We start from the raw sequence: 60,948 nt of genomic DNA, 5'->3' as shown, positions 1-60,948 counted from the left end.
GTTGTAGAATGTAATGTCACCATGCCCGTAATACAGACAGACAGACAGGTTGTAGAATGTAATGTCACCATGCCCGTAATACAGACAGACAGGTTGTAGAATGTAATGCCACCATGCCCGTAATACAGACAGACAGACAGACAGGTTGTAGAATGTAATGCCACCATGCCCGTAATACAGACAGACAGACAGGTTGTAGAATGTAATGCCACCATGCCCGTAATACAGACAGACAGACAGACAGGTTGTAGAATGTAATGCCACCATGCCCGTAATACAGACAGACAGACAGACAGGTTGTAGAATGTAATGCCACCATGCCCGTAATACAGACAGACAGACAGACAGGTTGTAGAATGTAATGCCACCATGCCCGTAATACAGACAGACAGGTTGTAGAATGTAATGCCACCATGCCCGTAATACAGACAGACACGTTGTAGAATGTAATGCCACCATGCCCGTAATACAGACAGACAGGTTGTAGAATGTAATGCCACCATGCCCGTAATACAGACACAGGTTGTAGAATGTAATGCCACCATGCCCGTAATACAGACAGACACGTTGTAGAATGTAATGCCACCATGCCCGTAATACAGACAGACAGGTTGTAGAATGTAATGCCACCATGCCCGTAATACAGACAGACAGGTTGTAGAATGTAATGCCACCATGCCCGTAATACAGACAGACAGGTTGTAGAATGTAATGCCACCATGCCCATACTCTGTAAGCGTGTGTTCTTAACATCAGGAGGAAGCAGGTGGATGTATGGATTGAACCCACGACTATATCAGGGCTCTAATATGTTTACTGTCAGGAGGTTTCCCACTTGACATAGGCTCACAAAGCCACAGTACACCGTCGACTCTCCTTGGGTTCATCTTAAAGTGACATGAGGCTGAGCCTTCAAAACTTTAATTGACCATGTTTTGTCAGCGGTTGCAGGGTCCATTTCACACACGGTCCCAGGCTGTTGTGTACCGTACAGGGCTTGTCTTGTCCACACCACAGATCACACCCCAGTCTAGCACTGACAAGTCAGTGAGGAAAACACTGAACACATCACTTCACGTCACACCTGTCCACATATTACCAGTAGTACCGTGACTGTCCCATAGTGAGGGACGGCCATTCTCTGCTCTCCAGCTGGTTTGAATGATGCTCCCTCTCACACAATAGTCACACCGTATGGTGGATTAGCCTCAAAACACCTGCTGGGACAATATAGTGGTCTGTGATGTGTAGACAGACACTTACCACACACAGAGAACACACATGAGCCCAGTGAGCACACATGCACGAGCACACACACACGTGCACACATGCACACACACACGCAAACAGAAGGCCGGCAGGTACCCTAGTGGTTAGAGTGTTGGACTAGTAACCGAAAGGTTGCAAGATCAAATCCCCGAGCTGACAAGTTAACATCTGTCGTTCTGCTCCTGAACAAGGCAGTAAACCCACTGTTCCTAGGCCGTCATTGTAAATAAGGATTTGTTCTTAACTGACTTACCTAGTTTAAATAAAGGTTAAAGGAAAAAAAAACAGTAATTCATAAACTATTGTTAATGCAATACGAGGCTCTGGTACACTGCTACTCTGTCATGTGGTACAGTGATGTGAGCATCTCTGTAGTGAAAGAGTCCTCAATGACACATGAGAGGAGAGGTGGGAATCTCCAGGGGATACTGGATAAACAGGACTTTCTGATGCCTGTCCAATCAGACTATACACACACACACACAGTGCTGCAGTGGTATTACTGTGGGTCAGATGAGGCAATTCTTAGTGTGGGTACAGATTTATGATCTTAATTTGAGACAGTTTGCTACAGCAGGAAATAATGCTACCGCAGCAGGAAATGTGGATTATAATTCATGGACATTTTTATAGGGGTTGATGCATTTTTCGTAAGGGAAAATCTAATCTGAAATGTTTAAGTGGAAATTATAAACTTCAGAAGCCTTTTTAAACTTCAAATACACTACAGGTTATAAAGATGTCCTGCAACAGGGTGATCAAATGAAGATCCTACATCTGTAGCAGAAAATGAAGTGAGCAGTACCACCATGGTTCTAAACATAGATGATAGAAGCTACTGGGGTGCAGCTCCTCTCTCTCTCTCTCTCTGTGTGTGTGTGTCGGCTCCTCTGGTACTGCCGCTGCCTCACATTCTACAATCTGTAGGGAAGGGTCCGCAGGGAGGTGGGACAGGGTCTCTGTCACTCATCTGCCATCCAACACTGACCTGTCACTCATACCAGGGGATGGGGCCAGGCACTTAGCTATCACAGGCACTTGGCTTGTCAAACCTCAGGCTTTCACTTCTCCATTCTCCATCTTCCACACTACCTACCCAGGGGGCTGTCACAAATGGAAACTGGTTGGCTTCTAAAAAAAAGTCAAGTGCCATCAGTGACTGTGCTGCTTTTAGACTCTCAGTCTCTCTCAGGTAGCTATGATGGTTTAGGATGCAGAGATTTGTGTTCTGAGGATGGGATAGGAATGGAAGTCATAGGAAATCTATTCTAGAGCCTGTTTGGAACTGGGTATGAATGTATTTTCTGCTTATATTTCTATGGAATGTTAGATGTAGTTTGACATGAGATGTGTGGTGATCTGTTAGATGTAGTTTGAGTTGTCTGTGTATGAATCAGTGATGAGAGTTGGCTGTGTGTACATCATTGATTAGAGTTGACTGTGTGTACATCATTGATTAGAGTTGACTGTGTGTACATCATTGATGAGAGTTGGCCCTGTGTACATCATTGATTAGAGTTGGCTGTGTGTACATCAGTGATGAGAGTTGGCCCTGTGTACATCATTGATTAAAGTTGGCTGTGTGTACATCAGTGATTAAAGTTGGCTGTGTGTACATCAGTGATGAGAGTTGGCTGTGTGTACATCAGGGATGAGAGTGGGCTGTGTGTACATCGGGGATGAGAGTGGGCTGTGTGTACATCGGGGATAAGAGTGGGCTGTGTGTACATCGGGGATGAGAGTGGGCTGTGTGTACATCGGGGATGAGAGTGGGCTGTGTGTACATCGGGGATGAGAGTGGGCTGTGTGTACATCGGGGATGAGAGTTGGCTGTGTGTACATCAGGGATGAGAGTGGGCTGTGTGTACATCGGGGATGAGAGTTGGCTGTGTGTACATCGGTGATGAGAGTGGGCTGTGTGTACATCGGGGATGAGAGTTGGCTGTGTGTACATCAGTGATGAAAGTTGGCTGTGTGTACATCGGGGATGAGAGTGGGCTGTGTGTACATCAGTGATGAGAGTTGATTGTGTTTACATCAGTGTGTGTGTGTGTGTATATGTTTCCCTGAAAATGTAATCAATCTCTAAGGATATTACTCGCTTATGGCTAATTCAGTTCAGTGTGGCTTATTTTACATGATCAAATACATCTAGAAGTATATCTCTCTCTCTCGCTCCTCCTCTCTCGGAATACAGAAATGGTTTCTGCTGGTTTGTTTATTTAACTCTCAGTTATTGATCGACTTGTATCTCTCTCTTCTTGCTCCAGGCCACGACTGTCTGGGTGATGTTGTCTCTAGACTCACTGGTGTGCTCCACTGAATACAGACTGTGAAGAAGCTGAAAAGGCTGTGTGTTTGGAACAGAGCCAATGACCAGGAGGCTAAACTGAAGGAGAATAAGGCCACAGAGAATTTATTAAAATGGGGTAAGTTTATACTGCTGTTGGGCATACCTGGCTCTAAAATGGGGTAGGTTTATACTGCTGTAGGGCATACCTGGCTGTAAAATGGGGTAGGTTTATACTGCTGTAAGGCATACCTGGCTGTAAAATGGGGTAGGTTTATACTGCTGTAGGGCATACCTGGCTGTAAAATGGGGGAAGTTTATACTGCTGTAAGGCATACCTGGCTGTAAAATGGGGTAGGTTTATACTGCTTTAGGGCATACCTGGCTGTAAAATGGGGGAAGTTTATACTACCGTAGGGCATACCTGGCTGTAAAATGGGGGAAGTTTATACTGCTGTAAGGCATACCTGGCTGTAAAATGGGGGAAGTTTATACTGCTGTAAGGCATACCTGGCTGTAAAATGGGGGAAGTTTACACTGCTACAGGGTGTAATGGGTGGTGATTGGAGGATTGAGTTAAAACCAACCTGATAGATCACTGGAATATGATGTTCAAGGTTGTTGTGCAACCTCCTGAGAGTCACAGCGGTAGACACACACACTGACTCATCTAGGTGATCACACACACATTGAGGAGTACTGAGAAGAGATCGATGACCAACGTGACCTGATATTATGAGTGGTGTGACACAGTAGTATTTGGAGAATAACTTGGCAACTGCTTGGCATCCGACCACAAGGCCCTACAGAGGGTGGTGAGTACGGCCCAGTACATCACTGGGGCCAAGTTCCATGCCATCCAGGACCTCTACACCAGGTGGTGTCAGAGAAAGGCCCTAAAAATGGTCAAAGTCATAGACTGTTCCCTGCACGGCAAGCAGTACCGATGGACCAACAGGACCCTGAACAGCTCCTAACCCCAAGCCATAAGGCTGTTAAATAGTTAGTCCCGGTAGCTATTGGTCAACTATTTAACAATCTGCATCAACCCTTTTTGCACTAACTCTTTTGATTCATCACATACGCTGCTGTTTCTGTTTATTATCTATCCCGTTGCCTAGTTACTTTATCCCTACCTATATGTACATATTTCCCTCAATTACCTCGTACCCCTGCACATGGATTCGGTACTGGATTAATTCCTTGTGTTATCATGTGCCTATTATTTCCCTTCCTTTCTCTCTGTGTTGTTGGGAAGGGCCCGTAAGTTAGCATTTCACTGTTAGTCTACACCTGTTGTTGGGAAGGGCCTGTAAGTAACCATTTAACTGTTAGTCTACACCTGTTGTTGTGAAGGGCCTGTAAGTAACCATTTAACTGTTTGTCTACACCTGTTGTTTACCAAGCATGTGAATAATAAAGATTTGAGGACGGCTGATGTATTTCCAGGAGTAGAGTTTTTAATTAAACCTGAATATCGTCCTTTTACCTCCAACATGTTAGGAATATTGATAAATGTATTATCCACTATCAAACTAACTATTGTTTTTTCTCTGGAGCCATAGAGCCAGCTGGTAAAAGAGGAAGGGCCATTAGTAAATCAACCTATTTTTATTGCATTCATCAATGCATCAGGGAGGGATGAGGGATGAGGGATGATGAGTCTGCCTAATGAAGGACTGTTTCATAACTAAGTGCGGTATGTCTTTCGACCCTGATCTGTGCGGAAGATTACAGAGGTAGCTAGCAAGCTATATGCACAGCCCTGGCCCTCAGCCATGCAATCTACTAATTACAGAGAGAGGGGAGTTAGTCCACTACACAGCACTATTGCTCTCTCTCGTTCTCTTCTTCTCTCTCTCTCTCTCTCTCCCTCTCCCTCTGTCTCTCTCACTTCTCATTTCTCTTTCTCTCTCTCTGTCTCTCTCTCCCTCTGTCTCTCTCTCTCCTCTCCTCCTAATCCACCGCTCCTCTCTGATTAGTAAAATGAAAGGTGAAAGCTAACTTAATTACTGTCCATTCAGCTTAATCTTTTATTTTCCTCCTCTGGTTTTTCATCATGGCCCGAGCAGAAAGAGAGAGGGCAAATAAATCCCTTATTTTATTCCTTGATGTGGAGCAAAATGAGCAAAGTGATTATTCAAGTTAACGGAAGGAATCACGCATCAGGGACAATGACATTGTGTGGAGTGGGGACTTGCTATCCCCGCGTCCTAGTGTCATATTGTCCTAGTATAATTGTCCTAGTGTCATATTGTCCTAGTGTCATATTGTCCTAGTGTAATTGTCCTAGTGTCATATTGTCCTAGTGTCATATTGTCCTAGTATAATTGTCCTAGTGTCATATTGTCCTAGTATAATTGTCCTAGTGTCATATTGTCCTAGTGTCATATTGTCCTAGTGTCATATTGTCCTAGTGTAATTGTCCTAGTATAATTGTCCTAGTGTCATATTGTCCTAGTGTCATATTGTCCTAGTATAATTGTCCTAGTGTCATATTGTCCTAGTGTCATATTGTCCTAGTATAATTGTCCTAGTGTCATATTGTCCTAGTGTCATATTGTCCTAGTGTAATTGTCCTAGTATAATTGTCCTAGTGTCATATTGTCCTAGTATAATTGTCCTAGTGTCATATTGTCCTAGTATAATTGTCCTAGTGTCATATTGTCCTAGTATAATTGTCCTAGTGTCATATTGTCCTAGTATAATTGTCCTAGTGTCATATTGTCCTAGTATAATTGTCCTAGTGTCATATTGTCCTAGTATAATTGTCCTAGTGTCATATTGTCCTAGTATAATTGTCCTAGTGTCATATTGTCCTAGTATAATTGTCCTAGTGTCATATTGTCCTAGTATAATTGTCCTAGTGTCATATTGTCCTAGTGTCATATTGTCCTAGTGTCATATTGTCCTAGTGTCATATTGTCCTAGTATAATTGTCCTAGTGTCATATTGTCCTAGTATAATTGTCCTAGTGTCATATTGTCCTAGTATAATTGTCCTAGTGTCATATTGTCCTAGTATAATTGTCCTAGTGTCATATTGTCCTAGTATAATTGTCCTAGTGTCATATTGTCCTAGTGTCATATTGTCCTAGTATAATTGTCCTAGTGTCATATTGTCCTAGTATAATTGTCCTAGTGTCATATTGTCCTAGTATAATTGTCCTAGTGTCATATTGTCCTAGTATAATTGTCCTAGTGTCATATTGTCCTAGTATAATTGTCCTAGTGTCATATTGTCCTAGTATAATTGTCCTAGTGTCATATTGTCCTAGTATAATTGTCCTAGTGTCATATTGTCCTAGTATAATTGTCCTAGTGTCATATTGTCCTAGTATAATTGTCCTAGTGTCATATTGTCCTAGTATAATTGTCCTAGTGTCATATTGTCCTAGTATAATTGTCCTAGTGTCATATTGTCCTAGTATAATTGTCCTAGTGTCATATTGTCCTAGTATAATTGTCCTAGTGTCATATTGTCCTAGTATAATTGTCCTAGTGTCATATTGTCCTAGTATAATTGTCCTAGTGTCATATTGTCCTAGTATAATTGTCATATTGTCCTAGTATAATTGTCATATTGTCCTAGTATAATTGTCCTAGTGTCATATTGTCCTAGTATAATTGTCCTAGTGTCATATTGTCCTAGTATAATTGTCCTAGTGTCATATTGTCCTAGTATAATTGTCCTAGTGTCATATTGTCCTAGTATAATTGTCCTAGTGTCATATTGTCCTAGTATAATTGTCCTAGTGTCATATTGTCCTAGTATAATTGTCCTAGTGTCATATTTTCTTTGATGGTTGATTGTCACATGGCTAAAACCACAGTATCAACATCTCACAGAAGCTCAACCGTGGAGCTAAAATCAAAATGTAATCTAAATGAATGCTAATCTCATTCATGACATGTACTGTATGTACTGTGTGTACTGTATGTACTGTGTGTACTGTATGTACTCTGTGTACTGAATGTACTGTATGTACTGTATGTGCTGTATGTACAGTTTGCTGTATATACTGAAGGTACAGTATGTACTGTATGTACTGTATGTACTGTGTACTGTATGTACTGTGTGTACTGAATGTACTGTATGTACTGTGTACTGTATGTACTGTGTGTACTGAATGTACTGTATGTACTGTATGTACTGTATGTACAGTTTGTACTGTATGTGCTGTATATACTGAAGGTACAGTATGTACTGTATGTACTTTATGTACTGTATGGAATGGATTTGTCATTTGCAGGATTATCTCAACTACCCTCAGTGTTTGTCCTTCAAATTCAATTCCTGAAATCTTTTAGTACTGCTAACGTATAGATGCACTGTGACAGTGTGTGTGTCTGTGTGTGTCTGTGTCTGTGTGTGTCTGTGTCTGTGTGTCTGTGTGCGTAAGCGTGTGTGCGTGTGTTTGCAGACAGTGCTCTATCTCCCAGCTCATTCCCCTGTGTGTCTCATCTCTGTCCTTTAGGGCCAGTTTCCCGGAGCCTCTCTCTGAATTATGGTGGCTCATACTGCAGCCATGCCGGACGTGAAGGCCCCTCCACCATGTGACTACCCCTCAGCGGGCTGCTCCCCCGGCCAAGGCCACGGCCTCGCGGGCTACACCTGCACCGCTGGCCTCACCATGGATCTGGAGCCCTGCCTCAGCCTCACTGACTTCCCCCTGCCCCAACCCCTCTCTGGCTTCAGAGGCCACAGCGTACCCCCCTACCCGCCCTTCCCTGGCCAGTGCCCCTTCATACCACAGTCTAACAGCAGTGCATTACTCACTAACCTGGGGGTCCGGTACTGCTCCACCAACAGTGTGCAGCACCCACCCAGGGGTCCTGACTCTGGGCTGGAGTTAGGGTCAGGGTCAGGCCTGGGGCTGGACCCAGGGCCCTGTTGGAACATGAACCAAGGCTGTGGAACTAGACTCTACCGCAGCATGGAGAACTTGAACTGGAGTAATTCTGTGTCTGAACCAGGCCTCTACTGTTCCCCTTATTGTGCTCCCTACAGGGGCAGTGCGGACAGTGGGTTCATCTTCCGCTGCACTGCCACCAGCCACTGGTACGATGGGCCCTCCCAGGGCTATGGTCCTGAGAGCCTGGCGTTCTACCCCCACCCCCGCCTGGGGAGGGGTCTGGGAGGGTTGGGGAGGAAGGAGCTGCCCCTCTTCCCCCAGTGGCTGTTCCCCGGCACAGATGACTGGGGGGTGAACACTACCACCAATGGCAGGAAAGGGCTAAGGGAGAAGCTCCGCCTCCAAAGCGCCAGATCGGCAGCAGAACCCCTGAAGCCTCTTCGACCTCAGGTAACCCCAGGCAGTACCACTCCCATCCTGGGGAGGTGCTCAGAGAGGGACTCATCCCCCCACCAGAGGTACGTTGGGAGACCCTTGTATGTCCGGCACCTCACCAGCCCTGAGGAAATCAAGCAGGAGGTTCTGAGACGCCTTCAGCTCCGCCGGCAGAACAGCACCCCAAACCTGGCCCTCCATGCCTCTCTGGAGACCCCTCAAACCCCAGACATGGCCATGTCCTTCACCACCGAGTCCATCTCTGTCACTGGAAGTAGTGCTGAGCTCATAGCCGAGCGTAAGAGGCCCCCTATGGGCCGCCTGCACATCCCTACCTTCAAGGAGTTTAAGAGGATGAGACAGAGAGAGGGAGAGAGTGGACAGACAGAGAGCAGGAGTAATGCTACTACAGTAACAACTATAGACCAACCGCCAGAGACTGGTACAGGCAGCCAGAGCCCAGGGACAGGCACCCAGAGCCCAGGGACAGGCATAGACTCTAAGACTCAGACAGCCCCATTGGGACGGCGAGACTCTCAGTCCTCTCAGGAGGAGGAGAGGGAGAGCGAGGAGAGGAGAGGCAGTGAAGAGAGGGAGGAGAGGGGGAGCGGGGAGAGGAGAGGCAGTGGAGAGAGAAAGGAGAGGGGGATCGGGGAGAGGAGAGGCAGTGGAGAGAGGGAGGAGAGGGGGAGCGAGGAGAGGAGGGGCAGTGAAGAAAGGGAGGAGAGGGGGAGCTGGGAGAGGAGGGGCAGTGAAGAAAGGGAGGAGAGGGGGAGCGGAGAGAGGAGAGGCAGTGGAGCGAGGGAGGAGCGGGGGAGCAGGGAGAGGAGAGGCAGTGGAGAGACTCCCACAGCCAGCACTTTGCACTCATCCTCTCCCATCTTCACTGGCCCTACTCCCCAGCTAAAAGCCAACATTCAGACCACAGTCTCTAACAAAGCTATATGCACAGGCCCTACTCCCCGCTCTCCCCTCCAGCCCTCCAGTAAGACCCAGGGGAAGGGAACCATGTATCATACCCAGGCCCAGGATAGAAGGCCTAATGTGGGGCTCAGTGTGCCTCGGGCCTCCCAGGTCCCCTTCCCTCCTCCACATAGGGAGAATGCAGAGGGCCCCTCCAGCTGCTGCCCAGCCCTGCTCTTGGACAGGACTGACCTCTCCAGCTATGGAGCCAAGATCTACAAGATGAAGGATGGGTTCATCGGCTCCGCCCTGGACCTCATCAAGAAGAGGTTAGTGAGCAGGTGAAGGACAAGGTGAAGCTGAAGATGAAGGGCCTGGGGGGAGACCCATCATTCATTGGATCATCAATGGGATTCAGTCATTACAGTAATTAAGCGTTTATCTAACTGAATTTGCCTTATTGCTTTGTGGAAGCTACTGTATGTGCTTACTAAGATGAAAGCCAAAGCTAATTGAATTTCAATTGGACCTTAGCCATGTAAAGAGATCATTAACAAGAAAAGAAAACTAGAATGTTAAACACTAAATCTACCAGTTAATTTACTGCTAGTTTTCATTTAAGATGGATGCACATGCTTTTGCCAAAAAGCTTGCCTTGTAGCCCGCTTCTGCTCTTTGATGGTAAAATTGGATCCAATGGCGTGCGCTGTTGTGGTTTTCTTCAACGGTGACATTAGTGTTAGTGTTGTTATTGATTTATCACAGCTTATTATGAACAGCTTTTACAGTTAACAGGATTGGCTACCAGAGGAGACCGTTGTGGCTGTGCCAGGGTCTCCCGTCTCCAGTCTGACACATCATCTCCATAGCAGACCCAACTGGGTTCAAATAGGAATTGTAATCTTTCACATACTTTGAGTGTTTGTCTTGAGCCTGCCTGGAATGCCAGATGGATAGGTTGTGCACTTTTGGGACTATTCATTGGTTCCATTGCGCCAGGGAAGTTCCAACAAGGACGGATAAAGTACTTGAAAGATTTCAAATACATTTTGAACCCAAGCCTGCTCCATAGGCTCACAGTCACAGGACAGCTGGTTGGCACTTCAGGTTGGCACTGCCACCCTCCTCCTCACCCTCTCACTGTGGCAGCTGGTTTAGGCATACTGTTTGCTAAACAGATGAAGCCTCCAGTCTGGTGTGGTTCGGCAAATCAAGGAGAGATGTAGAGCCTGATTTGGCATCGTTCATAGTCTGACAATGTAGCATTCACACGTGCCGCCTCAAGGCCTTCCCACACTGTACATCAGATTCACTCTTTTACTATTATTACATGTCACACTGTGCAATGTTATCAAATTAAAATATTGATATCAACCTGGCCAGATTGTACGATTTGCTTCAGTTCTGTTGTCACATTCTGCGATTGGCTTGTGAGGCTCTGTCAGCCGACGTATGCTTCGTTGATTTACATGCTGACTAGACCAGGCGCGTGCGTCCGCGTGCTCCATTGCACACATGTTGATTTTGTCCATCCACACCAGACGTGATCAGGACACGCAGGTTGAAGTATCAAAATTAACTCTGAACCAACTATATTAATATGGGGACAGGTCGAAACACATGAAACATTCATGGCAGTTTAGCTAGCTAGCTTGCTGTTGCTAGCTCATTTGTCCTGGGATATAAACATTGGGTTGTTGTTTTACCTGAAATGCACAAGGTCCTCTACTCCAACTTTAAGGTGCCTTACCACCACCAACTGGACAGGAATGTGGACCTCAGTTCATCTTTCAATCACCCACTTGGGTATATGGTCCTAAAAACCAATGAGGAGATAGGAGAGGCGGGACTTGCAGCGCGTCAAGTGTCAAAAATAGAACCAAGTTCTATTTTAGTGCCTAGCTACGCTCGTTGACGCACGTCAGCAGTTTGGATGAAATGATTGAATAACATGTATGTGTACATTTATTTTGCAGCGCGAGCAGTGTGGTCAGCATGTTAGGTTACGTCAACTACAGCGCTGTATTTGATCTGCGCATGTGCTAGCACTAGCAGCGCAAGCCTTCCTCTGTGCTTATGTACGAGTGAAGTGAGTTCGGAAAAACTGAAAGTTTGCATCTTATAAATCATTTTCACGTACAAACTGTATATGTCCGAAATCAGAATCAAATAGGCTTCCAAAACTGGTTGTTGTGGTAGAACGTTTATTTGGATTTGCGATTTTGGCCATTTATCAAAATCCCCAAAAGTTGCCTGATTTCAGATGTGTAAACAATATTATTTGGGAAATCGTTCTTCTTGCCAAGCATGTAAACTCTTAAATCAAACTCTTATATTAATCTGACTATTCACATTATTCATATTATTGTATGCATACTCAGAGCTAGCTGTGTTCCTATTGGTCAGTCACCAGGATCAGCTTGTGACACCAGACACAATACATGATTAAAGCTCATTTCTGACACTGCCAGAACTTTCTCAGACCCTACGACCGCACATAGTGGTACATAATCAGCAGACCTAGAGCCTGTCACATAGAACGAGCCAAGATATCAGAAAATCGTTTACGACCTAAGAATTTGCCCATGACGTGGACATTTTGTCTGGGATGGCTAAAATGGTACAGTCTATGTGGGCCTTTAGACACGGTGAAGATTTTCTCTGAGACATGTCTGTAGTAGTCTCTTATGGTGTATAACAGGCTCAGGACAAGGTGTAGTATACTAGAGAAGAGTCATAGGATTGTAAGTTTCAGTGGTGACCATGAGAGGAATGGATAGCCTTGTATTCTTCTTTTTCTGTGTCATAAATGGCTCCCTCCCTGACAGTCAGTCAGGCTGCTCCACTGTGCCTCCTTCTGTCACCCATAGATGTATCTGTCACCTCTCACCCATATATATCACTGTGTCTGTCACCTCTCACCCACAGATATCACTGTGTCTGTCACCTCTCACCCACAGATATCACTGTGTCTGTCACCTCTCACCCACAGATATCACTGTGTCTGTCACCTCTCACCCATATATATCACTGTGTCTGTCACCTCTCACCCACAGATATCACTGTGTCTGTCACCTCTCACCCACAGATATCACTGTGTCTGTCACCTCTCACCCATATATATCACTGTGTCTGTCACCTCTCACCCACCGATATCACTGTGTCTGTCACCTCTCACCCACATATATCACTGTGTCTGTCACCTCTCACCCACAGATATCACTGTGTCTGTCACCTCTCACCCACAGATATCACTGTGTCTGTCACCTCTCACCCACAGATATCACTGTGTCTGTCACCTCTCACCCATATATATCACTGTGTCTGTCACCTCTCACCCACCGATATCACTGTGTCTGTCACCTCTCACCCACAGATATCACTGTGTCTGTCACCTCTCACCCACCGATATCACTGTGTCTGTCACCTCTTACCCATAGATATCACAGTGTCTGTCACCTCTCACCCACAGATATCACTGTGTCTGTCACCGCTCACTCATAAATATCACTGTTTCTGTCACCTCTGTCTGCAGAGTCAGACAGTGCTAGGGGTGATGATGGATCAAACAAGACTGTAGACTGAGCTGCATGATAGCACAGAATATGTACTGCAGGTGGTAATTTCGCCAGACAGGAAAACTGTGTGACACACTTTCAAAAATGACACTCCTCACATGTCGGACATGGGACCTGAGGACAGAGGACAGGTGCCAGGGGACAGAGGACATGAGAGGGGACAGAAGACAGGGAACAGAGGACAGGGAACAAGGGACAGGGAACGGGGGACAGAGTACAGGGGACAGAGGACAGGAGAGGGGACAGAGGACAGGGAACAGAGGACAGGGAATGAAGGACAGGGAACGAAGGACAGGGAACGGGGGACAAAGTACAGGGAACAGAAGACAGGGAACAGAGGACAGGGAACAGAGGACAGGGAACGGGGGACAGAGTACAGGGGACAGAGGACAGGGAACGGCGGACAGAGTACAGGGGACAGAGGACAGGGAACGGGGGACCGAGTACAGGGGACAGAGGACAGGGAACGGGGGACAGAGGACAGGGAACGGGGGACTGAGTACAGGGAACAGAAGACAGGGAACAGAGGACAGGGAACAGAGGACAAGAAACAGAGTACAGAGGACAGGGGACAGAGGACAGGAGAGGGAACAGAGGACAGGGAACAGGGACAGAGTAGGGAACGTGGGACAGAGTACAGGTGACAGAGGACAGGGAACGGGGGACAGAGGACAGGTGACAGAGGGATGTTTAATAGTTTCTCATCCCCATGCTGCTTATGAATGGCTAGAATCTATGAGGTAGCTATTCCCAAGGGGTTTAATACATGCATGTAGGCTATTTTGTTCTAATATACAGTATGTTCATACAATATATTCTTAGTAGATTTTAATTTGACCTTTAATAGCATCAAGTTGGTCATTAAAAATGTGTAATTTTCTAATGCTATGCATGCACTCCAAGGGTCTAGTTTTAACCAATCTCAGTCTCTCTTGACTCCACTAAACAAGTCTTTGTGTTAGCGCTCCTCAGTGTCCCATACAGGCTTGCAATCATGATGGCTATCGAACTGTGGCTAGTCTGATGGCTTTTTCACCAGGCAATTACAATGCAATTCCCATGTGTTATACTGTAGTATAGACCTGATGGGATGGTGGAGCAGGGATCTATTAACGGGAAGCTCTGGAACAGTGCTCTTGGGTGTGCTTAAGCTCTGGGCTCTCTCTTTCCTAATGACAAATACACACGTTATGGTTTTAATGTCCTATTTTCCCCTAACAGGGACATTCATATTTAAACATGAATAGAGAGATTGATTAGGCCTACTAATATATTTAGAATATACAGTATATATGATGGCTATACAGTGCATTCGGAATTATTCAGACCCCTTGACTTTTTCCACATTTTGTTACGTTACAGCCTTATTCTAAAATAGATCACATTTTTCCTCTCACAGTACCACATAATGACAAAGCAAAAACAGTTTTTTAGAAATGTTTGCAAATGTATTAAAAATAAAATGCTTAAATATCAAATTTACATAAGTATTCAGACCCTTTACTCAGAACATTGTTGAAGCACCTTTGACAGCGATCACAGCCTCGAGTCTTCTTGGGTATGACGCTACAAGCTTGGCACACCTGTATTTGTGAAGTTTCTTCCTTCTTCTCTGCAGGTCCTCTCAAGCTCTGTCAAGTTAGATGGGGAGCGTCGCAACACAGCTATTTTCAGGTCTCTCCAGAAATGTTAGATCGGGTTCAAGTCCGGGCTCTGGCAGGGCTACTCAAATTCAGAGACTTGTCCCGAAGCCACTCTTGCATTGTCTTGGCTGTGTCCTTAGAGTCATTGTCCTTTTGGAAGGTGTACCTTCTCTCCAGTCTGAGGTCCTGAGCGCTCTGGAGCAGGTTTTCATCAAGGATCTCTCTGTACTTTGTTCCGTTCATCTTTCCCTCGATCCTGACAAGTGTCCCAGTCTCTGAAAAACATCCACACAGCATGATGCTACCACCATCATGCTTCACTGTAGGGATGGTGACAGGTTTCCTCCAGACGTGACGCTTGACATTCAGGCCAAAGAGTCCTTTTGGTGCCTTTTGGCAAACTCTAAGCGGGCTGTCATGTGCCTTTTAATGAGGAGTGGCTTCTGTCTGGCCACTCTACCATAAAGGCCTTATTGGTGGAGATGATTGTCCTTCTGGAAGGTTCTCCCTTCTCCACAGACGAACTCTGGAGCTCTGTCAGAGTGACCATCGGGTTCTTTGTCACCTCCCTGACCAAGGCCCTTCTCCCCCAATTGTTCAGTTTGGCCAGGCGGCCAACTCTAGGAAGAGTCTTGGTGGTTCCAAACTTCTTTAAGAATAATGGAGGCCACTGTGTTCTTGGGAACCTTCAATGGTGCAGACATTTTCGGGTAGTCTTGCCCAGATCTGTGCCTCGACACAATCCTGAGCTCTACGGACAATTCCTTCGACCTCGTGGCTTGGTTTTTGCTCTGACCTGCACTATCAACTGTGAGACCTTATATAGACAGGTGTGTGCCTTTCCAAATCATGTCCAATCAATTGAATTTACCACAGGTGGACTCCAATCAAGTTGTAGAAACATCTCAAGGATGATCAATGGAAACAAGATGCACCTCAGGTCAATTTCGAGTCTCATAGCAAAGGGTCTGAATACTTATGTAAATAAGGTATTTCTGTTTTTTATTTGTAATACATTTGCAAAAAGTTCTAAAAACCTCTATTTGATTTGCCATTATGGGGTATTGTGATGTCATTATGGGGTATTGTGTGTAGATTGATGAGAAACAATGTAATCCATTTTAGAATAAGGCTAAACGTAACGTAACAAAATGTGTAAAAAGTCAAGTGGTCTGAATACTTTGCGAATGCACTGTATGGCGACTATATACTAATTTCAATGTCACATTGTACCGCAGGCAGGGACGTGTGATATACACAGTCTGTAGGCTAATAAATTAAGTTCCAGGGTATTATCCCAAATGCATCACACAGGTAATATCTGTAAGGACAGATTTTAATGACTGTTATTCCAACTGGAAGGAAACGCCGACAGCAGCGTCTGTTTTATTGCCTCGTTCTAAGATGCAAAAAAAGATTCTAAAATGGCTCCCTACGTGTTCCCTACATAGTGCAGTACTTTTAACCAGAGCCCTATGGGCCTTGATATAAAGTAGTGCACTATGTAGGAAATAAGGTGTCATTTGGGATGCAAACCTAAAGAAGGAGCATATTCATTATTCCGTGTAGCCCCTGGCACCTGCACCATCTGAAGATTCGGGGGCAGTTCTTTTTTGTTGCTTTGTTCCATTTTAAGGACTTCAGAACTACTAGTGAGTGTTGCTAATGGGTAGGGCAATTGGTGTGTGTGTGTGCTCGCGCGTGCATGTGTGTGTGCATGCGTGCGTGTGTGTGTGTGTGCGTGTGCGTGCGTGTGTGTGTGCGTGCGTGTGCGTTCGTGTGTGTGTGTGTGCACGCATGTGTGTGTGCGTGCGTGTGCGTTTGTGTGTGTGCGTGCGTGTACGTGTGCGTGTATGTGGGGCTCAGTTGGTAGAACATGGCACTTGATTCCCACGGGGGACCAGTATGAAAAAAAGTATGAAAATGTATGCACTCACTACAGTAAGTCGCTCTCGATAAGAGCGTTTTCTAAATGACTAAAATGTAAATGTAGAAAGTGTGTGTGCAGATGTGTGTGCTTTCTCTGGTTAGTGTGTGACGGCGGTGCAGGCAGATGAATGAATGGGTTAGAGAGGGAAGCATCAGACAGGTACAGCACAGAGTTCTGTAACATGCCAATCAATAGAGGAGACCTCATGCAAATTCCTGGAGGTTATTTACATGACAGACCAGAAAGAGATGGCAGTAGAGCAGGTTAAATGAGGCTAGAGAGACAAGATTTTTTAAATAGTGTCATGTGATGACAAAACAAATACACAAGTAAACATGATAAAGAATGACTTTCACACATTGATGATTGACAAAAATGATTCAAATCTAGAATTTTGATTAGCGTACAATTTACATCCCTAGCCAAATAGCTAGGCTATTTTCGTGTCAGAGAGAAATTTAAATGGATCTTTGGGAAGGAAATTGAGATTTTTGTCCCCATTGTCCGTCCAGTGCAGTCAATTACAATGTGACGTGAACCGACGACATGATTGTGGCAGGCAGACTGGTCTGTTCTTGTGTGTGTGTGTGTGTGTGTGTGTGTGTGTGTGTGTGTGTGTGTGGGGGGGGGGGGGGGGGGGGGAAGAGACAGCATCCTGCCCTGTGGTCCATGTGTTGTGGGGCGAGGGAGGGAGGCAGCATCCTGCCCTGTGGTTCATGTGTTGTGGGGCGAGGGAGGTAGCATCCTGCCCTATGGTTCATGTGGTGTGGAGCGAGGGAGGTAGCATGCTGCCCTATGGTTCATGTGGTGTGGAGCGAGGGAGGCAGCATCCTGCCCTGTGGTTCATGTGGTGTGGAGCGAGGGAGGTAGCATCCTGCCCTATGGTTCATGTGGTGAGGAGCGAGGGAGGCAGCATCCTGCCCTGTGGTTCATGTGGTGTGGAGCGAGGGAGGTAGCATCCTGCCCTGTGGTCCATGTGGTGTGGAGTGAGGGAGGCAGAATCCTGCCCTGTGGTCCATGTGTTGTGGGGCAAGGGAGGCAGCATCCTGCCCTGTGGTCCATGTGTTGTGGGGCAAGGGAGGCAGCATCCTGCCCTGTGGTCCATGTGGTGTGGAGCGAGGGAGGCAGCATCCTGCCCTGTGGTCCATGTGTTGTGGGGCAAGGGAGGCAGCATCCTGCCCTGTGGTCCATGTGGTGTGGGGCAAGGGAGGCAGCATCCTGCCCCGTGGTCCATGTGTTGTGGGGCGAGGGAGGGAGGCAGCATCCTGCCCTGTGGTCCATCATCTGTTCCAGGAGTTCAGGTGTTAATGGGAATTGATGCGTCTCATTACCCAGCCCCTGAGTCCCTGTGCCGGGGAGAGAGAGGAGAAGAGAATGGGGTAAGTCCCTGGAGTGGTGAAGTGGGACAGTGAGAAGGGAGGAGGAGGAAGGGAGGATGAAACTGAATGATATGAATGGTTGGAGGAGAGAAGTGCCAGGAATCATAATTCCATCCTCTCCTGTTCTGTCTTCTCCAACACCTCTCGTCATTCCCCCTCTCTCTCTATCCCTTTCTCTCTCTCTCCTTCTCTCTCGCTCTCTTTGTCTTTCTCTCTCTCTCTCTCTCCCTTACCCCCCTCCCTCTCCCTCCTCCCTCTGTCTCCAGCTGCAGTGCAGAGATTGCAGCGGCAGAGGCCCCCGTCAGGCTGTCAGGTGACCAGGACGACAGCGCTAACATCGCTCCCCCACCAGATTTTCAATCCTCCACCGTCTCCATGACAACCGCGACGGCCTGTGGAGAGGAGGCTTGCGACAAGCCTGCAGCAGGAGGAGGAGAAGAACTAACTGCAGAATGCGTAAGCAGAATCTCTCTCCTCTCTCTCTCTCTCTCTACTCTCTCACCACATCATTATTCATTTTCATTGACCTTTTCTCTCTATCTGTCTCTCACTCAATATACTGGAGACAGTGGTGGGCTGTGGCACGCACACAGACAGGGGCATGTGAGGATGGTTAGGGCAGAACAGAGCAGAACAGAACAGAGGGACTGCGTTTCCAGGCAGGCAGCAGGCAGGAGGCTGCAGACACACACACAGAGCCAGACAGACGTCTGTGATGAGCCCCTGACAACCGCAGGCAGGCATGCAGCTACACCCGCAGCCTCAGCGTCTTCCTCCCAGCTCAACTCTGCGTCTGCCTGGGAACAGGACTCAGCAGAGAGGGAGGATTAAAGAGCAGGTTCATGGTGGTAACTGACGGGGCTTCTTCATCTCATCTGTGTGCTGTTCTGCTTGGTTGGCTCGGCTGTCTGTCCTCCTGTCCTCTCTGTGTGAAACGCAGCTACCCAGCTGCTAGCCGTCTGTCGGTAGCTGTCGTTGCATTGTGTTCATTTGTGCAATAATCCAACCAACACGTCTCTGCCTCTGCTGGGGTTGAGGTTACAGCATCAAGCATCACGTATCGACAACCAGGGTAGTTGGGTTTATGGCTGACAGTCCGTCATGTATTTTGTATGAGGAAGGATGCTATAGGTGAGAACGAATGCTGACATCATATATTCCACCACTGCTTTTTGTTCATAGCTCAGTCATTGTTGCTGTTGCATGCACCGGCTTATTTAATGCATGGAGAATGGCAGTGTGTTTTTCCAGTCATGGCCAACCGCAATTCATTAATACCCGTATCCAACCGCGTCATTAATTATTCTGTGTGATACCTGAGCCCTAGCTACGTGTCATATTTCCCACCTGTGTCTCATTGGATATGAAAACATACCCCAATGCCCTTTGTTTTCAGCCAGAGTCATGTTGTTTATCATGCGTAGGTCTGCAGCTATGAGTTGTTTATCAAGCTGATGCTAGGAACCAGAGTCTAGACGTTAGCAGTTTGGGGGCCGATTGATGATGACCTGTCAATTAATGAGCTGCTGTCATTCAGCTATGTCGATCACTAATGATGCTGAATGAGCGTCTGTAGAGAGGTGAGGGGTCAGGGGGTCACCCTGTCAGTCTGATGACCTTTCACCGGATCTTTAGTTCCATGATGAGGCCCACCATGATGTATGCAGGAATCATTTGACTTACACCAATGCAATCCATGCAATCCACCTAGCATTGGTGCCATTGTGTCAGGCTATAATAGACTCATAATGTTGTCTCTAGTATTTGGGGTATTTTCTAAAATATCAAAGGCTTCCCTAGCATTCCCATTCCATTCCAATACTTCCCTAGCATTCCCATTCCATTCCAATGCTTCCCTAGCATTCCCATTCCATTCCAATACTTCCCTGGCATTCCCATTCCATTCCAATGCTTCCCTAGCATTCCCATTCCATTCCAAGGCTTCCCTAGCATTCCCATTCCATTCCAATGCTTCCCTAGCATTCCCATTCCATTATAAGGCTTCCCTATCATTCCAATTCCATTCCAATGCTTCCCTAGCATTCCCATTCCATTCCAAGGCTTCCCTAGCATTCCCATTCCATTATAAGGCTTCCCTAGCATTCCCATTCCATTCCAAGGCTTCCCTAGCATTCCCATTCCATTCCAAGGCTTCCCTAGCATTCCCATTCCATTATAAGGCTTCCCTAGCATTCCCATTCCATTATAAGGCTTCCCTAGCATTCCCATTCCATTATAAGGCTTCCCTAGCATTCCTATTCCATCCCAAGGCGTCCCAAGTCATTCCGTGAAGGAAACAGACACAGATATGTGCCATTGGTCTGTCTGAGTACATACAACATTGACAGCCTCTCAGAGTCAAGGGTATCATATAGAGGTCGACCGATTAATCGGCATGGCCTGGCCGATTAATTAGGGCCGATTTAAAGTTTTCATAACAATCGGTCATCTGCCTTTTTGGACAACGATTATGGCTGATTACATTGCAATCCACGGGGAGACTTCGTGACAGGCTGACCACCTATTACACGAGTGCAGCATCAAAAGGACCTTGTGGCTGCAAGGAGCCAAGGTACGTTGCTAGCTAGCATTAAACTTATCTTATAAAAAACGATCAATCTTCACATAGTCACTAATTAACTACACATGGTTGATGATATTACGAGGTTAACTAGCGTGTCCTGCATTGCATATGATAAAAGCGGTGCCTGTTAATTTATCATCGAATCACAGCCTACTTCAACTTCAACAAACGGGTGATGATTTAACAAAAGCACATTCGTGAAATAAGCACAATCGTTGCACCACTGTACCTAACCATAAACATCAATGCCTTTCTTAAAATCAATACACAGAAGTATATTTTTTAAACCTGCATATTTAGTTAAAATAAATGCATGTTAGCAGGCAGTATTAACTAGGATAATTGTGTCACTTCTCTTGCGTTCAGTGCAAGCAGAGTCAGGGTATATGCAACAGTTTGGGCCGCCTGGCTCATTGCGAACTGTGTGAAGACCATTTATTCCGAACAAAGACCGCAATTAATTTGCCAGAATTTTACATAATTATGACATAACATTGAAGGTTGTGCAATGTAACAGCAATATTTAGACTTGAGGTTGCCACCCGTTCGATAAAATACAGAACAGTTCTGTATTTCACTGAAAGAATAAACGTTTTGTTTTCGAAATGATAGTTTCCGGATTAGACCACATTAATGACCAAAGGCTCGTATTTCTGTGTGTTTATTATAATTAAGTCTATGATTTTATATTTGATAGAGCAGTCTGACTGTGCGGTGGTAGGCAGCAGCAGGCTCATAAGCATTCATTCAAACTGCACTTTACTGCGTTTGCCAGCACCTCTTAGCAAAGCTTTGAAGCACAGTGCTGTTTATGACTTCAAGCCTATCAACTCCTGAGGTTAGGCTGGCAATACTATAGTGCCTATAAGAACATCCAGTAGTCAAAGGTATATGAAATACAAATGGTATAGAGAGAAATAGTCCTATAATAACTACAACCTAAAACTTCTTAACTGGGAATATTGAAGACTCATCATGTTAAAAGGAACCACCAGCTTTCATATGTTCTCATCTTCTGAGCAAGGAACTTAAATGTTAGCTTTTTTACATGGCACATATTGCACTTTTACTTTCTTCTCCAACACTGTGTTTTTGCACTATTTAACCCAAATTGAACATGTTTCATTATTTATTTGAGACTAAATATATTTATTTATGTATTATATTAAGTTAAAATAAAAGTTTTCATTGTTCATTCAGTATTGTTGTAATTGTCATTATTACAAATATATATATATAAAATTGGCCGATTAATCGGTATAGGCTTTTTTTGGGTCCTCCAATAATCGGTATCGGCGTTGAAAAATCTTAATCGGTCGACCTCTAGTATCATATTAACAGTACAGTCTATCTCTTAGGATATTAAACACAATTTCATTAGTCAAACCTACCAGGTTCAGAATGGATCAATATCTGTTGAGATTGAGATGGTGATGGCACCATTAGCAGGAAAACTGCATGCTGCAGTACATGCTCTCAGGCCCCTGAGTGTGTAATACAGCCAACCCACATTCTATAGTTCCATCTCCCTCTCACTCTGTCTCTAACACTCCATTGGCGCTTTCAATAGCTGATTACATATTCAGGTGATTGACAGGTGTGTCTCTCCAATCAGCAGCACTCTGGCCTGGGCTGCAGGCGCTCCAGCTCGGACGCAGCCTATGAACCGGCCGAATCGGTGAGGGCCCAGCGCGAGTGCCGCCTCCGGCCCCACTACAGCGACCCCATGCCGGCCGACGCCGCCAAGCGCAAACAGCTGGAGATGAAAATCGCTGCCGCTGCACGCCTCCACAGCCAGCGACGGGACAGGGACAGCGGTGGGTGGAGCTACTGTACATGGGTGTCTTGTCTCTAGTGTTGTACAAGCCAAATGTCCCGATGGGATGATACGTGCTACAGTAAAGGTGTGTGTTAGAATGAATGGGCCCTATTCTAGCTTTACGTTATGGACCTCACCACTGCAGTGTGATTGTGTCTTTGCTATTGAAACAGCTTCCTTCAGGACAGTTTAGATCTTTCTGAATCACTGCACTCATATTTAGAGCCTGAGCTCTCTGTTCTCCTCCGATTGTGTGCAGGGCAGCCATCTGAATCAGTATAAAGTAACTAGCTATCGTGTATGATTTTTAAATAGCTTTTTTCAGAGCCCCTTACAGTAATTTAAGATTGGGCCTGTTTTGAAGGGTTTGGGCCTGTTTTGAAGGGTTTGGGCCTGTTTTGAAGAGTTTGGGCCTGTTTTGAAGAGTTTGGGACTGTTTTGAAGAGTACAAGGCTATTAAGTTTTGTCTCTTTACGATACATTCTTAGAAAAAAGGTGCTATCTAGAACCTAAAAGGGTTCTTCGGCTGGAACCAAAAAGGGTTCTACCTGGAACCAAAAATGGTTCTCCTATGAGGTTAGCCGAAGAACCCTTTTGGAACCCTTTTTTCTAAGAGTGTAGGGCTGGGTTATATAACAACATATTGACCCTATTTCTGAGCTTTCACTCTTCAATTCCCTTTGTGTTAACACCCTGCCTCCTCAACATGAAACTATCTGATATGTTAGGGAGTATGTTAGTCAATATGCCATATCGTGAGCTTGAGACTATAAGGTTCCATCTGCAAAAAAGATGATTCTGAGATAATCGGCTTTATTGTTCTGAACCCTCATTGGTTTGAATGGCATCAGCAATTTAAATATTGTATTCTTTTGGACTTACAGTTGAAGTCGTAAGTTTACATACACGTTATCCAAATACATTTAAACTGTTTTTCACAATTCCTGACATTTAATCTTAGAGAATTCCCTGTTTTAGGTCAGTTAGGATCACCATTTTATTTTAAGAATGTGAAATGTCAGAATAATAGTGGAGAGAATGATTTATTTCAGCTTTTATTTCTTTCATCATATTCCCAGTGGGTCAGAAGTTTACATACACTCAATTAGTATTTGGTAGCATTGCCCTTAAATTGTTTAACTTTGGTCAAATGTTTCAGGTAGCCTTCCACAAGCTTCCCACAATAAGTTGGGTGAATTTTGGCCAATTCCTCCTGACAGAGCTGGTGTAACTGAGTCAGGTTTGTAGGCCTCCTTGCTCGCACACACTTTTTCAAGGTATCGGATGGCCACTCCGATACCTTGACTTTGTTGTCCTTAAGCAATTTTTCCACAACTTTGGAAGTATGCTTGGTCATTGTCCATTTGGAAGACCCATTTACGACCAAGCTTTAACTTCCCGACTAATGTCTTGAGATGTTGCTTCAATATAGCCACATAATTCTCCTTACTCATGATGTCATCTATTTTGTGAAGTGCACCAGTCCCTCCTGCAGCAAAGCACCCCCACATCATGATGCTGCCACCCTTGTGCTTCACAGTTGGGATGGTGTTCTTCGACTTGCAAGCCTCCCATTTTTCCTCCCAACATAACGATGATCATTCTGGCCAAACAGTTCTATTTTTATTTCATCAGACCAGAGGACATTTCTCCAAAAAGTACGATCTTTGTCCCAATGTGCAGTTGCAAACCGTAGTCTGGTTTTCTTTATGGCGGTTTTTGAGCAGCGGCTTCTTCCTTGCTGAGCGGCCTTTCAGGTTATGTTGATACAGGACTCGTTTTACTGTGGATATAGATACTTTTGTACCTGTTTCCTCCAGCATCTTCACATGGTCCTTTTGCTGTTGTTCTGGGATTGATTTGCACTTTTCGCACCCAAGTACATTCATCTCTAGGAGACAGAACAAGTCTCCTTCCTGAGCGGTATGACGGCTGCGTGGTTCCATTCCACTTGCGTACTATTGTTTGTACAGGTGAACGTGGTACCTTCAGTCATTTGGAAATTGCTCCCAAGGATGAACCAGACTTGTGGAGGTCTACAATTATTTTGGGCTGATTTCTTTTGATTTTCCCATGATGTCAAGTGAAGAGGCACTGAGTTGAAATATATCCACAGGTACACCTCCAATTGACACAAATTATTTCAATTAGCCTATCATAAGCTTCTAAAGCCATGACATAATTTTCTGGAATTTTTCAAGCTGTTTAAAGGCACAGTCAACTTAGTGCATGTAAACTTCTGACCCACTGGAATTGTGATACAGTGAATTATAAGTGAAATAATCTTTCTGTAAACAATTGTTGGAAAAATTACTTGTGTCATGCACAAAGTAGATGTCCTAACCGACTTGCCAAAACTATAGTTTGAAATTTGTGGAGTGGTTGACAAATGAGTTTTAATGACTCCAACCTAAGTGTATGTAAACTTCCGACTTCAACTGTATCAACATTAATTGGGGTTTTTAAGAGCACAATTTAGGTAGAGGACATTTACCAGAACAAGGCTATGTCAATAACTAAATGTTTGACAAAAATGCAGATAGAACCTTATAGTCCCAAACTCTCTATGTTAATGTTGGCCTTTATGCACTATTGCCAGAACAAGGGTTAAACCTAGAGGTGAACAGAAGGGAGGAGGGATTGTCCTTTACATATCTATGTAACCCATCTCTATCATTTAGCATTACAACAAGCATTAAAACAAAGTAATGAATGTTCAAGCATTGAAGTGAGGCCGGGAGGTCTCTTGTTCACTTAGAACAAAATAATTTGTTGCTTATGTCGAGTGGTGATTTTAGCATGTACATCTTGGTGGGGCCAAAAAATATATATAAAGCAAAGCCACCACACATCACAACACTAAACAATACATTAATTGCACTATAACGGTGACAAACGATGCCCACAAACTGTTAGGGCCTACATAAAGCTGTCCCAACAGCAGTCCCAACATCTTACCACTGCTACACCTGGCTATCAGCGGAGCCTTGTCTGGCAGCGAAACAGTTCATTCAGCCTCATTTACTGCCTTTAAAAAAAGCATAGCTAATATGGCTGACTTGCTTAAACAAATGTGGTTTCTAATGACAATTGAGATGTACTGACTATGGCATAAGGGGACGACAAGCGGATAATAGGCCATCTGTAATTTTGATTAGGATATTATTGAGCGAGCTAGGACGGACGTAGTCAATATAACTATTTGTTTAGAACGTTTGAAATGTACGGTGACAGAATTCAGAACGTGGGCCGTTCTTACAGTATTCTCCCTGTACACCAAGTCAGAACCGTCTGATAAATAAAAGGGGCATATAAGCAGACAATGAAAGCTCTTACAAAATTGGATGATTACTTTTCTCTAAAACAGGTTATAGGCTACATGTGCACCACCAAGTCAGAACAGTAGGCAAAATTAAGAGGGGTAAATAGATCAAATTATTATGGTGAGGCACATGGGCTGCTAACAGCTTACTACACAACATACACTTAGTATTACTTTCTGAGCTACAGTACACTGTACATATCTCCCTGGCATATTACATAATTTGTGCAGCAGCATACAATATATTTTTGGACCCACCTTGTTGTGCTGTGCTCACTTGAAGGTGGCACGGCGGTCCTTCGTGGGCAAATTTTGTCATTAAAGTCTGGCATTCTCGAGATGTATGGCGCTTTCAAGACAACTGGGAACTCAGAATAAAACAAGGTTGAATCATGATGATGTCATTGATCTTCGGGTCGTAGCTCTAGAAAGAGGCCTGAGTTCCCGACTTACAATTCCGAGTTGGATGAGAGCCAGAGCTCGTTTTTTCCGGAATTCCCAGTTGTCTTGAACTCACTGAAGTCAAGTTTTTGCAGTTCTGAGTTAACAGTTGTTTTGTGCACGGCACAAATCATGCTTCATTGACAGCATGGCCAATGTTGAATGTTTCTCATTTTAAACTTGGAAAGGAGACACTTAATCCCAGATTTGGGACCACACAGCCACTCCAATGAATTGCAGGCCGGTGATGTTTGCAGTTAGCCACTGTCACTTGATTCCTTCCAAACCACTCATTGTTGAATTTGCGATATCATTTAAAGAAAATATATATATATATATATATGTATCCCTTTTTCTCCCCAATTTCGTGGTATCCAATTGGTAGTTACAGTCTTGTCTCATCGCTGCAACTCCCGTACGGACTCGGGACAGGCGAAGGTCGAGAGCCGTGCATCCTTCGAAACACTACCCAACCAAGCCGCACTGCTTCTTGACACAATGCCCACTTAACTCGGAAGCCAGCCGCACCAATGTATCGGAGGAATCACCATACACCTAGCAACCACGTCAACGTGCACTGCGCCCGTCCCACCACAGGAGTCGCTAGTGCACGATGGGACAAGGACATCCCTGCCGGCCAAACCCTTCCCTAACCTGGACGACACTGGGCCAATTGTGCGCCGCCCCATGGGTCTCCCGGTCGCTAAGACCGATGTTGACATGATCAGTCCAATCAAAGCTACTGTAGATATGTGATTTGATGTCATTTTATCTGTGGCCAATGACCTTGAGCCTTCTTGGATGGGCACTTCTAATGTATCTCTATGGCAGCTCCCAAGGGGCTTGAATTTTCAAGGTCTACCCTTAGAATTGGCGGTGACATACTGTCCCCATGAGTGACAAGAACACTGAGCTAATCATGGTGCAACTAGAGAACATTACCAACACATACGCTCCGTATTTTCTGCTGGCTGCCCACCACCACAGAAAGCACTGAGCTCGGCTGAAACACCTGCATTTTGGAGCTGCCTTACTCAAGAAAGCAAAAAAGAGACCATGTTTGTATGTGGCTTTATTAACTCAAATTATTATTATTTATTTTTTTACATTGTTTGTAAACAGATATGTGACACGTATTAATGCCAAAATAACATGCAAAACAGGTACGCCCCCCCCCCCCCCCCCAAATAATATATATATAATGTCGAGTGGCATTAATACGTGTCACATATCTGTTTGTTTGTAAAACAATGTTTACAAACATTTTTAGCTAAAAATGTGGGTCTTAAAAGAGGTGGCTCCACCTGCCCTGAATGACGGGTCGCCACTGCTTATGTCCCAAAAAACGGTATAACTAAAAGCCTACAACAGTTCACTTCTTGTGTGTGTTTGTCCCACAGCTCCTGCCTCGGTGCGGGTCCGTTCTGAACCCCGCGGTGAAGAGCGTCTAGGGAGTCTGGGTGTGACGCGTGGTGGACAGCACCGCTGGAGCACCGTGAGCAGCCTAAGTGCCGACAGTGGTGTGGTGGGCCTGTGTGACGACCGCGATGATGACGATGAACCCCGGAGAGTACACCATAGTGGAGGGGCCGAGGTGGAAAGGGTGGACAGCGGGATTGGACCCTGCCTGGCCCGCGTCTGGAAGAGACCCTCTGCCTCTCTCAGGGCCTGGGAGGCCCAGAGACCTTGCTCAGACTGTGGCCAGAGAGACGGGCACGGGGTGTCCCGGACAGAGGGTGAGGGGACCGGTATGTGTGAGCGCTGCTCCAAGCTGAGGACGGAGAGGAAGGAAGCCATCTTGGAGTTCCTGAACACAGAGTCTAGTTATGGGGAGGACCTAAGAATCATCAAGGAGGAGTTCTACTGTCCCATGCAGAGCGCCGGGCTGCTGACCTCAGAACAGCTGACCGTGGTGTTCAGCAACGTTCAGGAGCTCATAGACGTCAATGAACGCTTCACTGAACACCTGCAGGAAAGCATCGACCAGGCCTTCGACCAGGTGAGTCAGATAGAACCACCAGTCACGTTATTCTTTATCAGTGGTCATAGACTAGGTGATAGGCCTACTTCAGAAAGAACACCAGTTATTCATGTTATCAGTGGTCATTGACTAGGTGATAAGCCTGCTTCAGAAAGAACACCAGTCATTCATGTTATCAGTGGTCATTGACTAGGTGATAGGCCTGCTTCAGAAAGAACACCAGTCATTCATGTTATCAGTGGCTTGGTGATTCGCCAAAAAGCATAATTGATTTTTAGTTTGGTGTAAGTCATGTTGAAAAAGTGACACAATGGCTTGTGGTTGCCCTGTGGTTAATCTCTCGTGTTAGCTAGCTAGCTAGTGCACACAAGTTTTGGTTCTGTGTTCTGAGATTACACTGTGGTCATACTATTGCCCTATAGAGATGTTCTAAATCTATGTCTCTGCTTGTTCCCTTGCAGGGAGATGAGGACCTGCTAACCGTGTGCATTGGAGAGATGTTCCTGGAGTTTGTCAACATGCTGCCAGCCTTCCAGACTTACTGCCTGCAGCAGTCCACCTCTGTCAACATGCTCAACACCCTGGAGAAGGAGAAAGAACTGCTGAGGTAAGGACTGTAAAGGAACACTTCAAAGATCAAGTCACATTTTATTTGTCCTGTACACATATTTTACACACGTTATCGCAGGTGCAGCAAAATGCTTATGTTTCTAGCTCCAACATTGCAGTAATGCTGAACATTAAACAATGATACACACAAATCCACCAAAAAGAAAAAGAAAGAAAATAAGAAATATGTGAACGAGCAATGTCAGAGTCCGGAATATAAATATATACATTATATAAACAAAAGTATGGGGACACGCCTTCAATGCCAGGAGAATGCTACTTGCCCGAATGTATAGTGCCAACTATAAAGTTTGGTGGAGAAGGAATAATGGTCTGGGGCTGTTTTTCATGGTTCGGACTAGGCCCCTTAGTTCCAGTGAAGGGAAATCTTAACACTACAGCATACAATGGCATTCTAGACGATTCTGTGCTTCCAACTTTGTGGTAACAGTTTGGGGAAGGCCCTTTCCTGTTTCAGCGTGACAATGCCCCCATGCAGAAAGTGAGGTCCATAGTGAAATGGTTTGTTGAGATCTGTGTGGAATAACTTGACTGGTCTACACAGAGCTCTGACCTCAACACCATCGAATTGGATGAATTGGAATGTCGACTGCGATTGACTTGTTGGATAGGTGGCATCCTATGATGGTGCCACGTTGAAAGTCACTGAACTCTTCAGTACTGGCCAGTCTACTGCCAATGTTTGACTATGGAGATTGCATGGCTGTGTGCTCGATTTAATACATCTGTCAGCAACGGGTGTGGCTGAAATAGTTGAATCCACTAATTTGAAGGGGAGTCCACATACTTTTATATATATAGTGTAGAAGCTGTTTTTCAGTCTCAGATTTGATGTGCCTGTATATTGGTAGTTTATACTGTACGGGTACTTGCAGGATTTTATCAACTATTGTTTCCTGTATTATAGTTACAAATAAGGGAACTTTGGTTTTGAATTTTTCCTTATTCAAGATTGAGATCAAGTGAAAAATAACGTGTGGTTTTGGAAATATCCACTGAGCAGAATTATCTTCTGTGCTCTAAGAGCAGAAGAACAGTAACTTGGAACCCTAAGTTCCCACTACGCTGTGTTATTCTTAATGGAAGAGACAGAAGGTTGTCATTAATTCATAACTGGACCTATTCTGAGAACGGTGATGAAGTCATTACTATTTTTAGACCCAGGCAACTACTTCACATCTCACCTATAATGACTCACCCTGTATTGTCTTGTGATTCCCACTGCTCTCAACTTTACAATTACATCTGAGACTCTCTGGCCTACGATCACAATTAAACAGTATGTTAATATCACTCTGTCTCTCTCCTTCTCTCTCTCTCTCCCAGGATCTTCCTGGACGTGTCCCAGAATGACAACACAGCCCTGCGGCGTATGAACCTGCGCTCTTTCCTCATGGCTCCCCTTCAGAGGGTCACCAAGTATCCCCTCCTCCTGAGCCGCATCAGCAAGGTCACCATGGAGTGCCACCCCGACCATGGCCGTCTCCGAGAGGCCAAGAGCCGCGTGGAGTCTCACCTGGAGCACATCAACATGAAGACCAAGCAGGAAGGAACCCTGACCTGGACTCTGCGTTCCTTTCGCCGCGACAGCCGCAAGAACCGCGAGGTCATTAACATCGAGATGCGGGAGATGTCCATGAAGACCGTGGGCTGGGCCAGGGAGAACACACGCTTCGTCATGGAGGGGCCCCTGCAGCTCTCCCAGCCTGCAGACGGACAGTGGGTGAAGAAGGGCAGTAAAGGCCTCAAGTTCCAGAACATCCAGAGTCTGTTGATGGTGCGTACGCAGCGGCCTGGAGAGGGTCTGTCTCAGACGGACGGCGAGGCCAAGGTGGAACAGCAGGAGCACGGCGTGTGGGACGGTGTGCTGGTGCTCATCAAAGACAAGAGCAGTGGGAAGTTCACCGTGCTCAGAGAACCCATCCACCTGGCCAACTGTGTGGTGTCGGGCGACCCTGACTGCGAGGACACCTTTGAGGTGCTGGACATACGTAAGGAGGCCTTTGTTTTTAGGGCCTCAGATAAACCCCGGACGCAGCAGTGGTTCCGGCAAATCAAGAGGTATACCCGTGACCTGGGGCTGTGGAGGAAGAGGCGTAACGCACTCCCCAATATTATGATGAACACAAACCAGGGCAGGTCCTGAGACTGAGGGACACAGTTTCCCTGGCTGGATACCAGTGTAAATAGATGTACTACTACTGCAAAAAGAATTGACCATGCTTCTGGATGGTGGAGCGATTTGTTTCTGAGGTTTTAGGGTGGGATTTGTTAGGTTCCATGTTATGATGAGGATAGCACTTTTTTCTAAGAAAAACTGCAAGTGCACCATACTGTAACGAAACGTATGAAGGTATAGTTTTTAGCTTCTGTCTAAAAATGATCAGCCACTTGGATGACCAAAAAAGGAGACTTGGTTGGGAACACTGCTGGCATTGGTTGTCAAAACTGTTTGCTCTTGAAGAAAGAGATGTTTTCAGTATACTGACTGACTGGTGTCTGTGTTGAAAAGCATGGATGAAGTTGATTGAAAAAACATGACTTTGTAATGCTAATGAAAATGCACAAATTAGTGAAAAACTACTGTTAATTATACAATGGGGACTTGGATTACAGTTTAGTAAAAAAAGACAGGAACTTTTATTTTACCTGACTAAGGTAAGTCAAAATCACTGGCCTCTTCCCCCTTTCTTTTGCCCTCTGTGTCAGAAGAAATGTCCACTGCCAGCAGAGATCCGAGAAATGGCATCCATAGTAGGAAGTCCGTCAGTGACTTCCTACTATGGATGCTGTGCAGACAGTGTCTGTCAGACAGTTTGAACCCAGGGTTGTGGACATACTTGTATCAGAGGAGGCTGGTGGGAGGAGCTATAGGAGAACAGGCTCGTTGTAAGCACTTAAATGGAATGAATGGAACGGAGTCAAACGTGGTTTCCATGTTTGATGTGTTCGATACCATTCCATGTATTCTAGCCATTACAATGAGCCTGTCCTCCTATAGTGCTCCCCACCAGCCTCCACTGATTTGTATCACTGTGCTGGGTGGGCTCAAGTCACAAAGAAGCAATAAATTGTGCAATTTTAGCTATTTATTTTAGTTTCTCCACATCTGGTCAGACTTTGTAATTATGGGAAATCGAGAGCTTATTATCCCACCTATGACTGGAAGTGATGTTATTGACACAGATGAGCTACAGAGGTTCGGCCCTAGAATAATGTGCTCTTGAACTTCAAGCCTAGGCCTGGTTTGGCCCCTACCAGTATTGTCAACTGTTTATTCAAACTCTCAAAGCCTTTACCTGTACCTGAATGTGGTAGTACAGCATGGCCAAAGTGGAGGTGGAAAGGCCTCAAACACAGATCAACCTGGACCATGAGTTTAGTAGCTAAAGCTGACATAGTAGCGCCAGTCAAATGTCTTCACAGTAGCGCCAGTCAAATGTCTTCACAGTAGCGCCAGTCAAATGTCTTCACAGTAGCGCCAGTCAAATGTCTTCACAGTGTGCTGTTCCATGACAATCAGATGGGGAAATTGTGAGCTTTTGTTCCTTGGGTTTTTATTTCACTCTAAATTAACAAAAGCATTTCTTCTGTTGCCAGTCACAGTAATGTTGATAAAACTATGAGTATCTGGAAATGGTCATCAAGTCAGACCGCCCTCTGCCCCGAGATAGCAGCAGAAAGACACTTAAAAAGCCTGCTTTTACATAGCCTGGTTATACCAGTGTGAACACTACATTCACCAATCTGAAATTTAGTGAAATCTTTTTGGATGCCAGAATTTACAGGCAGTTCTAATCCATCCATCGGCTGCTAGTGTTCCTACATTATGTCATAGATTACCTGTGCCCTTATCTCAAGTGTGACTTCCCTTCTCCTAAAATCTGTTTTTGTGTCTGATGTTTCTGAATCTGAAGGCACTATATAATTAAGACTACAAAGTAGATCCATATTATGGTGTGACTGTCACTCTTCAACAACGCTATCTGCCAATCATGATTTCAAAATATTTATTCTGTCGGTTGTGTTGTTTATTCACAGAACTCTTTATGTTAGGGAAACATATAGGACCACAGCTGACTACATACAGGTCAAGGCAATACTTCTTATCAAACAAATCTAACCTCCATATACTGTTTAGTCTGATTGTGTTTAGTCCATGAGTAGCATAGGTTAAGGGAGGTAGTGAATCACTGTTTTTGGAGAGAATGATGTACGGAGTGGACTACTTCCTGTCTCTTACTGTTCATCACCTTCCAATGGCGCTAGCACTGTTACAATCATAGAATTAGAATCTCATTCTATTTGAAGAATCTCATTCTATTTGTATTGTTTGAATTCTTTCAGCTTCCATATTGTTCCACTAAATGATTACTACCGTATATGGGAAGACCGATGCTGTGTAAACATTTTGAAAATATCTGTCAAATGTTTTTCCCTCTGCATTTTAGACCTGTGATATTTCCTTTATGTAAGATTTTGTGAATTATATTAAAAAATGACATGTTAAATACATTTTTCTTTGTACTTCACCCATTTCCACGTATTGCTATCCATTGTGCTTTGAGTCATCAAGTCATATTCTGAAATAGTGAAAGAGGTGTTCTTGTATGCTGATAAGGCGTGGTTAATTCATAAAAGGAACAAGGCAATTATTGGACTTACGTGTTTGGACAGAAGTCTCGCTTTACGAGAGCAATCAGTGAAAAGTGCTTCTTTGACACCAACTAGGACAAATTAAACAAAACACCATTAGCTAGAAATATTTACTTGGAACATTTTCAAATTCAGAAATAAAATACAATATTCCTTTAAATCAGATGGAATTGTTTGTAAGCAATCACAAATACCCTTTTTTACGAAAACAAAAAAAGCACATAGGAAAAAGTGCAACAATACAGTCAATTATATTTACTACAATTCAACTACAGTACATATGCATTAGAATCATAGAAGTTGGCCATAACAATGTATCAAAAATCAATATTTTAAGACTGAAAGCTTTGCCATGAATGAAGTACAGTATTTTCCTGTCTCTAAATGGCACTGCCATGTCTGCAGTGTACATAGCCGAGTGATTAGAAGCCATTAGACATTGTCAATCTGACCTGAATTGGGATGGACATCAATTGTAATTCCTAGATTCCTCACGTCCCCTCTCCTCGCCTTGTCAAGGCATATTGGGGCAGAAGACCTGGGGTTCTTCTCCTCAGATACTTCTCCAATGCATTTTGAGGAGGCAAGGACAGAGGAATCAAGGAAATAGAATTGACATTAACCCTGGCTCTTTAGGTTCCTCGTTCTCTCCTTGCTTCCCTCTATATTGAGAAAGACAGAGGAGACCGAACAGAAAATAAGAAATTAAGGGAAGACTTGAGAAAGAGATGCAATGTTTAAGGAAATCAGAGTAAAGAACAGGAAATTAGTCTGGAGTCACAACAGTTATTACTAAATGAGGAGATATGAATTGCAAGCAAGAACATGGCGGAAATGGCAAATAAGAAAGCCAGACACGTAGAATCAAGTGGCCTTAGATCTGCACTTCCCCCTTGCCGTTTCTTTGCTGGATGTTTTAACATTGAGACATCAACCCGTGAACAGAACAGACTAAACTAGCCAAACGCAAGCTCGTGTTATGTTATATCAGATGGTTTTTGGTAGAAAAACAGCACAACAACCAAATGTTTTATTTGCTCAACTCAAAAATTAAGCACTTTTTCAACATCGTAGTCATAACAATTTATTTTCTCTTGGATGGAAATGTACACCCTGTCAGCACCCCCTAAAATGAAATGAACATGAATAATTCAATACATAGATGGTGACCTGTACAAAATATATGAAAAGCAAAAACAGCAAACTTAACAGGCATACAGTATGTTGGACATTAAATGAACATTTCCAATCACCAGTATCAAACTGTAACAACCCCTCCCCTTCAAACAACTGTGCCTTTATATAAAAGGCTTTTCAATCCCACTGACAGACTCATTCCCTCACATGCACTTCTACAAACACACATCAGTCTGTCCTAGGCTGTGGGGGCCACAGACCTCCTATTCCTGCAGGTCAAGACTCCACTGTCCCAGTCATGGAGAGGTCAGGTCCCAGCCTAGGGTAGCGCCCTGGCCCCACATCCTCAGCTCTACTTGTCTCCCCCAGCCTCCAGCTCCTTGGACAAGCCGCGGATAGACAGGTCGTAGACCACCTCCTCTATCTTCTTCACATCGTACTTGAGGCCATCGTAGCGCTTACGCAGGGGGTCATTCTTGAGGTTGAGCAGGCGGAAGCCTGAGTCCAGCTCGTTGATGAAGTTGGAGATGCGGAGGGGCCGGCTATAGTCCCCTGCTGTGACGCTGTTGACTGCCAGGCGAGACTAGAGAGAACAGGTGAGTTTATTCATGTAAATAATCATTTTAATTAACCATCATATATTATCGAAAAAAACATATGTACATTTTGTATAAACCAATGTACTGATATATTAAAATGGTACAATGCCACTCAATTCATTCTCACCAGTTCACTGGCCATGATCAGCACACCTGCCAGGTAGTCCTCAACATCCAGATGGAATCCCTTCTCTCTCACCACCTCAACTATAATAAATAGGGAAAATGTATGACTACCACAGCACTACCTGACTGCCGATTGACAGAGGAACAGTCTGCAAATGCACCCATTGCCTTGAGAAAAGTTCAACTCAAGGTAATGGGTACATTCGTTTTAGCTTGCCTAGTGCACTGGGTGGGCGGAGATTTAACATTGGAATGGTCTAAAATGTTCAAACTCCATCCACTGGGGTACCGGGCGAGCTAAAACAAAGGCACCCAAATGAACTGACACCTACTTCCTAGTATTTGTGCCACTTCTTCGCGTGTCACCAGAGACTCACTCTCCAGGTAGACCACGAACGCTGCCAGGAAGGCCAGGCGCTGCAGAACAAACCTCCAGTGCTCATGGAACCTAGAAGCAGAGTAGAGGATGGAAAATGACATGTTAGTTTGTCCTTTCAATAACAAGGAGAGAAGACAGACAATATCACTCCATAACTGAACATGGTAATAAAGAGACTTGTAGTTTATCATTTCCCTTATGAATGTCATTCTGTGGACAGGGAATTGTGAATAAGTTGTTGAGAAAAACGTAGCCAACTTTAGATTCATCCATGTGTAGGGCCTACCTGTAGTACTGGTCCACTGGGAATTTGGTTTTGAGTTCTCCAAGGTGCGTCCTGACTGTACAAAACAGTTCCCTGGCCTTTTGGCACTTACTGGGAACTAGTGTGACAGACAGGGGGACAAGAAAGAGACATTTATGTAGCTACATGCAGTACTGCTCCACAGGGAATCTGGTTTTGATCTCTCTAAAGTACATCCAGACTGTGCTAAACAGTTCCTGTGCAATTGCACACTTACTGGGAACTAGTGTGACAGGACAAAACAGAAACAGTTATGACAAGGTGACAGAGAACCTGCAAAGCAGTGAGTCAATCAGTAAGATAAGCCATCACAAGTGATAGTGAATAGAACCCTGGACTAGGAGTAAAACAGAAGAAAACAGACCAAAACCGGGAGGGACTACATGAACTTGCCACTTCTGTCGTCATGAAGTCCCTGCAAGCTCCAGCACATCATCCCTAGCGTATGCCTTTGCTAACAGCTATTGTGTCAATTTAAAACTTGTGAGCCGAGTGGCGCAGCGGTCCCACTGCGTCGCAGTGCTAGTGGCACCACTACAGACCCGGGTTCAACCCCAGGCTGTGTTGCAGCCGGCTGTGACCGGGAGACCCATAAGGCGTCTCACAATTGTCCCAGCGTCGTCCGGGTCAGGGGAGGGTTTGGCCGGACGGGAGGTCCTTGTCCCATCTCGCTCTAGCGCCTCCTTGTGGCAGGCCGGGGCGCATGCATGCTGACTTCAGTTGCACGGCGTTTCCTCCGACACATTGGTGCGGCTGGCTTGTGGGTTAAGCGAGCAGTGTGTCAAAAAGCACTGCGGCTTGGCAGGGTTGCGTTTCCGAGGACGCATGCCTCTCGACCTTCCCCTCTGCGAGTCCATACGGGATTTGCAGCGATGGGAGAAAATGGGGTAAAAAGTACAAAATAAATACCGCACAAGACAGTTCACAGAATTGTACGTTTAAAGATATGTAGCCAATCTGTTCAGTGCTAACATTAGCTAGTTAATCCAGAGATTCTTACCTTTGCCTCGATTCGGCATTCTCGCCCAGATCATCATGGCATTTGTAGTTGTTTATGATATCCACATAAGCAGGTAATTAGCATTTCATTTTTTTGTGGGGCGAATACAGGCAAATATATTGATAAGTCACCTTGTCTTAGAGTACACGAAATACAACCCTTATTTTAAGTGTTTCTAAAATCCCCTATGGGGGAAATTAATGGTGGAAAAACGATTGGAACCATTTCCCTGTTTGACCGCTAGGTTTTATGGGTATTATGACTCATACTGTGGTACTCTATAGACACCACTAGTCAGCTACGTGTCCCCCGACGTAGATGTATCATTGTCACAGTTGTTAACATTAATTATATATTACTTATTTGTATTGTTTTTATCTCACTTTGTGCTGCAATTACATCTGACTATTAGCCCAGACTCTCTAATAAGAAACGTTTTGGTTGAATTTTTTTTCGCTACAGTGCAATAACGAATGTACCCCATGTGATTGGGCACTCACTCTCTTTGAATCCAGATGGTTGATGGACACTTTGAAGCAGTGTCAGGATCTCCCTCGCTGTCTGTTCCAGAACCTGGACCACTTTTCGAATGTCCTGGAAGATAACATGAGCCGTTAGCTGGCTAGACAACGGTATGAATTTGCAAAAACAAAATGCATGCATGTGTTCTAACAATTGCAATGACTGTAGTTAGCTGCTAGCTAGCTACATAGCAAATGTCTGCAAAACATTTCTTGCACGCAGTTTACCATACAGCGCATTTTAAGTGGACATGTTATTCAATGCAAGCCTCACTGACTGTACAACTGAGTCAAATGCTAGCTTTGCAGTTCTGAGCTAGCTCGGTTGACAGAAACATTACCTCTCTTATTTCTTGATCCGCACTCAGAAAACCCTGAATGTAACTGAACATTTCCGGGACAGACATCTTTCTACAAATGATTGTATTTTGTAAAGGATATAGTAACTAGTTTTCCTTTGCACAATGAATCAAAACAGTTGGTAGCTAAACAAAAAAATACCAATGCGTGCACATGGGTCCTTCGTAAATGTGTCGCATTGAGGTGATGTCATCATTCTCCCATATCTATTTTTTGTTGCGTCACCAAATTATGTCCAAGATAATGAAAATCTACGTTGTTGAATAATATTAAAACATGAAAACGTTTGATTGTTGTGTTTGTCTCTTTGAGAATCAGTAAAACACCTCAATCTAAAAGTAAAATACAAGCAAAATGGTTTTATATAGGTCATATTTCTCAACGGGCCTACCTGGTTAATATACAAATATTTTGAAATACTGAATATATGCAGTAAAAACATTTATGTAGCAAAAAACAGCAGACAAAAGTCCTGTAACAAGACTGTGAATACCTCTTTTCTACAAAGACCAAAGGAGCCATATTAGTAAAGTGCTTCAATTCACACAACACAAAGCCCTATTTGTGACACAGTCAGTAATGTCACAGTAATATTATCCTTTCTATTGTTTGCTTGGTTACTCCTGGTCATACTGTACACTAGCCTATCAGCAGGCCATCACAATGTGGCTGGTTTCTAGGTGCTCCCAGTCTCTGATGGACTATCTTCTGTGTTCTGAGGGTTCTGAAGTGTAGTATCCTTGTTCTTGGCTGTGGCTGCCTTGTCGCTTGGTGCTCAGATCAGTTTCTCTCTCTCTGGTGCTTTCTCCATCTCTGTGTAGTAGTCCAGGGCCTTTACGCACAGAGTCTATGACGTGCTGCTACAGGGGCACAGAGAGGAAAAGGGTCACTCTAGAGAGGTTTACACAAATAAGTCTGCTTGAGTTGGGCCAGTGTCAACCGGTGCAGACTACCGGCATGGCTGTGCCTTGCATTTTCTCCTGCTTGAGTCCAGGCACATTTTTCACTCTAAAATGTGACTGTGTACCGGTAGCTTTTTCATTCCACAGCTAGTGGATGCAGTTGAAACACAATGAAGCCACTTATCTAACATAAGTGGTTGTAGATGGAGATCTTTCCTCCAGTCAGGTGAAGAGGTTGGCCAGCTCCATGAAAAGGTAATTGGACAAAGCCAATGAAGCCCTGGATCTTTGTTATTCTAATTTCAACTCAATCATCAAGTTTGCAGACGACACTACAGTGGTAGGCTTGATTACCAACAACAATGAGACGGCCTACAGGGAGGAGGTGAGGTCCCTCTGAGTGTGGTGTCAGGAAAATAACCTCACACTCAACGTCAACAAAACAAAGGAGATGATCGTGCACTTCAGGAAACAGTCAGTACAGGTGCATCAAAGCAGGGACCGAGAGACTGAAAAACAGCTTCTATCTCAAGGCCATCAGACTGTTAAACAGCCACCACTAACATTGAGTGGCTGCTGCCAACATACTGACTCAACTCCAGCCACTTTAATAATGTAAAAATTTATGAAAAATGTATCACTAGCCACTTTAAACAATGCCACTTCATATAATGTTTACATACCCTACATTACTCATCTCATATGTATATACTGTACTCTATACCATCTACTGCATCTTGCCATCTTGATGTAATACATGTATCACTAGCCACTTTAAACAATGGCACTTCATATAATGTTTACATACCCTACATTACTCATCTCATATGTATATACTGTACTCGATACCATCTACTGCATCTTGCCTATGCCGTTCTGTACCATCACTCATTCATATATTTTTTATGTACATACAGTGGGGCAAAAAAGTATTTAGTCAGCAACCAATTGTGCAAGTTCTCCCACTTAAAAAGATGAGAGAGGCCTGTAATTTTCATAATAGGTACACTTCAACTATGGCAGACAAAATGAGAAAAAAAATCCAGAAAATCACATTGTAGGATTTTTAATGAATTTATTTGCAAATTATGGTGGAAAATAAGTATTTGGTCAATAACAAAAGTTTATCTCAATACTTTGTTATATACCCTTTGTTGGTAATGACAGAGGTCAAACGTTTTCTGTAAGTCTTCACAAGGTTTTCACACATGTTGCTGGTATTTTGGCCGATTCCTCCATGCAAATCTCCTCTAGAGCAGTGATGTTTTGGGGCTGTTGCTGGGCAACACAGACTTTCAACTCCCTCCAAAGATTTTCTATGGGGTTGAGATCTGGAGACTGGCTAGGCCACTCCAGGACCTTGAAATGCTTCTTACGAAGCCACTCCTTCATTGCCCGGGCGGTGTGTTTGGGATCATTGTCATGCTGAAAGACCCAGCCACGTTTCAACTTCAATGCCCTTGCTGATGGAAAGAGGTTTTCACACAAAACCTCACGATACATGGCCCCATTCATTCTTTCCTTTACACGGATCAGTCGTCCTGGTCCCTTTGCAGAAAAACAGCCCCAAAGCATGATGTTTCCACCCCCATGCTTCACAGTAGGTATGGTGTTCTTTGGATGCAACTCAGCATTCGTTGTCCTCCAAACACGACGAGTTGAGTTTTTACCAAAAAGTTCTGTTTTGGTTTCATCTGACAATGTGACATTCTCCCAATCTTCTTCTGGATCATCCAAATGCTCTCTAGCAAACTTCAGACGGGCCTGGACATGTACTGGCTTAAGCAGGGGGACACGTCTGGCACTGCAGGATTTGAGTCCCTGGCGGCGTAGTGTGTTACTGATGGTAGGCTTTGTTACTTTGGTCCCAGCTCTCTGCAAGTCATTCAGTAGGTCCCCCCGTGTGTTTCTGGGATTTTTGCTCACCGTTCTTGTGATCCTTTTGACCCCACGGGGTGAGATCTTGCATGGAGCCCCAGATCGAGGGAGATTATCAGTGGTCTTGTTTGTCTTCAATTTCCTAATAATTGCTCCCACAGTTGATTTATTCAAACCAAGCTGCTTACCTATTGCAGATTCAGTCTTCCCAGCCTGGTGCAGGTCTACAATTTTGTTTCTGGTGTCCTTTGACAGCTCTTTGGTCTTGGCCATAGTGGAGTTTGGAGTGTGACTGTTTGAGGTTGTGGACAGGTGTCTTTTATACTGATAACAAGTTCAAACGGGTGCCATTAATACAGGTAATGAGTGGAGGACAGAGGAGCCTCTTAAAGAAGAAGTTACAGGTCTGTGAGAGCCAGAAATCTTGCTTATTTGTAGGTGACCAAATACTTATTTTCCACCATAATTTGCAAATAAATTCATAAAAAATCCTACAATGTGATTTTCTGGATTTTTTTTCTCATTTTGTCTGTCATAGTTGAAGTGTACCTATGATGAAAATTACAGGCCTCTCTCATCTTTTTAAGTGGGAGAACTTGCACAATTGGTGGCTGACTAAATACTTTTTTGCCCCACTGTATTCTTCATTCCTTGTGTGTATAAGGTAGTTGTTGTGAAATTGTTAGGTTAGATTACTCGTTGGTTATTACTGCATTGTCGGAACTAGAAGCACAAGCATTTCGCTACACTCGCATTAACATCTGCTAACCATGTGTAAACAAATTAAATTTGATCTGATTTGAAGCTTGTCTGAGAGGATGGCTTTGGTCACCTTGTCCATGTCCATGATTGGAGTCACAGGAAGACCCTCCAGCTTCTCCATGTCACTCCGAGGGAGAGCAGTAGAGAACAGGATGTGGTGAGAAAATCCACACCACAGACTTAATTAGTATTATCCACTCTATTCTCCATTCAGAAGGAAGCAGTGTTTTAGCCATGATTTATATGCATAGTCATGTGTATATTGGAAACATAACAAATATCTGGGTTGTTGTGGTTAGTTACCTGGTTGGAGAACTCCTCCTGCAGGAGGCAGTCCAAACAGGGCTCAGCCACGTCCATGGGCCGTGTCTCGTTGAAGTCACTCACTTTGATCATGATCATTATCAGCTGGAAGGAGACGGGGGGACATTACCATCACTTTAATCCAGTTGGGAAGATTCCCAGGCTTTCAACTGGATCTCGTTATGCCTTGTCATGTCAATGGCCAGGATGCATCGAAGAATAATAAATAAAATGCATTGAGTTCCCTTATGGAAAAATCACATGAAATTCACATATTATCTCATGTGTGAAGTTAATATGATAACGTGATAACATACAGTTGAAGTCAGAAGTTTACATACACCTTAGCCAAATACATTTATATTCAGTTTCACAATTCCTGACATTTAATCCTAGGTAAAATTCCCTGTCTTAGGTCAGTTAGGATCACCACTTTATTTTAAGAATGTAAAATGTCAGAATAATAGTAGAGAGAATGATTTTTTTCAGCTTTTATATCTTTCATCACATTCCCAGTGGGTCAGAAGTTTACATACACTCAATTAATATTTGGTAGTATTGCCTTTAAATTGTTTAACTTGGGTCAAATGTTTCAGGTAGCCTTCCACAAGCTTCTCACAATAAGTTGGGTGAACTTTGGCCCATTCCTCCTGACAGAGCTGGTGTAACTGAGTCAAGTTTGTAGGCCTCCTTGCTCGCACACACTTTTTCAGTTCTTACCACAAATTTTCTATGGGATTGAGGTCAGGGCTTCGTGATGGCACTCCAATACATTGACTTTGTTGTCCTTAAGCCATTTTGCAACAAATGTGGAAGTAGGCTTGGGGTCATTATCCATTTGGAAGACCCATTTGTGACCAAGCTTGAACTTCCTGACTGATGTCTTGAGATCAATATCCCCATATCAATATGTCTTGCTTCAATATATCCACATAATTTTCCGACCTTATGACGCCATCTATTTTGTGAAGTGCACCAGTCCCTTCTGCAGCAAAGCACCCACACAACATGATGTTGCCACCCCCGTGCTACACAGTTGGGATGGTGTTCTTCGGCTGCAAGCCTCCCCCTTTTTCCTCCAAACATAACAATGGTCATTATGGCCAAAAAGACCAGAGGACATTTCTCCAAAAAGTACGATATTTGTCCCCATGTGCAGTTGCAAACTGTAGTGTGGCTTTTTTATGGAGGTTTTTGAGCAGTGGCTTCTTCCTTGGTGAGCCGCCTTTCAGGTTATGTCAATATTGGACTTGTTTTACGGTGGATATAGATACCTTTGTACCTGTTTCCTCCAGCATCTTCACAAGGTCCTTTGCTGTTGTTCTGGGATTGTTTTGCACTTTTCACACCAAAGTACGTTCATCTCTAGGAGTCTCCTTCCTGAGCGGTATGAATGCTCCATGGTCCCATGGTGTTAATACTTGCGTACTATTGTGTGTACAGATGAACGTGGTACCTTCAGGCATTTTGAAATTGCTCCCAAGGATGAACAAGACTTGTGGAGGTCTACAATTTTTTTTCTGAGGTCTTGACTGATTTCTTTTGATTTTACCATGATGTCAAGCAAAGAGGCACTGAGTTTGAAGGTAGGTCTTGAAATATATCCACAGGTACACCTCCAATAGGCTAATTGACATCATTGAGTCAATCAGAAGCTTCTAAAGCCATGACATCATTTTCTGGAATTTTCCAAGCTGTTGAAAGGCACAGTCAACTTAGTATATGTAAACTTCTGACCCACTGGAATTGTGATACGGTGAATTTTAATTGAAATAATCTGTCTGTAAACAATTGTTAGGAAAATGAACATGCACAAAGTAGATGTCCTCCCCGAATTGCCAAAACTATAGTTTGTTAACAAGAAATGAGTGGTTAAGAAACGAGTTCTAATGACTCCAACCTAAGTATATTAACTTCCGACTTCAACTGTAAACCTACATGTGAGAACACGATCTCATGTGAAATAAATTTGTCAACATGGGAATGAATAATTTCAACGTGATACCATGACACTACATGTGACAACATTTGAGCACACATTAATTCAATTTAAACAGTCATGATCCCCTGCAGGTTTTGTATAGTTTCCATTTTGTTCCAGGGACGTTCTTAGAATGTTGTGTCATGGTGGCATGGAAGTTTTTGCCTATTTGCGATGAAAATATGGTAAATCTACAACTAGTTACTGTATTTTTACAGCTAAATTCAGGTCTTAATGTTAAAGGACTGTATGCTGATTACTTGGGACTCAACCTCCCTTGGGATTTTAACACACAACTTCTTGGTGGCTAGCAACCTGAAGTTCCTGCTGCGCCACCAGGTCTGTGGACATAATGGAGATTTGCTAGAATACATATCTACACTTTGCCTGAAGCTTCAATAAAAAGAAAGTAAATATATACAACAAGTTATTTCTATATAATGACAGTATTCTGCTGTTTTATAATTACTGTAAAATCTTGTACCGTGACCACAATTTGGACTTGGCCTTAAATGGGATTTGAACTCATAAGTTATTGTTTGCTATCAACCTGAAATGTCCTGCAACACTGCAGCTACACAACCAGATCTGTGAGCGTGAAAGAGATATGGCCACAGACTTATTGGCAAGAATTACTAAAAGCTGCCCAGAATCAAGTAAATAATTATCAAATTATCACCACCAATGTAAAACTAGTAGTGCTCAAGGTCCCTTGATGTAAAGTATACATTAATTCTTTGGGGATTTGAACTTTCTACCTCCTGGTTGTGAGGGCATCAATGTTTCTGCAGTGCCACCAGTTTCATACTAATGCTTTGGAACATATATTAACACAATCTAAACAAATAAGGGTATGTTACAGTGTTGTTACTTGGGGTACCAAATGTTAAAGGTACACTTCACAGGTCTACATACAGTTTGGTACCTTGTAGGTATATTGGGACATTTTTCTACTCAATATTTTGAATATAAGGTACGATCATCACTGCGTTGTGATAGGTGGGAGCAATGGGGCTCACTAGCATATGTAGGGGCATGGTCACATATGTGTATTTGTGCCAACTGTCAATGGAAGTTTAAGTGGTTGTAGAAGTTTAAGTGGCATTTTCCAGTAATTTATTTGCAACTTGTCAGCAGGTTATTGTAAGCTCACAATAACTTACTGGCAAAATGTTGCCAGTAACCTACAGGACACTTGATGCCACTAACAATCTTGACAGTAAACTACTGTGGCTACACTGACTCTTCTGTTGACAACATGCACATCACTTGCTGATTGGCAGCCACTGTAACAGTATGTTGCCAATCAGAAGATTGCAGGTGTGGCTATTAGCTAGCTCTTGTTGGTCTCCCATAAGAGGAGTTAATATGCTCTGTTCGTAAACATTAAGCTAGTGCACTTAAAAAATATATATATATATTTTTTGCCCTTTTTTGTGTTACAAAGTATAATGGATTTCTATTATAGTCCAGTTGGGGCGGTAATGCAACATATTTGATGCCAACCACCGTTAAACTCCAAAGAAGAAGGAATCTTGTACACTTCTCCGGTGAGAGAAAGGCAGGTTGAGGTTGCCAGGATTAGAGCAGTACAGAAGGTGCCGTATGCTGAGGCAGTGAAGAGATTAGTAGAGGAAGATGGGTCCAGGGCGAGGGATCCTAAGAGCATCCCTGTGAGTAGGCTGAGGCCAATAGAGAGTCAAAGGAATAACATGTGCTTCAGTAAGGTTGGTTTCTTAGCGTTCATTCATTCACTGTACTGCAGAAATTATATTTTATTTCAGGTCATGAAACGTTTATATTTTTTGTTCCGTATATAAAATTACAGTATAGAAAAAATAACGTGTTTTTTAATTTTATTTTTACAGTTTTACAGCGTATCTAAAGTGTACTGTAAGTTGCAATTGCATGTGAGGCATGCCAAGTTAATTTTCCGGGCAGACCAAAAAGTACCCAAGTGCATTGCGATTGACAGTAAATATATAGCAAATTACTGTAGAAATGTACTGTATAATGACAAAAAAATTCCACAAAATTAACAGGAATGGTAAACAGTGGTTTCATGTTGAACCACATGATTTCACTTGTGGAAAATGACATAATTTCATACATGAAACATGACATTTCATGTGAAATCATGTGAAAACTTGTTTTTGTAACACTTCACGTGTGACATTTCAAATGTGAAAATGTAAACTTTTTTCAAATACTCCAGGCATTCAAGTCCTAGACTGTTCTCTCTGCTACCGCATGGCAAGTCGTACCGATGCACAAAGTCTGGAACCAACAGGACCCTGAACAACTTCTACCAGTCAGTATCTGGTGTGAACATCATTTGCCTCGTGTAGTGCGACGCATCTCCTTCTCATAGAGTTGATCAGGCTGTTGATTTTGGCCTGTGGAATGTTGTCCCACTCCTGTTCAGTGACTGTGCGAAGTAGCTGGATATTGGCGGGAACTGGAACACCCTGTTGTACACGTCGATCCAGAGCATCCCAAACATGCTCAGCGGGTGACATGTGAGGTGAGTATGCAGGCGATGGAAGAAAGGGCATTTTCAGCTTCCAGGAATTGTGTACAGATCCTTGCAGCATGGGGCTGTGCATTATCATGCTAAAAAATTAGCTGATGCCGCTGGATGAATGGCACGACAATGGGCCTCAGGATCTTGTCACAGTTTTTCCTGTGCAATCAAATTGCCATCGATAAAATGCAATTGTGTTGGTTGTCCGTAGCTTATGCCTGCCCATACCATAACCCCACTGCCACCATGGGGCACTCTGTTAACAACATTGACATCAGCAAACCGCTCGCCCACATGACGCCATACATGCTGTCTGCCATCTGCCTGGTACAGTTGAAACCCGGGATTCATCCATGTAGAGCACACTTCTCCAGAGTGCCAGTGGCCATCAAAGGTGAGCATTTGCAGGTCAGGTTAAGACCCTGGTGAGGATGACGAGCATGTAGATGAGCTTCCCCGAGACAGTTTCTGACAGTTAGTGCAGAACTTCTTCAGTTGTGCAAACCCACAGTTTCATCAGTTGTCTGGGTGGCTGGTCTCAGACGATCCCGCAGGTGAAGAAGCCGGAAGTGGAGGTCCTGGGCTGACTTGGTTACACTTGATCTGCGGTTGTGAGGCCGGTTGGACATATTGCAAAATTCTCTAAAACAATGTTGGAAGCGGCTTATGGTAGAGAAATGAACATTCAATTCTCTGGCAACAGCTCTGGTGGACATTCTTGCAGTCAGCATGCCAACTCCATTTACTCCATTCCAGACATTATTATGAGCCATCCTCCCCTCAGCAGCAGCATTTTAGAGTGGCCTTTTATTGTCCCCAGAAGAAGGTGCACCAGTGTAATGATCATGCTGTTTAATCAGCTTCTTGATATGCGACACATGTCAGATGGATGGATTACCATGGCGAAGGAGACATGCTCACTAACAGGGATGTAGCAAATTAGTGCCTTAAATTTGAGAGAAATCCTTTTTTTTGTGCGGATTAATTTTTTAGGGGATTTTTTATTTCAGGTCATGAAACATTTATATTTTTGTTTCGTATATAGAATTACAGGATACAGTTATTTTGTTTTTGTTTTTACAGTTTTACAGCATCTAAAGTGTTTTATAAATTGCAATTGCAAGTGTGGCATGCCAAGTTAAGGAGTATTTCTGTCTGTAATAAAGCCCTTTTGTGGAGGAAAAACTCATTGTGATTGGCTAGGCCTGGTTCTCAAGTGGGTCCCTGCCCAGTGCGCCCCTGCCCAGTCATGTGAAATCCATAGATTAGGGCCTGATCAATTTATTTAAATTGACTGATGTCCTTATATGAACTGTAACACAGAAAAATCTTTGAAATTGTTGCATGTTGCATTTTATATTTTTGTTCAGTATATTTAATTAATTTGAGAGTTTTCTACATAGTTGTCTAATGTTGCTGGGGAATATGATTCTGTTTTAATGTTACTCCTGAATAAATATCATTGTTTTTCTTGTGTATTTTTAACATGGATGAGATTTACTTTGAAGTTCAAGGTGTAGGAACACGTGGTGGCATAGCACAGAGATTAAAATCCAGAGAACCAAAAGCTTGCCAGTTCAAGTCCCAGGTAAGGACATGTTGAAAAATAATTACTGTATAAGTAAACATACACAATATAGTCATGTGTGTCTAATATGTGTTGAAAACATTCCTGTAAAATCTCATGTCAAAATGTGAATCCATATGTGAAAATGAATGTGATATGTTCCAAAAACACATGGTTCCACATGTGGAAATCCACATCAAGTGTTTTAAAACAAATGTATCATGTGATTTTCCAAATGTGAATCATGTGGTTTTCCATAAGGTTTGATGCACTTTACACACATTATGGTTAGATAACTGTAAACATGTGTTTGTGGTGGGGAGGCAGCTAAGAAATACATCATTTATTGATGATGCCCTCTTATCCAGTTATACTGTTCAGATGTCAAATTTCTGAAAATGTTGTTTTCATTCTGTAAGAAAGACCAACAGTGTACTGTTGTCATCTGAAAAGTTTATCCACACCATAGCCCAACTCCAGTCACCCATACCACCCTTAACTTCTCCAGAAACTCAAAAGCCACAGCAAAGTGGTGGTTCTCCAAGGGGGAGATTGTAGTGCAGGGTCACTTCAGTATGAACATTTCTCTGAAAGATAGGGCTGATGTGAGCTATCCGTTGACTCGGATGCACACACACTCACACACACACACACAGAGTGTGTACTACTGTATCTGTGGTGGTCAGATATAGTAGATGGGTCACCTGGTAGGCGTTGTTGTATCCCGTGTGATCAAGGTCGTGACAGACTGCAGAGGTCAGTATGGTGAGCAGGTCAATGGCGTCAATCTTACTTTTCAGATCACACATCTGGTCAGCCAGATCAGCCCACACATCTACCAGAGAATAAAGAATCATCTTAAGAGGAGAAGTCCAGAGAGAATACAGCTCAATGATGGATACTTGCTATAACATTCATCCACATGAATTATACTAATAGAAAACATTTACATTTGTTTTGGTTTATTGCTAAAGGACTTCTATGGTTGTGTGGTGTCACAGTGCTGTGTTATTACATGTTTAGTACAACTTAAATGTATATCTACCGGTACCGCCCTGTATATAGTCTTGCTATTGTATTTTACTGCTGCTCTTTAATTACTTGTTACTTTTATTTCTTATTCTTTAAAAAAAAATTACTGCGTTGTTGGTTAGGGGCTCGTTGTTGTATTCGGTGCATGTGACTAATAACATTTGATTTGATATTGAAATTGTACAGGCCAAGTAAAAAAAAGAACATCTACATCATGTTATCACTGGTTGGTCTTCAATAAATCAATGTCTTAGCTGGCAAACCACTGAATGATTCTATTGAGTATTTCTTCAATTGAGGGACGTGCATGTCCTTCACCAATTAGCAGTGGTGTAAAGTACCCTGACACCCAAAAGCACTCGTTACATTTTGAATGCTTAGCAGGACATAATTTTTTCTCTCCAAATTACTCACTTATCAAGAGAACATCCCTGGTCATCCCAACTGCCTTTGATCTGGCGGACTCACTAAACTTATGTCATCAGTCTGCATTGATACTTAAGTATATTTAAAACCAAATACTTTTAGACTTTTACTCAAGTACTATTTTACTGGGTGACTTTTACTTGAGTCATTTTATATTTATGGTATCTTTTATTTTTACTTAAATATGACAATTGGGTACTTTTTCCACCACTGCTCAAATCAAATCAAATCAAATCAAATCAAATTTTATTTGTCACATACACATGGTTAGCAGATGTTAATGCGAGTGTAGCGAAATGCTTGTGCTTCTAGTTCCGACAATGCAGTAATAACAAGTAATCTAACTAACAATTCCAAAACTACTGTCTTGTACACAGTGTAAGGGGATAAAGAATATGTACATAAGGATATATGAATGAGTGATGGTACAGAGCAGCATAGGCAAGATACAGTAGATGGTATCGAGTACAGTATGTACAAATGAGATGAGTATGTAAACAAAGTGGCATAGTTTAAAGTGGCTAGTGATACATGTATTACATAAGGATACAGTCGATGATATAGAGTACAGTATATACGTATGCATATGAGATGAATAATGTAGGGTAAGTAACATTATATAAGGTAGCATTGTTTAAAGTGGCTAGTGATATATTTACATCATTTCCCATCAATTCCCATTATTAAAGTGGCTGGAGTTGAGTCAGTGTCAGTGTGTTGGCAGCAGCCACTCAGTGTTAGTGGTGGCTGTTTAACAGTCTGATGGCCTTGAGATAGAAGCTGTTTTTCAGTCTCTCGGTCCCAGCTTTGATGCACCTGTACTGACCTCGCCTTCTGGATGATAGCGGGGTGAACAGGTAGTGGCTCGGGTGGTTGATGTCCTTGATGATCTTTATGGCCTTCCTGTGACATCGGGTGGTGTAGGTGTCCTGGAGGGCAGGTAGTTTGCCCCCGGTGATGCGTTGTGCAGACCTCACTACCCTCTGGAGAGCCTTACGGTTGAGGGCGGTGCAGTTGCCATACCAGGCGGTGATACAGCCCGCCAGGATGCTCTCGATTGTGCATCTGTAGAAGTTTGTGAGTGCTTTTGGTGACAAGCCGAATTTCTTCAGCCTCCTGAGGTTGAAGAGGCGCTGCTGCGCCTTCTTCACGATGCTGTCTGTGTGAGTGGACCAATTCAGTTTGTCTGTGATGTGTATGCCGAGGAACTTAAAACTTGCTACCCTCTCCACTACTGTTCCATCGATGTGGATAGGGGGGTGTTCCCTCTGCTGTTTCCTGAAGTCACAATCATCATGCTCACAACCCACTTCTCTGCAACTTCTACCGTGTAAGAAAGTCCGTTGGTACATTTTTCTAAGTAAAGTGGAAAAAGATAAATTACATTTGACATTTTAGTCATTTAGCAGACGCTCTTATCCAGAACGACTTACAGGAGCAATTGGGGTTTTGTTTCTTGCTCAAGGGCACATTGAATAGATGGGGAACTGACCAATTGTCAAAAGTTGGGGTGTTGAGGTACTGTCTCACTTCCTCTGATACCTTGAGGGAACTGTGGGGAACATAAAATGACTATTCTGTTATTTTCTTATGAAAAAAATAATCTCAGTTGCAACGCTACTATTCAAGCAATGTAGTTTGGATAAGAGTGGCATGAGCCTAAGATTCTATTCATTTGATATCACACTGTCTCTATTGACAGAGTGTAAAAAGCAAACCTGCCTCATCTGCAGGAACTTTTCCTGTACATGTTCACACTCCTCTCTGGTCTTGCACAGGGTTATCTTGTGGTTGAAAGGAGAGGACTTGTGTATTCTTCAGACAGCTCTTTGAACAGTCCAAGCCAGCTGAGATGTTCAACACTTTGTAGGGAGACGGATATAGTCGGCTAGGTGGAGAACACGGTGAAGTTACATACTGGTAAATGAATGAGCCTTTTCAAATAATTAATCAAATTGAAGCTGTGCAGCATCAAAAACACAACCTACCTCGAGTTTCTCCCGTAATGACTTCTCCTTTCTCTTTATCTCATACAATGTTGCAGGAGTCTCACCAGCCTCAATCAGGATCTTGTTCTCCAAGCCCTGCAGTCTGGGGTACAGAACATATGGCCCTACTGACTTACAAAGCTTCCTCACATGGGCAGACAGTTTCAGAACTGGCCCCAACCTTGTGAATGGTTGATTCTATATGTTTGCTATATTCTTTATTCTATATTACAGTACCAGTCAAACATTTGGACACACCTACTAATTTAAGGGTTGTTATTTATTTTTACTTGTTTTCTACATTTTAGAATAATAGTGAAGACATCAAAACTATGAAATAACACATGGAATAATGTAGTAACCAAAAAAGTGTTAAATCAAAATATAAAAAATCCTTGAATGAGTAGATGTGTCCAAACTTTTGACTGGTACTGTATATGTTCTTTACCTTTTCTCCATGGAGGAGGGGTCAAATCCTAGTGCCACAGCAAGCTCCACACCTGCAACATGAGGTACACAATTGATTAAAATACCAAAGTCAATATACACAGTATACAGTACAGGCCTTTATGAAACAAACAAGAGTTAGAACACAATAACAATGCAAGTCTGGCACTGTCAACCAAATCGCTCTGGTGCCATAGCACATAATACCTAACATCTCACTGTTGCAGTCAGCAGCCACCACCTCTAGCTTATAGCAGGAGTTAGGACTGGTGGGCTCCAGGCACGGGGAGATGTTGATGACGTTGCCCTAAGGGTTGTACAGCTTCAGAATGTCGTGGGGTCCCGCCTCAGCTGTCGAACAGATCTGGAAAGTAACAAACTTCAATCAATACTAGTTTGTCAGAGTTGGGTTTTGCAATCAAACACACAATCAGACACACACACACACTGCCCAGAGCTCTCTTCACAGCAGGTGAACAAAACACCACAAGCCTTTGATGTGCTCAGCATCTAGGCCAAGCTTTTTGCAATGATTTTCATACACACATAAGAGTAAATATTCTTGCCAGGGTGTTACGCCCTGGCCATAGAGAGGCTTTTATTCTCTATTTTGGTTAGGCCAGGGTGTGACTAGGGTGGGCATTCTATGTAATTGTTTCTATGTTTTTGTATGTCGTTTGTTTTGGCCGGGTATGGTTCTCAATCAGGGACAGCTGTCTGTTGTTGTCTCTGATTGAGAACCATACTTAGGTAGCTCTTGCCCACATGGGTTTTGTGGGTAGTTGTTTTCTGTTTTGTGTATTGCACCTTGCAGAACTGTTTGTTTTTGTTCAAGTGTTTGTATTTATTAAACATATGAATACTTACCACGCTGCACCTTGGTCCTCTTCTCCTTCTCCCGATGACATTCGTTACACAGGGGCAGTTCTGTAAAGGGGTTATCTAAAGCTATCACTCACACTGTGTTTAAATAGATGGTGAAAACATATTCCCAAGGAAGAACAGTGAGAAGAAAATAAGAGGGGAAAATTAGAACGGGAAAAAATCATATGTTGTTTGTGAGCTCCAAAGAGATTTGTCAGCACTCAAATCTAGCCAGTAGGCAGAAGCTTTGAAAGAAAATTAATTCTCATTAGATTAGAATCTATTAGATGCATTTCATTATATTTTATCATTCAATTACAGCCCTTCATGCCTGCACTTATTCAGAACCTTAAAGGGTTCTTCGGCTCCCATTAGAGAAACCTTTGAAGAACCCTTGTTGGTGGCAGGTAGAACCCTTTTGGTTCCAGAAAGAACTCTTTTGGGTTCCACGTAGAACCCTTTTTTACAGAGGGTTCTACGTGGAATCCAAAAGGGTTCTACCTGGAACCAAAAAAGGTTTTCCTATGGGGACAACCAAAGAACCCTTTTGGAACCCTTTTTTCTAAGAGTGTGTCATTGGTACTGTTTGGAAAATAATATTGTTAATATGTTATGTATTCATTTATTTGAAGGGACTTTCAGTAAATCCCCTTCCCTCATTTAGGAAAAGGCTATATGGACACTCCTGACATGCAAACCGATATCTAATTTCAGAAAAGTTTAGATTTAGGGTCAGGGCTAACAGTTTGGTTAAGGTTAGGACTTATGTAAGTGTCAGTTTTAGATTTTGGTTCGTTTTTTTGCAGGTCAGCAGTGTCCTTATGAGCTCTTCCACCTCAGAGAAACAATGGTGAGAGACCTCCCCTCTTAACTGTGATGTATTGTAGCTCTCGCCATAACCCTCACATTGATACGTCACATCTCTAGACTCCGTTCTAAAGATGCCATATGCACACCATATGTTAGCTGTGACAAAAATGCCATAAGTGCAGAGTGTTGATTTTAGCTGCGCCTGCGTCTCACTGTCTGTAGGTTCTAACCTGTTAGTGCATGCTTGACGCTTCATCTCTCTCTCTATCGATACAGACTGTCTGCTTATTTTTTCAATGGATCTCTCTAGTTGAGGACAGGGATTGAATGTGTTTGCCTCTCCTGATGGACTGCAGTTATGTAACTCTTTTAGGTCTCATAGGCTGTGATTACACAGGCAGCCGAATTCTGATACTTTGCCCAATCATTGGTTAGATCAGATCTTTTGCCAATAATTGGGCAAAAGATCAGAATTGGGCTTCCTATGTAAACACAGACACAGTGCTTTACTTGAGTTCTGATCCACCGTTCGCTCTGGTAGAGAAGCAATGGGAGATCTCTGTGCTTTTAACTTTTCTCTCTCTGTACTTTTTATTTCTGAGATTTTGAGATGTTTTTCATATCAGAGTTATTGTAATACTTGGTGTAAATTGCAATCTACATCGTCTATAGTTTTAAGCAGGCTGCAAAAGGTAATGCATTTTGATGTTACATTAAAAAAAACACACTGGATATGATCAAAAACTAAATTATGTTCCAAACAACAAAATATGACTTATACTACATTTCAAAGATAATTAAATAATAAGGTGATATTATTTGAATTGCCTACCTTTGACATCCTGGGTAGGTCAATCCACTGGAAACTCTGCCTGCTCTAGGAAACTCTGCCTGCTTTAGGAAACTCTGCCTGCTTCCTTCCTATTTTCTTATGACAACAGCTGTTATCCAGAGGTGGAAAAAGTCATAAAAAGTCATACTTGAGTTAAAGTAAAGATACCTTTATAGAAAATGACTACTTGAGTAAAAGTCTAAAAGTATTTGGTTTAAAATATACTTAAATATCAAATGTAAAAGTATAAATAATTTCAAATTCATTATATTAAGCAAACCAGATGGCACCATTTTCTTGTTTTTTTTATTTACGGAAAGCCAGGGGCACACTCCAACACTCAGACATAATTTACAAACAAAGCATTTTGGTTTAGTGAGTCCGCCAGATCAGAGGCAGAAGGCATGACCAGGGATGTTCGGTTGACAAGTGCTTGAATTAGACTATTTTCGTGTCCTGCTAAGCATTCAAAATGTAAGGAGTATATTTGGTTGTCAAGGAAAATGTATGGAGTAAAAAGTACAATATTTTCTTTAGGAATGTAGTGAAGTAAAAGTAGTCAAAAATAGAAATCGTAAAGTACAGATATATATATATAAAAAAAAACTACTTAAATAGTACTTTCAAGTATTTCTACTTAAGTACTTTACACCACTGCTGTTATCATAATAAAATAAGAATAAATGTGTTGTGGGTCCAATCAAGAGATGCCTTGCTATCCCTCCGGCCCATAGGTGACGCTGTTTAGAAATAAGGACAACTCTAGTTGACTCAACTAACTCGTCGTTGAGTGTATTCACGTGGGTTACTGGGCGGAAGAGAAGAAAACGTGGTCATTTTGGGATCGGAACGTCGTGTGTTCTCTCTCGCGAATAGTTTTACTTCTGTTAAAAATAATAAAATAACTGTCATGACAGAAACAAAGGCACCGGCGGCCACTAAGCCGAATAAAGCTTTACTTGCTTTGAACCCTAAAGAGGAGGCTGAATTCAAGAAGAAAGTCCAGGAGGTGAAGAAGCGACCCAACAAGGTTAGTTTTCCCAAACGCATGCGACTCTGCCAGTGGCCTGAAAGCTAACTACAATCCACATGTGGAACTTGCAATCTAGCTAGAATGCTACATTTAAATAATAATCCTCGTTTATTTAAAAAAAATGACTTGTTAGTTCATCCAACCATTTGATTTCTTAGATTGTTTCATCAAGCGATGTGCTGCTAGTCACTAACTTGCTAACTATTTTTAATTTATTAACTTGCTAGCTAACGAGCTAACGTTAGCAATCAAACTCGGACAGAGTATTGATGTTCTTAGTACATTTTGGATTATGCTTTGACACATTTTACTCATTTTTCTACAGGGACACCAAATAAGTCCAGGAGTGATTTATGTTGGTCACCTTCCCACTGGCTTGTTTGAACCTCAGCTCAAATCCTACTTTGAACAGTTTGGAAAAGTCGTCAGGTTACGACTGGCCAGGAGTAAAAAGGTATCGTCGGTCTTTGATCAGTGATCTTATGAATAAGATGGTGGATATTTCCAGCCTACTTACTTGTCAAGGCACACATGTAATTTCTATTTTGACAAACATACTTTCACATGCGTATCACTTGATTCATCACAGGTTTATGGCACCGTCTGAAAATTACCTCAGGTGTACCAGTTGCCTGGGGTGAGATAACAGTGCCTACAGTATTGTGGTACGTTAAGCTTATTGCCTGCTCTGTATAGCAGTGTGATTAAACCCATGTGCCCACACTAACTTACTGTACAACCACTCATGCATAGCTATATATCATTAATGGCAAGTGAACATGGATATAATTAGTGTTTTATGGTAAAAACCGAAATAATACATGATGTGATAGAGATCGGGTTGAGGGTAACCCGTTCATAGACTCTAACTACCTTTAGCGCCTACTGAGGATAGTATTTTATGGCCAGAGAGCCCTGATGCACGTTCTAAACTTTAAAATGCATTTGTTGTGGTAATGTTTTTAGAAACATAAAGAACACCTTTCATATCACCCATAAATAATTGTCTAAAAACAGCAGGTTAACTTACTACACCTATAGGTTAAGGGTTAGTTTTTCCACACAACCATGTCTCTAGCATGTGCTGAACTCCTGTGCATGACTGGGGAGTATGTGTAGTTTGTCAACTGGAGGCGCACACAGCATATGGATCTAGCACTCTAAAACTGCTACAGTACGCATATCTTTTTTTTATATTAAACTTTCTTTCTCGCTGATATGAAAGATGAGGGTCACATGTTTTGAAAACCGCAAGTGTAACAGTATAGACTTTACGTCCGTCCTCTCGACCTGGGCGCGAACCAGGCACGCTCTGCACACGTCAACAGTCACCCTCGAAGCATTGTTACCCATCGCTCCACAAAAGCCCTGGCCCTTGCAAGGCAAGGGGAACCACAACTTCAAGGTCTCAGAGCAAGTGACGTCACCACTAGCGCGCACCACCACTAACTAGCTAGCCATTTCGCATCGGCTACACAAGCAATGATGGTCATTTCTAGAAGTTTAAACACAGCCTCAGAATTGTCGTTCACACGTAGCCAACGGTGGCTTTATCGAACGGCAGAAAACCCCATGGATAAGAGGGGGTTTCGAGAGCTAGATTGGGGGGGGGATCCAGTGAAAAACATTTGATCTTTCTCCTCTCAGACAGGTGGGAGCAAAGGTTATGCATTTGTGGAGTTCGACTGCGATGACGTTGCCAAGATCGTGGCTGAGACCATGAACAACTACCTGATGGGCGAGAGATTAATCAAATGTAAGTTCTGAAGAAATAAGATGCCTTTTTGCTCCTAATTTAAACAGTCATACGTTCAGGTCTAACGTTTGCCCCTTGCTCTTGATGTCTTGAAGTGTGTTTGTTTTGTGGGAGGAGAGAAGAGATGCACCAATAAAGTTGTATTCTGTTCCACAGGTCACCTGGTCCCCGCTGAGAAGGTGCATGAGAAGCTGTTTGTGGGATCACAGAGAGAGTTTAAGAAGCCCAGGCAGCCTGCTGTGGCTCGCTATAACAAGAGACACACACCAGAGGAGGTCACGGAGATGACTGGAAGGCTACTGCGCAAAGAGTCCAAGCTCCGCAAGAGGCTGGCAGAGAAGGGAATTGACTATGACTTCCCAGGATTTGTAAGTTTTGCATTTGACTCAACGGTTCAATAGATGTTTCTTTGTGTGAAATTAAAGTTAAAATTCAATACGTTCACATTTTTAAAACAATTTGAATGTATTGAATTTGAACCTGCATTATTGACTTGTATCCTAATCTATTGTAAACCCTTGAAGGCTTCCCAAGTGCCACAGAAGAAAAAGTTAAATGACACCGTGAATGCGTCCACATGTAGTGAGGTAAGGACAATTAATCAGAAAATAACACTTATTTGAATGACTACATTGAACTACAGAATGCTTTTTTGTTGCATATAGCTATGCTTTTTGGCACATTCTGAAACTTACCTCAGGTGTACCAGTTGTCTGGGGTGAGAACTGTGCCAACAGTATTGTGGTACGTTAAGCTTATTGCCTGCTCTGTATAGCAAGGTGATTAAACCCATGTGCCCACAATCACATCACGATATCTAACAAGTAAATGATTCTCACACTCAGTAAGAATAATACCCACTCATTGACTTGTTATGCACAGTGAACATGTTCCCACCCATAGAGATACATCAATAGAGGCCGACCTCATAGAGACCCATAGCTTTGGGTATAACATCCTCTGTGTTGATATGTTTCCCCTCAGGATGTCACCCCAGTGTGCACCCCCTCTGTCCTGGAGAGGAGGAGGTCCATGAAGATCAATGAAGATGACAGCGACGGTGAAATCATCATCAAGAATACACCAGCCCCCAAAAAGTCCAGAGGCAAAAGTGAAAGAGCAGAGTCAGATGACGAGTGCTCCTCAGAGGAGGAGACTGAGGAGTCCTCCTTCCTAGAAGGGGGAGAAGAGCCTTCGGAGGATGATGTGGAGCCCATTGTCAAGGAAGGAGGCGCTGATTGAACGAACGCCAACACCGACGTTGAAGGACAATAACTTGTTATAATTGCCTTGCATGTAAAGCAGAGACATGTGTACATGGTGGTTGGTTGGTCCTCTATATAATTTCCCAGAGGAGAATGGCTAAAGAGCCAATGACTGTTGGCAGTTGAGGTTTAACCTACGAACCCTTATAGCGCCCCCTAAAGCCCCACAGCTATACCATAAGATGGAATGACAAAGCAGAAAATTAACTTGTTATGTCTTTGGTGGCTCGTAAATGAGGCACGCCTAATTGTAAATTTAACAAGCTATGAGAAAACAACCATTCTCAGTAGTTGGGTGGGGTTGCATTTGACTGGAGCCATACAGACTAAAAATATTGAGTTATCATTATTTTTTGTCGGTATTAGCGACATGGACTCGTGGATATCATCCACCTGCAGTCATTTTTGATTGTTTATTTGTCAATGTGCTTTGTTATTCTGGGTTGTCAAAATAAATGGTCATGATCTGTAATACATATAAAAGCTTGACTTTGGGTTTGGATATCACATCATAATGCCGTGACAGCCGTCTATTCTATGTGAAAATATCGGTTTATGCCAGAAGATGTCGCTGAGGACTAGTGGCTTACGCCTCGTTCACACCGACAGGGTTTTTCATTATGGTACAGCAGAAGTGCAGTAATTTCCAATGGAAAGCAGCGTCTGTGGTGCAGTTGCTGTGCGTTCTGTGGTGTATATGTTGGATTTATCTGACGTATGCATCAATCTACGCGTAGACGGCTTGACAAAAATTGTAGCAGAAGGTGACTTGAACTTTTGTTCCACACATCCAGATGTTGCACACTATTTTGCGCAGACACTATTGGTGTGATCAAGGCGTTACTATTTTGACAGGTTCAGAGCAACAGGACATGAGTCGCTTGGGTGGCTCTTGCACCATTGCGCCTCCCTTCACATAAACTACTGAGTTGCTGTAGCACTCTTCAAATTTAGAAACGCTGCATTCACACAACTATTAGCCACATCGAGGGCGATTTAATCCGCTGAAGGAAATATATTTAGGAGAGAAGTAGTGAACAGAAATGTGCATTCGCTAATTTCCAAGCGCATCCCCACGTCAATACCATTCTTGTCCAGTAAACGGTATTCCGGGTGGCGACTGAGGTGCCTCGATGCTGCTCAATAGTCATAACCCGACAATATTTACAAAGACTTCAGAAATTTGTATTGATCTTTCTGAGTATGGCATGGTAAGTAATAAGACAAACCGTTTCAAATGTATGCATGCTTTCATTCAGAATAGATTATCACGTTGTGTGAAGTAACGTTAGCTAACAGTAAGCTAGCTATGTGTGGTGTTACATTTAACGTTAGCTAATTAATGAAAAAGGGCTAGCGCTAGTTCAAATAACATAGGGTATCTACTGTAACGCTTGACTCCGGTCAGTAGTTGCTACAATCGTCAAAATATGCGGTTGTTTTTGAACGTGTTTCCATTTAACTGTCAGTCTCTTATAGGAATTAGTGGTATATTTTAACCAGACAGCGCTTGACTAAGCAATAACTGGCAAGCACATACGACTGCTGCTGTTGGCTAGCTGTCAGCCACAAGCAGATACAAAAGCTAGCTAACGTTAAGTACAGTAGAAAACTGTACAAGGCTACTTGTGCAATAATTCAAGCACACGGATGCTTGTCATAATTGTGTCTGTTTATTTATTGTAGGCAGCTAATCGTTTCTGCGTTCTCTGTGTTTTCAGTGTAAATACCAAAATAATGGTGCGTGACAAGTCTTGCTTGTGTTGTATGACTTCTTAGGTTGTGGGTCTGACAGTCTTTGTTTCTAAGTAATCCTCTGAGTGTGTTCTGTCTATTCATGCAATCAGACAGTCCCCACAAACTGAGAACCATGATAATACGGTCTTGGAACCATATAGCATGGTCCCAAGACTCCCATGGCATGATAACGACCATAGGAGTTAGCAAAACCACAGAGACTTTGGACCCGGGTATATCACCCATACATTTAACAGATATTTCATATAAAATTGCCTACTTCATGGTTCTTAGTTTGTGGGTAATGTCAGACTTTCTGACAGTGCAAATCTTTGTCCCTTTAGCAGTTTGGCATGTCTGACCGAACTCTGACTACAGTTGTATTGCCCAGACACAGACAAATTCGACATACTACTTAGGAGAATTATGCATTTCTTGCTGGCAGGTCACATCATACACAAACAAAGCCGATTTGATATGACGTGTCAACATTGCAGTAGGGCATTTCCATGTAAAGGACCCATGAGAAGCAACATCTGAAGTTCATAGGAGCATGTCAAATGAGTATTTCATTTTTTATTTTATTTTTTAAATAAAGGTGTATATATAAATTTTCCATCCTAAAAAATTTGTAATAAACAAAAGGTTTCATTTCTAGTCATATATGTAAAGCTTAATCAAGAGCAGTGATACTATCAAC

General features: G+C 43.2%; 3 protein-coding genes and 2 non-coding genes across 5 annotated transcripts; 4 read left to right on the top strand and 1 right to left on the bottom strand.

Moving 5' to 3' along the window:
- The first annotated feature begins 8,087 nt into the window (after positions 1-8,087).
- Positions 8,088-33,475, top strand: LOC139380120 (Rho guanine nucleotide exchange factor 49). Its single transcript, XM_071122571.1, has 7 exons — positions 8,088-9,291; positions 9,682-10,081; positions 18,549-18,738; positions 22,485-22,683; positions 27,849-28,447; positions 28,891-29,036; positions 30,386-33,475. The coding sequence occupies exons 1-7, from the start codon at positions 8,088-8,090 to the stop codon at positions 31,203-31,205; spliced, it is 3,558 nt and encodes a 1,185-aa protein (XP_070978672.1). The 3' UTR covers positions 31,206-33,475.
- Positions 33,476-33,811: 336 nt separating this feature from the next.
- LOC139380835 (translin-like) lies at positions 33,812-38,321 on the bottom strand. The gene is made up of 6 exons (XM_071123925.1): positions 38,123-38,321; positions 37,761-37,854; positions 36,243-36,339; positions 35,910-36,025; positions 35,579-35,658; positions 33,812-35,435 (listed from the first exon to the last, which is right to left on the bottom strand). Exons 1-6 carry the CDS (start codon positions 38,186-38,188, stop codon positions 35,205-35,207), a joined length of 684 nt encoding a protein of 227 aa, XP_070980026.1. The 5' UTR covers positions 38,189-38,321; the 3' UTR covers positions 33,812-35,204.
- Positions 38,322-55,239: 16,918 nt separating this feature from the next.
- LOC139380832 (MKI67 FHA domain-interacting nucleolar phosphoprotein-like) lies at positions 55,240-59,026 on the top strand. Its single transcript, XM_071123923.1, has 6 exons — positions 55,240-55,487; positions 55,816-55,944; positions 57,138-57,246; positions 57,403-57,614; positions 57,771-57,833; positions 58,231-59,026. Exons 1-6 carry the CDS (start codon positions 55,368-55,370, stop codon positions 58,486-58,488), a joined length of 891 nt encoding a protein of 296 aa, XP_070980024.1. The 5' UTR covers positions 55,240-55,367; the 3' UTR covers positions 58,489-59,026.
- On the top strand, positions 56,089-56,216 carry LOC139381037 (small nucleolar RNA ACA64). The gene has a single exon (XR_011628506.1). It is a non-coding gene; the product is annotated as a small nucleolar RNA ACA64 (small nucleolar RNA).
- LOC139381038 (small nucleolar RNA ACA64) lies at positions 57,926-58,051 on the top strand. Its single transcript, XR_011628507.1, has one exon. It is a non-coding gene; the product is annotated as a small nucleolar RNA ACA64 (small nucleolar RNA).
- Positions 59,027-60,948: the final 1,922 nt, after the last annotated feature.

This window comes from Oncorhynchus clarkii, chromosome 22 (genome assembly GCF_045791955.1).
Source record: "Oncorhynchus clarkii lewisi isolate Uvic-CL-2024 chromosome 22, UVic_Ocla_1.0, whole genome shotgun sequence".
In the NCBI taxonomy this organism is placed as follows: domain Eukaryota; kingdom Metazoa; phylum Chordata; class Actinopteri; order Salmoniformes; family Salmonidae; genus Oncorhynchus; species Oncorhynchus clarkii.
The sequence above is the reverse complement of the archived record's forward strand: the minus strand, read 5'-3'. Positions and strand labels throughout refer to the sequence as shown.

Bases quoted from the DNA above. Each gene is read 5' to 3' on its own strand.
- LOC139380120 (XM_071122571.1), top strand. From the start codon at position 8,088: ATGCCGGACGTGAAGGCCCCTCCACCATGTGACTACCCCTCAGCGGGC. The intron at 10,082-18,548 runs GTTAGTGAGCAG...CTCTGTCTCCAG, and splicing joins CTGGACCTCATCAAGAAGAG to CTGCAGTGCAGAGATTGCAG. The intron at 22,684-27,848 runs GTGGGTGGAGCT...TTTGTCCCACAG, and splicing joins GCGACGGGACAGGGACAGCG to CTCCTGCCTCGGTGCGGGTC.
- LOC139380835 (XM_071123925.1), bottom strand. From the start codon at position 38,188: ATGTCTGTCCCGGAAATGTTCAGTTACATTCAGGGTTTTCTGAGTGCG. The intron at 36,340-37,760 runs GTGAGTGCCCAA...CTGTCACACTAG, and splicing joins ACCATCTGGATTCAAAGAGA to TTCCCAGTAAGTGCCAAAAG. The intron at 35,659-35,909 runs GTAGGTGTCAGT...TATTTATTATAG, and splicing joins AGTGGCACAAATACTAGGAA to TTGAGGTGGTGAGAGAGAAG.
- LOC139380832 (XM_071123923.1), top strand. From the start codon at position 55,368: ATGACAGAAACAAAGGCACCGGCGGCCACTAAGCCGAATAAAGCTTTA. The intron at 57,615-57,770 runs GTAAGTTTTGCA...AAACCCTTGAAG, and splicing joins ACTATGACTTCCCAGGATTT to GCTTCCCAAGTGCCACAGAA. The intron at 57,834-58,230 runs GTAAGGACAATT...GTTTCCCCTCAG, and splicing joins ATGCGTCCACATGTAGTGAG to GATGTCACCCCAGTGTGCAC.